This window comes from Rhincodon typus, chromosome 9, assembly GCF_021869965.1.
Source record: "Rhincodon typus isolate 14 chromosome 9, sRhiTyp1.1, whole genome shotgun sequence".
Classification (NCBI taxonomy): domain Eukaryota; kingdom Metazoa; phylum Chordata; class Chondrichthyes; order Orectolobiformes; family Rhincodontidae; genus Rhincodon; species Rhincodon typus.
In genome coordinates, this window is record NC_063340.1 from 89,872,453 (window position 1) to 89,944,541 (window position 72,089).

The 72,089-nt window shown below is 44.4% G+C and overlaps 2 protein-coding genes across 3 annotated transcripts; both read left to right on the forward strand.

The window, feature by feature from the left end:
• The first annotated feature begins 21,467 nt into the window (after nucleotides 1–21,467).
• On the forward strand, nucleotides 21,468–24,846 carry LOC109911029. 2 transcript variants are annotated; one of them, XM_048601158.1, is made up of 3 exons: nucleotides 21,468–21,566; nucleotides 22,419–22,888; nucleotides 23,854–24,846. In XM_048601158.1, the coding sequence occupies exons 2-3, from the start codon at nucleotides 22,425–22,427 to the stop codon at nucleotides 24,005–24,007; spliced, it is 618 nt and encodes a 205-aa protein (XP_048457115.1). In that variant the 5' UTR covers nucleotides 21,468–21,566; nucleotides 22,419–22,424; the 3' UTR covers nucleotides 24,008–24,846. The 2 variants fall into 2 exon arrangements, with proteins under 2 accessions (XP_048457115.1, XP_020365857.1); XM_020510268.2 differs by having other exon boundaries at nucleotides 21,469–21,734.
• Nucleotides 24,847–38,493: 13,647 nt separating this feature from the next.
• On the forward strand, nucleotides 38,494–56,738 carry LOC109911030 (neuronal acetylcholine receptor subunit alpha-2). Its single transcript, XM_020510269.2, has 6 exons — nucleotides 38,494–38,578; nucleotides 40,750–40,901; nucleotides 46,239–46,283; nucleotides 48,741–48,850; nucleotides 51,629–52,652; nucleotides 56,442–56,738. Exons 1-6 carry the CDS (start codon nucleotides 38,494–38,496, stop codon nucleotides 56,565–56,567), a joined length of 1,542 nt encoding a protein of 513 aa, XP_020365858.1. The 3' UTR covers nucleotides 56,568–56,738.
• The last annotated feature ends 15,351 nt before the right edge of the window (nucleotides 56,739–72,089 follow it).

A 72,089-nucleotide genomic window follows, 5' to 3' on the forward strand; every position in this document is an offset into this window, starting at 1 on the left:
GACAAAAAGGACCATTAGCAAAGGATTTATTTATTTATCTTCACTTTAGCAGCTTTTCGGAGAAGAAAAGGAGTCAATCCAGTCACATGGTGACATCAAAGCATCAGAAAGAGATTATTTCCCATCATTCTCCATCGTGTCTGATTCCTGCCTTCACGCTATCATCCTTTTTGTCTGAACAGAAATTCTCAGAATGACAATTAGCTTTTGGCAAAGCCAGGACTCAGTGCTGACTGATGTGAATTTGGGGTGTCCAATATGAACAGCCATTGCTGATCTGAATGGCCAGTCATTGGGTCAGGAGGCCATTCAACCCTTCAAGCCTGTTCTGTAGCAATGACTGAGACAATGCCATTCACTTATCTTTCATCTATATCCCTCAATATGCTTTGACCAACAATAATCTTGATTTAGCTGTGACCTTTACAGTCTTTCAGTGGCCAGAACTGTGAATTTCCACTCCCCTATGTGTGAAGCAGTATATCCTGATGTCAACCTTGAAAGGCCTGCCTCAATTTGAGGGCTCTAACCGCTTCACCTGGACTCTCTCTACACCCCTCACCTGAACTTCATCTACCCCTCCCCAGACCCACTGTCCCCCTCTCTCGACATGATCAACTCCTTTAACATTTAATATACTTTGACTCGTTCATTCTTTAATCTTCTAAACTCAAAGTAATGCAAGAACTGCTATCACTCCCAGTTCTCATTAATGAACCCTCTAATCTCCAGTAAGTAACACTCATTCTATGCTGAATAACATCCAGAGAGGGTGACTGAAAAGCTGACAGAAGCTGGCTCGCATTCACTGAAGAAAAGATAAAGTGACATTGAGTACAAGGAGCTGTGAATACTCAGAACAACAAACAAGGCTGTGTACACGGCTAGCTCACTCCTCTGTGTAGGGGGGTACAAAGTAACTCCAGAGAGCCACTTTTTATCTGTTACCGGACAGATAGAGAGGGACCAGGGGCGATGGGGGTATTGCTGAAATCTGATGATCCAGAAGGCAGTCTTCAGCCTGGGATGAATTTATTTCTGATTGTGGAAGAGTCTAAGAACAATGGGAGTGGGATCATACACTTACAACAGAGATGAGGAGGAATTTCTTCACTCAGAGGACTATAAATCTGTGGAATTCTTTACTGTAGAGGTTGTGTCGTTACATATTTTCAAGGCTGACATAGACAGATTTTTATTCAGTTAGGGAATCAAGGGTGGTGGGGAAAAGGCAGGAAAGTGGAGTTGAAGGGTATCAGATAAGCCATGATCTCATTGAATAGCAGATAAGACTTGATGGGCTGAATGGTCTACTTCTACTCTTATGTCTTATGACCTTACAGAAGGTTGGATGGGGAGTTTGATGTCAGAGAATGAGTAGGAGGTAGGAGGTCTTTGCTGACCCCTGCAATGTAAAGTACTGACCGCTGGTCCCTCCTTAGAGTCATACAGTCCTGTTCTCAGTTTGAGCACAGAAATCGAGGCTGACACTCCAGCGTAGTGCTGAGGGAGTGCTGCACTACCTGAGGTACCATCTTTCAGGGTATATCCATCCAGCCTCTTGGTCAATGTGCAGGATCCAATGGTGATGTTTCATAGGCAAGAGGTGGCGGGGCTAGGGACTGTATTCCCTATGTCCTAACCAATATTTAACCAACAGTTAACATCAGGCAAGTTCAGATTACCTGCTCATGATCAAGTTTGGTGGCTGCACATCTTCAGATCCAATCCAACAGTGACCAGACTCCAAAAACCCTCCAAACTCTTACACTGGCATGGTGGCTCAGTGGTTAGACACTGCTGCCTCACAGCACCAGGGATCTGTGTTCAATTCCACCCTTGGGTGACCATCTGTGTGGAGTTTGCACATTTCCCCTGTGTCTGCGTGGGTTTCCTTTGGATACTCTGGCTTCCTTCCACAGTCCAAAGATGTTCAGGTTAGGTGGATTAGCCATTCTAAATTGCCCATGCTATGGGAAATGCAGGGTTACTGGAATGGGGTGGGTCTGAGTGGGATGTTATTCAGAGGGTAGTTGCAGACTTGAAGGGTCAAGTAGTATCTTTTCACAGTGTAGGGATTCTATGATTTCTATTCAGATCTGAAGAAGGGCTACTGGACTTGAAATGTTGACTCTGTTTGTCTCTCTACGGACACTGCCAGGTTGCTGTGTTTCTCCAGCAATTTCTGCTTTTACTCCAGAAGTATTTAATTGGTTATGTGGCACGTTGGGGTATCTGGTGGATGAGGTAGGTGCTATGTAAATGCTAGTCTTCTTCCTACTTTTAAAACGGGAGTCTCCAGTGGATGAGAAATGGATGGATCAGCCTTTGATCACGAAGAGAATGGAAAACAGAGTTTAATCCCAGGGCAATGTTAAAGTGAGCGGCTTGTCACTGTGACCATTCAATATACACCAATCCAGTAACAGGCAACAGTTCAAGAAGGATCTCTCAAGCTGAACAAATTTTACTTTGAAATGACTAATCTCTGACTTGTCCAAGCCTGGAGTTTAAAACCTGGCCCACAGCCACTTTGAGAAAAAATGTTTTTTTTGTCATATTCATTACCATATTAATTGCTGGGAATTAATTAGGCAGTCTTTCCTAAAATAACCAACTAGATATGACAAATCTCTCTGATGTCGGTTTGCCAACAGTGTTTGCAACATATCACATAATCATGGAATTCTTACAGGGCGGGCGGAGGCCATTCAGCCCATTATATCTGCACCAGCTCTTCAAAGGAGCATCATTGCCCAGTGCTTCTCTTCTGCTTTCTCCCCACACCCTTGAACACTATTTCTATTGACATAGCCACCCAATGCCCCTTTTCAGTGCCCTAACTGAACCTACCTCCGCCATATTTCCAGGCAATGCATTCCAGACTCTAACTACTCGCTGGGTGAAAAAGATTTTTCTCACGTCACCCTTGCTTCAATTGAACAGCACTTTCAATCTATACCCTCTCGTTCTTTGTTCCTGTCACGAGGGGGTACAACTTCTCCCTGTCTGCTGTATCCAGTCTACTCATGATTTGAAAATCTTTATCAAATCTTCTTTCAGCCTTCTTCTGTCCAAGGAGAATAGTCCCAATTTCTCCAATTATGTGGGCAGCATGGTGGTTCGGTGGTTAGCACTGCTGCCTCATAGAGCGAGGAACCTGAGTTCAATTCCAGCCTAGGGTGTGCAGGGTTACTGAGGTGGGTCTGGGTGGGATGCTCTTCAGAGGGTTGGTATGGACTCAATGGGCCAAACGGCCTGCTTCCACACTGTAGGGGTTTTATGATTCTATCCTTGTAGTTTCATACTCAGTACCAGATGGGAGAATGTGGGATAGATTGACCTAAACAACAGTTGCTGGGAAAGCTCAGCAGGTTTGGCAGCATCTGTGAAGAGAGATCAGAGTTAATGTTTCAGATCTGGTGCCCTTCCTCAGGACATGCTTGAGGGACAGACAGAGTCTCAGAATTTGAAAAGGGTAGTGGGGATGGGTACATTACAACAACAACAACTTATGTTCAGACAGCACTGTTAACCTGAGGGGTTTCACAGGAGTGATTGTGATGCCAAATTAGACACTATGCCTCATTAGGGATCGGATGAGCAATAACTTGGTTTAAAGGAGTGTTTTAAAGGAATTGAGAGGGTGAGAAAACAGAAAGGTTCATGGAGGGGTTTCCAGAGCTCCAGGCCCAGTAACTGAAGACACAACTGCCATTGATGGAGTAATAATCATGGGGCTCCATCAGAGGCAGGGGGTGTTTAAAGCTGGGAGATAGCCAGAAGTGCAGATGCTGGAAGTCAGGGTCAAAACAGTCTGCTGCTGGAGGAACACAAAAGGTCAGGCAGCATCAGAGGAGCAGGAAAGTCGACGTTTTGGGTTTACACCTTTCTTCAGGACTTAAAGCTGTACTGCAAACTAGCTATGAGACATAACACAACAAACAGGAAGTAAAATATGCCTGGCGGGGGTGGGGGGGTGTGTTTGGTGGGGGCGGGGGGCGCGGGGGTGGTCGGGTGGGTGGTGGTGGTGGGAGGGTGAGGTTGAGGATATCCACTGTCAAGTTTCCAAAGCAGTATTTCCTGTATTATTACACTGTATGGCTCTGTTTTAACTCTTGGAGATTAATAAAATTGGCAACCCCTTTTAACAATACCCCCTATAAGGATGGCAGCCACTGTTTACAATGCTCTCTATAAAGATGGCAACTCCACTTTACAATGTCTCCAGTAAAGATCACAGCTGCTGTTTATAAGGCCCCCCAAAAAAATGGCAGCCACACATCACAATGTCTCCTATAAAGATGGTAGCCACAGTTTATATTTCCTCCTATAAAAATGGCAGCTCCTCTTCACAATGCTCCCTATAAAAATGGCAGCCACTGTTTACAATAAAGATCCAGTTAGACTGCATTTGGAATATTGTGAGCAATTTTGGATCCCATATCTAAGAAAGGATGTGTTGATGTTGGAGGGAGTCAGAAGAGGTGTCCAAGAATGATCCTGGGGATGAAGGGCTTGACATATGAGGAGCAGTTGAGGACTCTGGGTCTGTACTCAATGGAGTTTAAAAGAATGAGGGGGGATCTGATTGAAACTTACAGAATTCTGAGAAGCCTGGGTAGAGTGGACATGGAGAAGATATTTCCACTTATAGGAGAGACCATGACCCAAGAGCACAATCTTAGAGTGAAGGGATGACTCTTTGCAAATGAGATGCGGAGGAATTTCTTCAGCCAGAGGATGGTGATTCTGTGGAACTCATTACCACAAAGGGCTAGGGAGGCCAGTTCATTGAGTTTATTTAAGACAGAGATAGATAGGTTCTCTGAGGCTGCCTGGCCTGCTGTGTTCATCCAGCCCCACACCTTGTTATCTCAGACTCCAGCATCGGCAGTTCCTACTATCACTGAGATAGGTTCTTGATTGGTAAGTGGATCAATGTCTGTGGGGACAGTGGTGCTGTGAAATCTATCAACCATGATTGAATGCCTCGATGGGCTGAGTGGCCTAATTCTGCTTCTATATCTTATGGTCGTATGGCCTTAGCTCTTCCATTCTCAGTTGTAGCCTGGTGCTAAACTCCTGCTTGCTTGATTGTCTCTTGATCTGGTCAGGGAGCAGATCCCAGGAACAAAAACAAAGTTGCTGGAAAAGCTCAGCAGGTCTGACAGCAGCTGTGAAGGAGAAAACAGAGTTTTCTCAGATCCCAGGAATGCAAATCTATCCATTAATTTCAGCAACCTGTTAATGGTTGTCCATTGTAATGTAGCTAAATGTGCCACCCAATCTGTGCAGAGAAAGCTCCCAATGACAACAATGAGATGAATGAACAAATCGATTTCAATTTTCTGGTGGGAGAAGTTTATTTATTGCCGAAAGCATGCAGTGAGTTGATGGCTTGATGGCTTTGTGATGATTAGTGTCAGGTTTTGATCCAAGTTATCATTGATTGGCTAGTGGTCAGTGCTGTGGGCATAACCTGAGATTGGAGACAGCAGGGCCTAGCAGGTTTTTTCATTCATTCATTTGCAGTATATGGAAGTTGTTGGCTGGGTCAGCATTTATTGCCCATCCCTAATTGCCTAGAGGGCAATTAAGAATCAACCACATTGCTGTGGGTCTGGAGTCATGTGCAGACCAGACTAGCTAAGTACAGCATATTTTCTTCCCCAAACGACATTAGTGAATGCATTAGGATTTTACAGCAATCTTTATATGGTTAACTTTGGGCTAGATTTTGATTCCAGAATAAATTAAAATTCTACCATCTGCCTGGTGACATTTGATCCCCATACTCCAAAACAATAGCTCAGGGCTATGATCCTCCTCATCAACCACTTTGGGGCAGATTAGGAGTCACGTAAAGGCCAACCTGGGTAAGGGCAGTAGGTTTCCCTCTGAAAATGGACTTGACTGAATGGTTGGAAATTAATGACAGACCCTCATTTTTAGTCATTTTTACAAACTCCAGCTATTTAACTTCTGTTTAAATCTCATTCACATTCTTGGATTGTTCAGGGTGGTATTTGAATTCGTGTTGTCTGGATTATGAATCCTGGATTCCAGTAGCAGAAAAGCAACAAACATCCTTCTGTTCACTATTCTTCTCGTCAGTTTAATCATTCCACGTTTGCTTTTCCCATCTTCATTTATCTGCTCAGGAACGATTCACAATGCCGACTCATATCTGTCAAAATGTTATCGTTTTCCCCATGATTAGATCTGTCTCACCTCAGGCAGGGACTAAAGTCTTTCTGCTGATCGTTGTCAGATCCAGTCTGAATCAGTCTGGCAGCCCACACCCCGGATCCAGTTAGTTCAATCTTTCTAAACATTCACAGCATCTGGCAGCTGAAATTCCATGATAACGTCATTGAACCTCTGTCTGTATCTGTTTCAAACAATCCTGATTACTGTGGCAAAGTTGTTGCATAATTTATTATCCATCCCTAGTTGCCCCTTGAGAAGATGGTGGTGAGCTGTCTACTTGAGTTGTTGCAGTCCATGTGCTGTAGGCGGACCCACAATGCCATTGGGGAGGGAATTCCAGGGCGTTGACCCAACGACACTGAGGAATGCAGATATATTTCCAAGTCAGGATGGTGAGTGGCTTGGAGGGGAACTTGCAGGTGGTGGTGTTCCCATTTCTCTGTTGCCCTTGTCCCTCTAAGTGGTAGTGGCTGTGAGTTTGGAAGGTGCAGTCCTAGGATCTTTGGTGAATTTCTGCAACGCATCTTGTAGATAGTAAACATTGCTGCTACTGAGAATCGGTCGTGGAGGGAGTGGATGCTTGAGGATGTAGTGCCAATTAAGTAGCTGCTTTGTCCTGTCTGGCATCGAATATCTTCAATTTTTTTTGAGCTGCACTCATCTAGGTAAGTGTGGAGTATTTAGAAATTGTCATTACAGTGGAGTAACACAGCAGGTCAGACATCATCAGAGGAGCAGGAAAGTCAACATTTCAGGTCGGAATCCTTCATCAGGACCAGGGAGGGGGAAAGAAACTCAGAATTAAATAGAAGGTGGTGGGGCTGAGGGATGGTAGGCGGGATGGTGAAAGGTGGAAGCAGGTAGGAAGTTGTGGAGATTGGCCAAAGGGAAGGTCGAGGGGGGATAGGTGGGAAAGAAGATGGATAGGTTGTGTCAGGTTAAGGAGGCAGGGATGGGAGGGAGGGCTGGACATGGGATGAGGCTGGAGTGGGGAGATTTTGAAGCTAGTGAATTCTCTGTTGTGGCCATTGGGATGTAAGTTTCTGAGATGGAATAAAAGGTGTTGTTCCTCCAATTTTTGTTGGCCTCATTGCGATATTGGAGGAGGCCCAGAGAGTGGGAAGGGAGTTGAAATGGCTGGCAATGGAAAGGTGGGGTTAATTGGAGCGTTCAGAGTGCAGATTCTCCATGAATTGGTCACTGACTCTGAGCTTGGTCTCTTGGATATAGAGGAGACCACATCAGGAGCAACAGATGCAGTAGACCAGGTTAGATGGCATACAGGTGAATCCCTGTTGGATGCAGAAGGATTGTTTGGGGCCTTAGATGGAGGTGAGGGGGGAGGAGTAGGAGCAAGTGTGGCACTTCCTGCAGTTGCAGGGAAAGGTACCGGGTGTGGTGGGGTTGGTGGGGAGTGTGGAGCGAATGGGGGAGTTGTGGAGTGAATGGTCTCTATGGAAAGCAGATAGGGTGGGGAGAGGAATATCTCTTTGGTGATTGGGTCTGATTGCCGGTGGTGGAAGTGGCAGAGGATGATACATTGGATATGGAGGTTGGTGGGGTTGTACGTGAGGACCAGTGGGACTCTATCCTTGTTATTGTTGGGGGAAGGGGGTTTGAGGACAGAAGTGCAGGAAATGCAGGAGATGTGGTTGTGGCCATTATGAATCACAGGAGAGGGGAAATTGTGATCCTTGAAGTAGGAGGACATCTGGGAGTGGAGTGCTTCATCCCAGAAGGAATTGGGAGCATGGGATCAGAATTTTGCAAGATGGTGGGTGAGAAGACGTGTAGTCAAGGTACCTGTGGGAGTTGATGGTTTTGAAATAGATGTCAGTGTTGAGGCGGTTGCCAGAGAGAGAGTCAGAGGGGTCCAGGAAGGGGAAGAGGTATCAGAGATGATCCCGATGAATTTGAGGTTGGGGTGAAAGGTGTTAGTGAAATGGATTAAGTGTTCAAGTTTCTAATGGTGCCGATATAACTGTGGAAGAATGACTGTTCCACGTATCCTACAAAGAGGCAGGCATAGCTCGGACCCACGTGGGTGCCCATGGCCATCCCTCTGGTTTGCAGGAAGTGGGAGGAGCTAAAGGAAAAGTTGTTGAGGGTGAGGACAACTTCTGCCAAGCGAATGAGAATGTTGCTGGAAGGGGACTGGTTGGCCCTGTGGGAGAGGAAGAAACCGAGGGCTTTTAGGCCATCCTCATGGGGGATACAGGTGTAGAGAGACTGAATGTCCATGTGAAGTTGAAGTGTTGTGGGCCAGTGAATTGAAAGTCTTGGAGAATGTGCAGGGCATGGGTAGTGTCCCAGACATAGGTGGGGAGTTCCTGGACCCAGGGGGGGAGAGAACGGAGTCAACATAGGGGGAGATGAGTACAGTGGGGCAGAAGCATGCAGAGACAATGGGTCAACCAGGCAGTCAGGTTTGTGGATTTTAGTTAGGAGATAGAAATAGGTGGTGGGTTTGGGAAAGATCAGTTTGGAGGCTGTGGATGGGAGGTCTCCTGAGGTGATGAGGTTATTCATGGTCTGGGAGATGATGGTTTGTTGATTGCGGTGGGGTCATAATCAAAGGGATGGTAGAGGGACGTGTTGAAGAGTTGATGTCTGGCCTCAGTGATGTAGAGGTCAGTACGCCATACTACCACTGCACCCCCCCCTTATCAGCAGGTTTGATGGTGACTTTGGGGTTGGAGCAGAGGGAGCGAAGGGCTGCACTTTCTGATGGAGCGAGTTGGAGTGAGTGAGGGGGTGGAGAGATTAAAGCGATTGATGCCACAACAGCAGTTGGAGATGAAGAGGTTGAGGGAGGGTAGGAGGCTGTGGGGTGGTGTCCAGGAGGATGAGGTTTGTTGGTGGTGGGAGAAGGGGTTTGCAGAGGGTGCACTGGACTGCCTTCCGAAGAAATAGGCGCGGAGGCAGAGGTGGCAGAAAAAGAGTTCAACATTGAGGCGTGGATGGAATTCGTTGGCGTGTGGGAGCAAGGGGAACAAAGTCCTCTGCAAACGACTGACCATTTGTCTTCAGTGAGGGGGAGGTCTGGGAGAATGGTGAATACCCAGTAGGGCTTAGGGCTGGGCCTTAGTGTTAGGCTGGAGCTGGGAATGGAATTGGAAGCTGCCTCTGAGATGGATGTGTGTATGGGAATGATCACATGGGCGGAAATGGAAGTAGCGATGTGGCGTCGGTGGAGACGGCAGAAGTGATGTCATCGTCGGTGTCAGTGGGAATGGCTGAGGAGATTGAATGGTTAATGGTGCCAGGTGGATTCAGGAGGATGAAACTTACATTCAATAAATATAGATATAGAGGAGACCACATCGGCAGCAATAGATGCAGTGGACCAGGTTAGAAGGATTGTTTGGGACCTTTGATGGAGGTGAAGGGGGAAGAGTAGGGGCAGGTGTAGCACTTCCTGCAGTTGCAGGGATATGTGCCAGGTGTTTGGGTTGGTGCGGAGTGTGGAGCGGATGAGGAAGTTGTGGAGCTAATGGTCTCTATGGAAAGCAATTAGGGTTGGGGGAGGAATATCTCTTTGGTGGTTGGGTCTGATTGCAGGTGGTGGGAGTGGCAGAGGATGATACATTGGATACAGAGGTTGGTGGGGTTGTACGTGAGGAAGGGTCACCAGACCTGAAACGTTAACTCTGTTTTTTCCTTCACAGATGCTGCCAGACCTGCTGAGCTTTTCCAGCAACTTCTGTTTTTATCCCTGATTCAGGAGGAGGTTGGGGACGGGTTGGGATAGTTCAGGGGGTCTGTGTTTGGAGATAAGTCTGAGTGAATTTGGTGTAGTTAGAATCTTTGATGTCCGATAGGGTGGAGAAAATCCGTTAGTTGAGGGTGAGCATCCTGCGTAGAATGAAAAACAGTAGAGGTCCTTTGAAGATCTGGGAAAAGGAGGCTCTGAGCTGGGGCAGGGCTGGCTGTAGTGAGAGAAGATGTTGGTGCATGGCTGCAAGTGTGGAGCTGAGGATCTGGAGGCAGAGCAGTTTCTGGAAGCTCTTGAGGTACTGTGGATAACAGTTGTTGCGGTTTGGTCTAAATTGGGATGGTCTGAATGTTGTTTGGAGTCCATGGGGGATAAGCCAATTGTGTAGGCAGGTACCCTCACCCTGCCTTTTCTTACCACTCCAGGCTGGAATAGAGCCAAACCCTTATCTTACAAACACTGATAAAATTCCTCTCACTTGTAAATTTGTCTGAGGTGCAGTTAACTGAAAAGTAATATTATGTTACAAGAGATAGTAGGAACTGCAGATGCTGGAGAATCCGAGACAACAAGGTGCAGGGCTGGATGAACACAGCAGGCCAAGCAGCATCATAGGAGCAGAGAGGCTGACGTTTCGGGCCTAGACCCTTCATCAGAAAAGGGGGAGGGGAAGGGGGTTTTGAAATAAATAGGGAGAGAGTGGGAGGCAGATAGAAGAGGGATAGAGGAGAGGATAGGTGGAGAGGAAACAAACAGGTCGAAGAGGCGGGGATGGAGCCAGGAAAGGTGAGTGTAGGTAGGGAGTTAGGAAGGGGATAGGTCAGTCCAGGGAGGACGGACAGGTCAAGGGGGCGGGATGAGGTTGGTCGGTAGGAGATGGAGGTGCGGCTTGAGGTGGGAGGAGGGGATAGGTGGGAGGAAGAACAGGTTAGGGAGGCAGGGACGAGCTGGACTGGTTTTGGGATGCGGTGGGGGGAGGGGAGATTTTGAAACTTGTGAAATCCACATTATGTTACAAGACGCTGTCAACAAAACTATTCAATTCATAGAATGCCTTCAGTGTGGAAGTAGGCCATGAGACCCATTGAGTCCACACCACCCCTCTGAAGAGCATCCCACACAGACTCACCCCCATCCCTGTAACCCTGCTTTTGCCATGGCTAACCCACCTAGCTTGCATATCCCTGGACACTATGGGCAATTTAGCATGGCCAATCCACTTAACCTGCACATCTTTGGACTGTGGGAGGAAACTGGATCACATGGAGGGAATGAATGCAAACACAGGGAGAGCATGCAAACTCCACACAGATAGGCAGTCGCCCAAGGGACGAATCAAGCCTGTCTCCCTTGTGCTGTGAGTCAGCAGTGCTAACCAATTAACCACTGTGCTACCTTCAGATTCATTATTCCCTATCTTCATCCCCATATGTTCTTTCAACTGAAAGCACCAAACGCAGCTGAACTGATTAACCATTTATTTGTGATTCAGAGTGTGCATGCTGTGCCCATTTTGGTAACTGCTATTTCATACACAGCAGTGATGCTGGTCCACTGGGTTGCTTTTTCCTGGATGGTGTCAGTGTCTTGAGTGTTGTTGACTCGGAAGAGTGCAGCTCCAAAAACATTCAGGAAACTTTCCCATCCAGATCAAAGCAGCCCGCTTGATTGGCACCACATCCACAAACATTCATTTTCTCCACCATCACACTCAGTACCAGCAATGTCTAAAACTGGAGACATTGTGGTCTAGTGACAATGTCACTGGGCTTTTCATCAATCATTCATAGATTGAGGGCGTTGCTGGCTAGGCAGCATTTATTGCCCATCCTTAATTGTCCAGAGGGCAGTTAAGAGTCAACCACATTGTTGTGAATCACATGTAGGCCAGACTAGATGGTAGTTTCCTTCCCTAAAGGACATTTGTGAAACAGATGGGTTTTTCCAATAATCAGCGATGGTTTCATGGTCATCAGTAGGCTCTTAATTCCAGATCCTGTGGCAGAATTCGAACCCGGGCCCCCAGAACGTTCCCTGGGTCTCTGGATTAATAGACTAACAATAATACCACTAGGCCATCACCTACTGGGCCAGTAATCTAGATCCCAGTCTAATGTTCAGGCGACATGGGTTCGAATCCCACTATGGCAGATGTTGAAACTTACATTCAATAAATATCTGGAATTGAAAGCTAACCTAATGGTGAGCATGTGACCACTGTGACTTGTTATAAAAGAAATGTCCCGGAGGGAGTGAAATATGCCATCCTTACCTGGCCTGGAGTCACATGCAAACCAGCCTGGCCTATACTATATGTGACTCCAGATCCACATCAGTGTGGTTGACTCTTAACTACCCACTGAAAAAGCCCTAACAAGCCACTGAGTTAAAGTGCAGTTAGGGATGGCTGTTCACATTCCATGAATGAATTAAAACAATCTATAAAATGCACTGCAGAAATTCACCTGTAATAGGATTAGGGTTAGCCTTCTTAGACAGCACCTCCCAAACCCATCATCTTAACCATTTAGAAGGACAAAAACATCAAATACATGGGAACATCATCACTTACAAGTTCCCCTCCCAGTCACTCACCATCCTGACTTGGAAATATATCACCATTGCTTCAGTGTCGCTGGGTCAAAATCCTGGAATTCCCTCCTTGAGGTCATTGTGAGTCAAGCTACAGCACATGGAATGGAGTGTTCAAGAAGGCAGCTCACCAGCAACTTCTCAAGGGGCAACTAGGGATGGGCATTAAATGCTGGCCCAGCCAGCAACATTACTGACCCGTGACCAAATAAAAAAGAGCCTGTACTCCAAGATTGCTATTTGGATTATGATAATATGCTATGTAAGTGCAAGACTTCCTTTTATTCCATTTCGTAAGTTTCCCCAGTGGCTTGCTGTGTAATTCTGAGTTGATCCCAATCCAAATACATCACAAGATCTTTTCTTCAAGCCCCGCTCTTACAGACAGCTGCCACATACACTGTGATGGAATTATTCCAGCTGGATTGTCTCCATACGGTGCTTAGTTTCACTGGGGTTCAGCCAAGGTTCCTACCCTGACTCATATTGTTTCTTCATGTCGTGTCTGACTCGATTTTTGCACCAGGATGAGCTGTGTCTCCCTTCAGATTCCCTGTAGCCAAAAAAGCCAATGATAATTGGGATAAGATGAGGTTAGTCCAGATTCTGCAGGGACCAGTAGAGGCAGATGAGAATGGAAGGAAAGAGAAGGAGATTTGAAGATTAACAACAAAATGTTTACAAAATGACAGATTTGATTATTCTGAGCCAGTCATGACCTCACCCAGTCATCCCACAGTACTGTCTCTCTCAAACACGCCAACATTCCACAGACAAAACAAACTTGTTTACTGTAATTTTTCTGAAGAAGGGTCCCAACCTGAAACGTCAGCTTTCTTGCTCCTCTGATGCTGCCTGGCCTGCTGTGTTCCTCCAGCTCCACACTGTGTTATTTCTGACTCCAGCATTGGCAGTCCTTACTATCTCTTATTGTAATTAATCACTGGTTACTCTGGGATAGCTCTTATCCTGGAGTCATCAGAAAATAGCTTTCAGATTTATACGTTTCCAGATTTCAGCATCAGCGTAAAACACTGGCTCCTCGATTTTCCACTCATTGTCCCGATGGTTCAGTCACTGGTAAAGCCAGAATTTATTGTCCAACCTGGTTTTCCTGAGAAGCTGGTGAGCTGCAGCTAGTGTACAGATTCTGTCGCAGTTTGGTACAACTGACATGTTTGATCAGTCATGTCAGAGGTCAGTTACCAGTGACCCAAGTTGGCGTGGATCTGGAGTCATGTAAAGAGTGGGCTGGGTAAGGATGGCTGGCCTCCCTCCCTTAAGGACATTAAGTGACTGGATTTTATGATCGACTAACATTTTTACAGTCACTTTTACTGGTAGCTGCTTCCATTTCCAGGTTTTACGAAGTGGATTCAGTTTTCCAAACTGTCCCCACTAGGATTTGAGCTCCTATTTTATTGTGATTTCTCAGGCCACATTCATAACAACGGTATTAAACTCTGGAGCTCCAGAACAAAGCTGAAGGCCTCCGGGGAATGTAGCTGTTGAAATGGTCCCGTTGACCTTGGCAGTGAACATTTGTCCTGAGCTGCAGTGAAAGCTTGCCTGCTCCAATGTCTTCTGAGATTCTCATGCCGAGCCGTTCGAGTCAATTCCCTCCTTCCTCAGCCAGAAACCTCTACCCTTTCCCCAACCAACATCTCTCAGGATCCTCCGACTTTGATTTCATTCCCTCATGGGGATGTGGGCGTGGTTGGCTGGGCCATTTCAGAATGTGGATTAAGAGTTAACCATTTTGCTATGGGTCTGGAGTCACACATAGGCCAGACCAGATAAGGATGGCAGATTTCCTTCCCTAAAGGACTTTAGTGAATCAGATGAGTACGTCTACAAACAGCAACGGTTACGTAGTTGACATTAGACTTTTAATTCTAGATTATTTTATCGAGTTCAAAATCAGTGGTGGTAAGATTCAAACCTGAATCCATTGTATGTCTCTGGATTACAATTCAATTAATAACACCTCTAGGCCATTACCTACCCTTAGGATTCATGCATCAGCTGAAATGATTGGCTGAAACCAAGACTTAAAAACCATAAGATATAGAAGTAGAATTGAAACATTCAGCCCATCGCGTCTGCTTTACCATTCGATCATGGCTGATATGTTTCTCAACCTCATTCTCCTGCCTTCTCTCTGTAACCCTTGATCCTCTCACTATTCAAAAAACTATCTATCTCTGTTTTAAATAAACTGAATGACTTGGCCTCCACAGCCCTCTGCAGCAATGAACTGCATTGATTCACCACCCTCTGGCTGAAAAAAATTCCTCCTCATCTCAGCTCTAAACAGGGGAGAAGATCGCCTAGTGGTATTATCACTGGCCTGTTAATCCTGAGACCCTGATAATGTTCTGGGAACCCAGACTTGAACCCTGCCACGGCAGATGGTAAAATTTGAAATCAAAAATATATGGAATTAAGAGTCTAATGATGACCATGAATCCATTGTTGATTGTTGGAAAAATACATCTGATTCACTAATGTCCTTCAGGGAGGGAAACAGCCATCCTTACCTGGTCTTGCCTACATGTGACTCCAGACCCACAGCTATGTGGTTGACTCTTAACTGACCTCCAAGTAATTAGGGATGGGTAATAATGCCGGCCTAGCCAGTGACGCCCTCATCCCATCATCCCTTCAGCCCTAGGCTGTGCCCTTGGGTCCTGGACTCTCCTACTAGGAGAAACATCTTCTCCATGTCCACTCTATCCAGGCCTTTTAGTATTCTATAAGTTGGTGGGATATCCATTGATAGAGAAGAGCTTGTACAGGTGTTCTTCCTCCATTTTGTGAAGTTCGGGTGTGTTGCAATGGGTTGCGACTCATTTGAATAGTGCCCTTACACAGCTTTATTTGTGGACATTGGGGTGATTGCTGTAGAAATTGAGGATTTGGTCAGTGTGAGTTGCCTTCCTGTATACTGTGGTTTGGAATTCCCCCTTCATCATTCATTCTACCCTGGTGTCTAGGAACAGAACTTGATTATTGTTTTCCTCTTCTTTTGTGAACGGATCCCGGTGAATATGCTGATGATGAGGTGGTGTGGCTCTTCTAATTTAGTGAGTCTTAATGATGGCAAAAGTGTCGTCCATGTATTGTATCCAAAGTTTTGGCTGTATGTGGGGGAGGGTCGTGTGTTCCAATCTTTTCATGACTGTCTCTGCAATAAATCCTGAGATGGGTGACCCCATAGATGTGCCATTAATCTCTTTGTATACTTGACTGTTAAAGGTGAAGTGTGTGATGGGGCATAGGTCCAGTAGTCTGAGTATATTGGGCTTGCTGATGGAACAAGTCGGTCGGTCGGCGTTTCTGGTTCCTGTGGTAATGTGGCCAGTGTTTCTTTGGCTGGAGGGATTTCCATGGACTTGAATAGCACGTAATGTCAAAGGATGCCATAGTCTCATCACCATTGATTTTGATGTTCCTGAGGTTATTAAGGAATTGCTGGGTTGTGTGGATGGAGTGGGGTTATCCGTCGACCAGGTGTTTCAGTCTTAGTTGTAGCTCCTTGGCCAGTTTTTATGTAGGTGTGCCCGGTAAGGAGACAATGGGTCTAAGGGGGATGTCTGGGTTGTATATTTTGGGGAGTCCGTAAAAGTGGGAGGTGTTTGAGCCTTCTGGTTTTATTTTTATGTAGTCTGTCTTGCTTACTTGTCCTGCATTCTTTAGTCTCTTCACTAATACACTGGTCACACTACCGTATGTCAAGAACATATCGGAACCGACAACGAGACTCCTGAAACCACTAGGAATCAGGATAACACACAAACCCACAGCCACTGCAACAAATACTCACAAAGACCAAAGACCACAAACCCATGACACGCAGGGCCAATGTAGTGTACAAAAGTACTATGCAAGGACTGCCAAAAACATTACATTGGCCAGAAAAGAAGGAAACAAGCCATTAGGATACTCAAACACCAGCTATCAGCAAAACAACACGATGAACTTTCTCTGATATCAGTACACTCGGACAACGAAGGTCATCAATTTAACTGGGACGACTTGACCATCCTAGCTCAAGCCAACCATGGACATGCACAGGAATTCCTAGAGGTCTGGTTCTCCAGCCATAATGCAATCAGTAAACATATGGAATTAAACCCTATATACAATCCCTTGCAGAAAAGAACCAGAAATGACACAAAACACCTCAACAGACTGGAGCATATAAAAACTAAGAGGAGTAGAACAACATTGCTTCTTCAGAGTCTGCACTGATGATGACGAAACATCTGAACTATAACCAGCCAGGTCGGTGACCAAGTCAACAACCTGATTACTGGGATGGCAACACTGAAGTTTGAGGAGAAGGTGAAATGGTTAACTGGAAATTCACTGAAGTTCAGAAAAAGGAAGCAGGTTCTCATAGTAACCTATAAAATTCTAACAGAGCTAGACAGGGTAGATGCAGGTAGGATGTTCCCAATGGTAGCAGAGTGTGGAACCAGGGGTCACAGTTTAAGAATACAGAGTAGGCCATTTAAGACAGAGATGAGGAAAAATTTCTTCACCCAGAGATATTTGATTTTTAATTGTCACATGCATCTAGGTACAGTGAAAAGTTTTGTTTTGTGTGCAGTACAGGCAGATCATATCATACAAGTGCATTAGGGTAATAGAGCTGAGCAAAGAATACAATGTTACAGCTTCAGAGAAGGTACACAGAGGGCGAGGTCAATGTTAAATTTGTAATTTGAGAGGCCCATTCAGAAGTTTATTAACAGCAGGGAAAAATATGTTCCTGTACCTGTTGGTACTTTTCTGCCCGATGGAAGAGGTTGGAAGGCAGTATAACCAGGGTGGGAGGGGTCTTTGATTATGTTGGCTGCCTTCCCGAGGCAGCAGGAAATATAGATGGAGTCAATGGATGGAAGGTTGGTGTGCGTGATGGCCTGGGCTGTGTTCACAACTCTCTGTAATTACCTATGGTCCTGGGCTGAGCAGTTGCCATACCAAGGCGTGATGCATCCAGATAGAATGCTTTCTCTGGTGAGCGTGGAATTCTCTGCCATAGGACATGGTTGAGGCTAAAACATTGAATGCTTTCAGAAAGATGTTGGATACAGCACTTGGGATGACAGGGATCAAAAGATATGGGGGAAAAGGAGGAACAAACTATTGAGTTGGATGATCAGCCATGATCATATTGACTGGGGGAGCAGGCTCAAAGGGCTGAATGGTCGACTATTATTCAATATTTGGCAACAGTGGGTGATTATGTCGCTGGATGAGTAATTCAGAGGCTGGGGTTAATGTTCTGGGGAAATCAGTTCAATTCCCATGACAATAGTTGGTGGAATTTAAATTCCATGAGTAATTCTGGAACTGAAAGCTCATCCCAGTAGCAATAACCATGAAACCATCATTGATTATTTGTAAGCACTCATCTGATTCACTCATGGCCTTCAGGGAGGAAAATCTGCTGCCCTTACCCAGTTATGCTTATATATGACTCCAGACCAGAGCAATGTGATTGACTCTGAAATATTCCCTGATGTTCAGCAAGTCACTGAGTTCAATGGCCACAAATGTTGGCCTTTTCTAGGATGTAAGTGTCACTGAAAAGATTAACTTATATCCTATGCCCAACATTAATTATCCTTAACTGATATCGACAGTCAAACAGTAGGGACAAAGCTCACATAGTGTTGAACTATCAATATGTCCTGGCCTGGGATCTCTCTAAATCCCAAATTCCGTCTTCCCCAGCCTGAGTTCTCACCCCTTAACCAAACCACCAGCACCTTCCCATTCAGGCCATGATTACAATTGTCATTCAGAATATAAAGAATGCTCCCACTGGATTTGTGCAGGTCTATCCACCTGTTTAGGAGAACAGCTTAAAACTCCAGGTAGCATTAGGTAAGTTGGGGCATTTAATGGCTCCCCAGCTCCGATCCTACCTGTCTTAAAACTACCTCCAGATAAAACTGCTCAGCAGCTTTTGTGACAACAAGGTGCAGGGCTGGATGAACACAGCAGGCCGAGCAGCAGAGAGGCTGATTTTGTTCTGAGTATGAACTTTGCTCTTTATCTGGTAAACTGTCGAAGCCAAGGAGTCTGACTCACCCTGGAGTCTAGCCCAGTCTGTCTGATTAACAATGCAATGTTTCCAGAACATTGTGAATTTAGTGAGGAATGTTGTGGTCTGCCTTAGAGCTAAGTACTAATGTCAATGGAATCCAAGTGGGGAGGATACACACTGTTCCCCATCAGCTTGAAGCTCACTGGTTTTCCATTAACCATCTCCATCTGGAAAGAACACAGGCTACTGTCTGTCAGAGCTGAGGGTTGGTGACAATAGTATATGAGCACTCCCATCATCACAACCGTTAACATCACTGACTGATACCTCAGTATTAACAGTTGTCTCAAGCGGGGGTAATGATTGGTCAAGAGGGCAAATGGAAGTCTAAAGACTCATTCTCGACAACCTGAGGCTGACATGTGGTGGATTGAATGGTTCTCCAGGAGATAACACCAATATCGGAGTTGAAGGAGCAAAGGCTCAGGGTGTGATGGACAGTGACAAAAATGGAACACCATGATTGACTTCTTGAGAACAAAGGTTTCAAAAGTTAACAGCCAAGAGAAAAAGGATGTCATGGCAGATGTTTGTTCAGAGAGATGTGAGACAGCCATTTTTCCTAACTGCTCTCTGTTCGGAACTAGAGGCTTTACTCCAACTTAAGGCATCTCCTCAAGGGGAATGGCCTTTCCAATTGGTCTGTGAAGCCATTCTTTGCCATCATTGGCTGGTTCCCATCATTGGGAACTTTGTGATTCTGGTGGGCCAGGGGAGAATAATTGGAGAGCGATTAGTAAAACAGTTAATGAGTTAGCAAGGGGGATATTTTTCCAGAAGTGACTAGTGCATGGAAGGAAGGATTGGAGGGGTCAGGTGCCTCTGGAGAGGGTTACTGATTTGGAGGGAATGTGTGTTTGAGGTGGGGAAGATTGAAGTGGGTTGGGATGTGTTTGGAGTGAGGGGTACAAGTTAGTCAGGGAAAGAGGGGGTAGAGTGAGGGGTAAGGGATTGGACAGGGACCTGTTAAAATCAGAGAGGTGGGGAGTAAATGGGATCAGAGTAGAAGGTGCAAGACAAGGACAGAGAAATCAGGGGAGCGGAGAAGGGTTTAGGTTGAGGTTTAGGGCACACAAGGTGATGGGCTGCTTGAAGTGACGAGGGAGAAAGATTGCCATGAGAAAATCATTGTGGTGGAGGTGAGGTTTTAGTGGGCATGGGACAAGTGTTAGGGAGAATTGGTGAGAGAGATGGAATGGAAGTGAATGTCTTGACTGGGGTTAGGGGTGAGGAGGAGATTGAAGTATAGCCGTGAGGGCAGACAAGCAAGAGGCTTATTGGTTGCAGTGAGGCATCACCACTGAGACTCAGGTGTTAGTCAGGGGAAGGGCCAGAGGTTAGTTTCAGCTAGTTCACTTTTAACAGCAACAACTTGCATTGACATAGTTCCTTAAGCATGGGAAAATGTGACCAGTTGCTACACAGTGGCATTGCCAGGAGAAATCTGACATTAAGCTCCTCGTCTGTTTTCTTCTATCTTCAACCAATGATCAACACAGTCCATTTCAGCTGCTGCCTCATGACATAAATCACCATCGCTGGTGAATAAGGTGCCAATCCCTGAGGGTTTTTTATCACAAGTGTCACACATGAAACAATCGCGTGACACTGGTGCTTGCAGTTCCGGTGTTGGCATTTATTGCCAAGCCACAGTTGGCACTGATCATCCTGGTGACCAATGCTAGACCACAGGAGGTGTTGCCATTCACCAGGGCAGTGTCAAAGAGTCACGGAGCTGTACAGCACAGAAGGAGACCCTTAGGTCCAACTCTTCCATCCCGACCAGATATCCTAAATTAATTTAGTCCCGTTTGCCAGCATTTGGCCCATATCTCTCTAAACTCTTCCTATTCATATACCCATCCATCTGCCTTTTAAATGTTGTAATTGTACCAGTCTCCACTACTTCCTATACATGCACCACCCTCTGCATGAAAAAGTTGCCCTTTAGGTCTCTTTTAAAACTTTCCCCTCTCACCTTAAACCTACGCCTTCTAATTTTGGACTCCCTTATGCTGGGAAAAAGTCTTTGGCTATTTGCCATATCTATGTCCCTCATGATTTTATAAACCTCTATAAGTTTACCTCTCAGTGTATGACACTCCAGGGAAAACAGTCAGGCCTATTCATCGTTCCCCTATAGCTCAAACTCTCTAACCCTGGAAAAATCCTTGTAAATCTTTTCTGAACCCTTTCAAGTTTAACAACAGGGAGACCAGAACTGAATGCAATATTCCAAAAGTGGCCTAAGCAATGTTCTGTAGAGCTTCAACATGACCTCCCAACTCCTATACTCAATGCACTGACAATGAAGGCAAGTGCCTCCCAGGTATGGTGATCAGTGGTTTTATGTCACACTTGGAGATATGAATTCTGGTGATTTAAAACCTGGTCAAAACTATAAGCCTAAAGGAATACCAAAAAGGAGGAAGGAGAGAGTTAGGGAAAGTTAGAGATGGAATGCCAGAACTTGGGGCCCAGACAGATGAAGACACAGGCATCACGGGGATCGATTAACATCAGGAAAGAGCTGAAGACCGATAGCTTCTCTGACAGCTGGAGAATAGTACAGGGAGGGAGAGATGAAGTAATGGAGAGATTTGAACATGGGGATGAGAATTTTAACATTGAGGGACTGTGGGACTGGGAAACAATATATATCTGCAAAGAGTCACCTTACTCTAAAGTGAACACACAGTAGTATCACAATCCCAGCTACCCCCCAACCCCTCACATACTGTTTCTGGTGTCACTGTCACTTTAAGAATCATCACTGAAGCCAGTATTTAGTCCCACGCCCTGTCTGCAGCAAGGTTTCATTAACATCTTACAGATGTGGAGATTGAACTATGCAACTGCCAGTGAATAATAATTAGCAGAAGAGGAACCCAGGAGAACTCAGCATCAAAGAAAGGGCGTTGGAAAGTCAGTATTTCAAACTCTCACTGCCTCTCCATCTCCATTAGACAGTATAAAGGGAAACTGTAAACAGCTAATACTTCACTCACCCAGGAAAACAGTGAGAGTTTCTGACAGAGAAACTGCAACCATCTGAGAAGGCAGTTTCTCTATTAACAACGGCATTTCTTCCAGGTAACATTCCTGCTCATTAAATGAGCTGTGCCCGAGTGTGGGGTCTACATTCTATCTGTGTATCTGATGATGTTTGCATTTGTGTATGTGTGAATCTGACTGTGTGTATTTCTGACTGTATGTGCGTTATGTGTGTATATATCTGACTGAGTGAGTGTTATGTGTGTGTATCTGTGTGAGTATTATGTGTGTGTATTTCTGACTGTGTTACATGTGTATGTTTGTCTGTGTGAGTGTTATGTGTGTGTATATCTGTTGGGTGTGTGTGTCAGTGGTTTGTTGCTCGAGGTAAATTCAGAAAATTAAAAGTTCTTTTCAAACTGCAATCTTGAGTCAGCGATTGCCACAGCTTCTTGTCAATGGCCTGTGTGTCTCAGTGCCCTGTTATACACAGCCATTGAAAAGAATTGATTCACTGCCTGGTGAATGTGTGTGTGTGTGTCAGTTTCAGGTCCTGTACCTGTACACAGCAGTAAAGGGGAACATTGAAACTCACAGGGACTGTGAGCTCCAGCGGGAGTCTATGAGCTCCAGTTGCAAGGCTGTGAGCTCCAGTGGGAGGTCAGCCAGGAACCGTAGAAGAGTGTTTCGTCCTGGAGGGAACAAAGGCATGGAATTTGGATTGGCTGAGATGTTGGTGATTAAAAGCAAGGTTATGGAAATTCTAACCGATCTTGTCCTTAGGTTACCATGAGGTTCCTGTGGATCTTACACTGTGTCTTGGGAGTCTACACGATGGAGGCTGGAGAAGATTATACCTCAGAGACTGATGTTCTGGATTCCCTCTTACCCCTGCTTTTGAACAACACATTCATGGCTGAGAGTGCAGCTGGATTGGGAGTGATGGAGCTCTCGAGCGTGTGTGAGATCACAGTGCTGACTAGTTCCTTAACCAGCCCCGGAGAGCAGGAAGCAGTGAGCCCTGTAACTCAGGAAGACCTCAACCTTGTCAAGAATCTCTTGAATGGCAGCAGTTCTGTACTGGAGAGCTTGGCATCTGCAGTTAACAAAGAGATTGGGAAAGTAAGCTACCAATCACTGATCACAACCACAGTCCAGGACATTAAACAACAGAATGAGCTATCCAATAACATCATGACAGAGATCTTCCAAGCCCTTGACTCAGAACCAACAGCAGATAACCATGTGAAACAGTAAGTATTGAGCTATGTATGTAGAGATTTGGAAAAATTTGGCCTTTGCCACTGAAATGTTATATGTACAAACATTACGAGTTGGGAATGGGCTGGAACAGATTGCCTCGGATCTGCTCCAATATGTAATAAGATCACAGCTGATCTGACTGTGGGCTTAACTCCAACAAATACAAAGGGGAAGGGCACCAGAAATGTGTAATAGAAACCTTCAAATTGAAGCAGACTAATGCAGATGCTGGATATAAGCACATTATAAGCTGTAACACTGAAAAATAAGTCATATCCGACTTGAAACATTACCAGTTTCTCTCTCCATAGATGCTGCCAGACCCACTAAGTTTCTCCAGCCATTTCTGTGTTTGTTTAGAATCAGAAGCATTTCTTTCCATGGCACGTAGTAACTCATTAAATACCCACTGACAAGGGACAGCACAAGGTAGAGCTGCCTCGATACTGTCCCCATACAGCACAGGGTTAGATACAGAATAAAACTCCTTTTACAGTCTTCCCATCAAACATTCCCAGGAGGGAGACAGCACTGGATTAGATGCAGAGTGAAGGTCTCTCTACACTGTCCCTCATCAAACACTCCCAGGATAGGGACAGCACAGGATTAGACACAGGGTAAAGCTCCTTCTACACTGTCCCCATCAAACACTCCCAGGACAGGAACAGCACGGGTTGAGATACATTTTGAAGCTGTCTCTACACTGTTCCCTATCAAACATTTCCAGGACAGGGACAGCAATTGTTAGATACAAGCTCTCTCTACAATGCCCCCATCAAACATTCCCAGGACAGGGAGAGCACGGGGTTAGGTACAGAGTAAATTTCCTTCTGCTCATTACTATGCATGATGTATATACTTCCTTGAGCTGGCTTTTTACAGTAGCAGTGTTGGTGGCTGTTGACAGGTTGTTTTCAGGTTGATCCTCTATCAGTATTGTCCTCTCCTTTGTTAGGTTCAAGGAGAATGTTTGGAAGATGGAAACGATGCTGCAGACTATCGATCTCCTTGCCAGCCAGGTTGAGGACCTGTCAGACACTCTCTCCACAAAACTAAACCACCACGTGGGCAAGTCTCATACCGTGGAGTCTATCCAATACAAGAACTGAGAGGAGGCTGGTTACCCTGTGTATTAAACACCATGTCCCACCATCAATTAGCTCACATTTCAGATTTTAACATCTTTTCTTGACAAGATTCCAGCATTTGCAGAAAGGGTCAAACAATGAGCTAAAGACACCAGTCCCTGTTTCCTGCGTGGCAATGCTCTATAGTCTGACAAATCATTTTTACTCACTCGCTTCTGATCTAAGTTCTGTTCTTTGTTCTGTTCAAATCTATTTACTGTCTACCTTGCATTGTGGTTCAATGCATTGCCAGCGCATCAACAGCTGTGTGCACCCATTTTATGTTTCCCAGTGTTGCCATATGTAGGGTCATGTTTCCAAACAGGCCGCTAATGATATTAAAAATTGCTTACTATTCACTTCTGTAAATGGCTGCCTTGCTGCATATGTTCAAACTCACGAAGTTGTAACATTTTAATAAATGTTAAGAAATGATGTGTTCTGTGAAGGGCTCACCTGGTAATAACCCCCTCACTGGGATTCTCCAGTGTTTCAAAAGTCGAGTGATCCCTCAGTTCTCATAGTGCTGCTCTGGGCAGGTTCCAAAGGAAGGACTTTGGACAAGGAAGTCTTTGATCTTTATTCAATACCACACCATTGAGGCCTCATAAAGATCAAGACCCCCATATTCCAAGTGCAGTTGATCCAGAATTTCTCCAAATGTTGAAACTTGTATTAAAAGAAAACACATCCCAAATGATACAGTCATCACAGGAACACATAAATGTTTCAGAGCAGAGGCTGAGTGAATGAAGTACATTTAAACTTTTACAAAGATCTGATAAACATACGTCAGAAAAATAAAGAACTTTTTAAATGCATTTTGGATAGTTTTTTTTAACAATGTGTCTCAGAACCAACGTATTAAATTTAATGATGAGATGAAGTTAGTTAAGAGTCTAAAAATGCATGAATGATTATTAACAATGATCATAATGAAGTCAAGTTCAATATAATGTTTGAAATGGAGAGAACCATGAAAGGGCTGCTAAGATTCTAGCTCACTTCTGTAGCCACTGTAATGAGGTCAGCCAGCTGGACCTCATAGAATATGGGTTCCCTGATTGGGGCTGTTACTCTGGTCCAATCACAGAGCTCTGGCTGACAGATAAGAACAGGAGTGTTAGACACCCTGTTCACTCTGAAAGCTGGCTCTGAGTGAGCTGGATCAGTGTCAAGAACTCTACATGTAAATAAAAGGTGACTTGGTGATGGGATACTGGCCTTTGGGGGGTTATTTCAACCATAACGTAATTTTTTTCTTTATTCGTTCACAGGATGAGGGGGTCTCTGGCTAGGCCAGTATTTATTGCCCATCCCTAATTGCCCAGAGGGCAGTTAAGAATCAACCACATAGCTGTGGGTCTGGAGTCACATGTAGGCCTGACCAGATAAGGATGGCAGTTTCCTTCCCTAAAGGACATTAGTGAACCAGATGGGCTTTTCTTGACAATCGACAATGGACTCATCACTAGATTCTTAATTCCAGATATTTATTGAATTCAAATTCCACCATCTGCCATGGCGGGATTTGAACCCAGGTCCCCAGAACATTACTCGAGTCTCTGGATTAACAGTTCAGCAAATTGCCTAGCAAATCAGTCAATGGAGAATGGACAGCAGGAGGTGTTGAAAAAGAACTTTATGGATGGAGAAGAAATTTATACCTCATAGGACAAGAGTTGTAAAGAAACAGTTATGATTAACGAATGTATTACGAGGCAACAGAAGAATAAAGGAAGCATTCAAATTTGTAACCGATGTAAATCCTGATGTAATGTAAATCCTGATGATTCAGAGGTTAACCAAAATCCTGAAGGCTGAAGAAGAATGTAAAAGTTACATTAGTAGTTGCCAAGAATTGTTCCATGAATACATGATTAATCCCTAGTAGTTCCCTCTCATTGGCATTGTACTAACCTCAGGCATATTGTGTTACAACCTTCAGCAAAAATTGGCAAAACAAATGGTACCATCCACAAAACATGGGAATTTTTAAAGACAATTGCAAAGGATATTAAAATCAACGCAAAAATTTTTAATGATTATGTTAGAGTAGAAGAGATTGGAGCCTTGGCTTGAAACTGATTACAAATAGAAATGTGTAATTGGCAATCAGGCTGAATAAGCGTTTTGTGCCAGAGTTTGCAGGAGATTAGCAGGGCAGATATCCCCACTACTGAATCAAGGATAGAGACTAATGAAAATGAACAAAAGCAAAAATATAGGTATGAAGAAAATAATGGTCCTAAAATGAGAACAAATCCCCAGAACAAGATGATTTCTATCCAGAGTTTAAAGGATGCGAACATTGCAGGAACCCTAACAATAGTCTTCCAAAGAATACCTCATATCTGCCATTTAGACTTTGCTGGATCTGTAACGATTACGGGCTAACTGAACAGATTGTAAAGGTTCAGCTGATCAGACGGACATGATATGGATATGTAAAAGGTAGGCTGTGTGTGACAAATCTGTCTGAATTGTTTTGAAGAGGTGGAAGTAGTAACCAGAGTGTTGTCCATGGAGCTAATTTATACAAAAGGCCAGATGGAACTTAATAAGATTCTTAATCAGACACTATTAGCTAAAATTGAAGCTCAAGGAATTGAAATTATATTGGGGGAGGTGATGGCCTAGTAGTATTATCGCTGGACTGTTAATCCAGAGACCCAGTCAACGTTCTGGGGATCCGGGTTCGAATCCCACCACAGCAGATTGTGGAATTTGAATTCAATAAATATCTGGAATTAAGAATCTAGTGATGAATCCATTGTCGATTGTCAGGAAAAAACAACCCATGTGGCTCACGAATGTCCTTTAGGGAAGGAAACTGCCATCCTTACCTGGTCTGGCCTACATGTGACTCCAGACCCACAGCTATGTGGTTGACTCTTAACTGCCCTCTGGGCAATTAGGGATGGGCAATAAATGCTGGCCTAGCACACCCTCATCCTGTGAACGATAAAGAAAAAAAATCGCAGTATGGTTGAAATAACGCCCCCCCCCACCCCACCCCTCAAAGGCCAGTATCCCATCAATTAGGAAGGGCAATAAATGCTGCCTAGTCAGCAATGCCCTCATCCTGTTAATGAATAAAGAAACAAAAAAGACCTCATTTGGAAATTGGCAAGGCCTAAGGTTATGGGAATGGGGTGAGTAAAAGGTATTGAATCATATTGAATTGGAGGGGAGGCTTGATGGGCTGAATGGCCTCTGGACAGGCTTAACAGGGCAGGTGTAATGGGCAAGTGTTCTAATTGTCAGCAGGTAGCTGGTGTTCATGCAAGGATCTGAGTTCAGGTCATGCCCACTCACTGTTTCTTTTCATTATACCTTCATTGATGCCATGGACAAGGACAGAGTTTGTTGAACATCCTCAATTGCCCTTGAGCCATGTGGCTTGTTTATCTATTTCTGAAGGAAGTTAAAATTCAACACATTGCTGTGACTCTGGTGTCAATGTCAGCCAGATCACGTAAAGATGGCAGATTTCCTTCCCTAAATGGCGTTAGTGAACCAGATGGTAGTTTACAACAACTGATGATATGCTTCATGGTCACAACTATCACCTGAGTATAGCTTTGACCCTGTTGCGTATGGTGAACAGAGAGTGACTTTGTCAAGGAGTCTGTCAAACATTTGAATAGCACCAATGTGTGCCATCTGCCTGCAGTCAACTGTTTGTGTCATACAATCATGGGCAGGCAACTGTCGTCCATCTGGGCAAGGTAACCTACCCAGTGCAGCTGGCTTTACAGGAGGATGGCTTTGATGCCAGTGACAGTGTCAGTTTCTAGGATGTCAATGTTTGTGACTGGGTCCTTCTGGTGAATCTGAAGGATGATGTTGAGTCAATGCTGATAGAAAACCTCTCGTAGGTGAACAGAATCCAGAACTCAGCACCTTGCGGATTTGATTTTGACTTATTTGATTTGATTTATTATTATCACATGTACCAAGATACATTGAAGAATATTGTTTTGCGAGCTAACCAGACAAATCATACCTTATATAAGTACATCAGAGTAATTGAACAGAATGCAGAATACAGTGTTACAGTTATGGAGAAGATGCAGAGAAAGATCAACTCTAATATAAAATTGGTCCATTCATAAGTCTGATATTGGTGGAGAAGAAGCTGTTCTTAAATCTGTTAGTGCATAGTTTTCAAACTTTTGTGTCTTCTGCTCAACGGAAGAGGGTGGAAGAGAGTATAACTGGGGTGGGAGGGGCCTTTGATTATGTTGGCTGCTTTCCTGAGGCAGTGGGAGTGTACACAGAATCAATGGAAGGAAGGCTGGTTTTCCTGATGGATTTGGTGTGTTCACAACTCTCTAATTTCTTGTGACCATGGTTTAGCATTGTTTCTTAAACAGTTTGGATGGAAGTATAAAATTATAGAAGACTATTGATAGGTCAGGTGACTGTGGAAATGGATTTCAGTGGAGGTAAAGCTCATCCATTTTGAGCCGTTAGAGTATAGAGTGGAGCACTATCTAACTGGTGAAAAGCTAGAAATAGTGCTGAGGCAAAGACACTTGAGCATTCAGGTACCCAGATCTTTGCAGCTGATGGTGTCCCCATGTATCTTCTGCCCTTGTCCTTCTGGATGGAAGTGATCATGGGTTTGGAAGATGTTGTCCAAACAGCCTTAGTGAATTCCTGAAATGCATCTTGTAAATGGTACACACTGCTGCAATTGAGCATTGGTGGTGCACAGAGTGGATGTTTGTGGATACATCCAAACTTGGATATTGTCTAAGTCTTTGTTGCATATGGACTCGGAGCACTGATTTCTTCAGTATCTGAGGACTTGTGAATGGTGCTGAACATTATGTAATCATCAGCAAACATCCCCATTTCTGATCTTATGATGGAGAGAAAGTCATTGATGAAGCAGCTGAAGATGGTTGGACCTAGGATACTACCATGAGCAACTTATGCAGAGATGTCCTGGAGCTGAGATGACTGATCTCCAATGACAATAACCATCTTCCCACATGGCAGGTATGACTCCAACAAGTAGTGAGTTTGGCCCTTGATACCCATTGATTCCAGTTTTACTTGGGTTACTTGATGAGACTTGGTTAAATGTTGCCTTGAGCACAATGACAGTCACTTTCATCTCACCTCTAGATTTCAGCTCTTTTGTCCATGATTGAACTAAGGCTGCCATGCGGTCAGGAGCAGCAGTGTAGCACTGGTGGTTTTTGATTGGAACACTATAGGCTGCTGTCAAAGTGGACATCATAGATGTCCAATGTGGCCAATGACCTTCATCTGGTCCAGCATCACATGATACATCTGTGCAGAAAATCAAAACACCAATGGGTAACCAGACCCTGCCACACCGCAGTGTTTGATAAGCTCTTTTCCAGGTAAAAAAATCTAGGTATTGTTTGACAAGCCTCACTGTTGCTCAGGCCAAGTACCTTTTTGGGCAGGAGGACAAGGGGGAGGCACATGGATAGCTCAAGAGAACAGGAGAGCAGTGGGGAACCAGTGGGAGGAGAAGGGACTGCATCAGGGTCTGGGCAGTACAGCTGCTGGAAGTCCAGATCACTGTGCTCCCTAACTGTAGCATCATTGGATACTTTCAGACTGCATAAAGTGGCATTAGTGATGTATTACAGTCTGTGTGAGAATTCGTTGTGATATCACTGAAGTTTTCATTAGCCAGTGTTCCGATGTCCAAAATAAGATGCAGCATGAGGTGTGTGCAATCCTTCAATAAATAGAACTAAAACCTCAGCAAAGAATGCAATCCTCTTCCATATCAATGCAGCACCTATTCTTACATTCTTAACAACAAATAGTATTTATATTGAGCTTTTACCATGGGGAAAGAGATCCTTTGGCCCATTGTGTCTGCATCAGTCATCAACAATCCATCTATTCTCATCCCATTTTCCAGCACGTCGCGTGTAGCCTTGCATGCTATGACATTTCAAATGCTCATCTAAATGATTCTCAAATGCTGTGAGGTCTCCTGACTTGAGTACCCTTTCAGGCAGTGAGTTCCAGATACCCTAGTTCTCTAGATGAAAGACTCTTTTCTCAAATTCCCTCTGAACTGTCTGGTCCTCACCTTAATACTCTGTTACCTGAATATTGACCCTTCTACTATAAGGGAAAATTTCTCCCAAGCTACTCTAACCATGTGAGCACTGCAGGTTTTATTACTTGAGCAATAAATGCATGCGTCCTGATTAGCAGTGCTACAGTTAAATCATTTTTTCCAATGACCAACACTCCCACAGCCTTTGTCACCACCCTCAACACTACCATTTGCTTTCCTTCCTTCAGTGTAGTCTTATCCTTATGTCCCAATGAATATTGACACAATCTTCAAATTCTGAAGGAAAGGTAAATGGAAAGAACTCAGTTCTTCTGTATTCCATTTAAGAAATGCCATTGTAGAGCCCATAAGAAACACAAGAATGAGGAGAAGGACTGGCCCATTCAGCCCCCTTAAGCCTGCTCTGCCATTTGGCATGATCATGACTAATCTGATTGTGACATTGATTGCACTTTCCTATCTGCCTTCCATATCCCTTCCCTCCCTTTTCCCTCAAAGATCTGTCTAATTGCCTCAAGTTAATTCAATAACCCAGGCTGCACTGCTCACATGGCTGAAGAATACCATAGGCTAATGAACCTCTGTAATTATAACATTTCTCCTCATCTCCATCTCATCATCATAAAAAAAGTTTCCTCCTGTTCTAGATTCCCTCACATTGTGAGATATTCTCTTTGCACCTCCCCTGTCCAGTGTCCTTATGGCCTACTTTGTCTATCCCTTTCCCAGTGCTGTGAGTGTTTGCCCTGTGTGTGTGTACATACACGGAGCAGCTTTTGCAGTGATGGCAGACAGAATGTGACTGGTGAAAGCAACTGCAGTTTGTCATGCAGAGACTGTGGGCTGAGAGAGAGAGAGAGAGAGAGAGGTCAAGAGGGACAAAGCAAATGAGATCTGAAGGAACCCTCCAGCGGTGCGTGTCTCAGAGCCATCAGTTTCCATGGTTTTGATTCTTCTCCTGCCGTTGTGCACGCTTTCAGCAATGGACAAGTGGATACAGCCTTGTCAGAGAGCAGTCTTTTGTCATAGGTTGTATATGGTCTTGACACGCAACAGGATGTGCCAATGAGAGAGTAGTTTTTAAAGAACGTGACTATCACGGTAGAATAGCTGGTGTACAGTATGCAAGATGTAAAGTGGGTAATAATGGTTGTACCAGTGGTGGGTGTGAGGAGGTGGATGTTTAGTGTTGTGCAGTAATTACAGGTGAATGAACTGTTGAGTAACGAGGCTACAGTCATAGAATCATCGAGTCATACTGGCACACAGCACAGAAACTGACCCTTCGGTCCAACTAGTCTATGCTGAATGTGATCCCAAACTAAACAAGTCCCACCTGCCTGTGCTTGGCCCGTATCCCTTCAAAATTTTCCTATTCACATACTTATCCAAGTGTCTTTTAAACATTGTAACTGTGCCCACACCCATCACTTCCTCAGGAAATTCATTCCACACACAAACCCACCCTCCGTGTAAAGCATTTGCCCCTCTGAACAGTCCTGTGAGGTCACTGAACCCTTTCCAGAATTGCAGCTCTATTCTGAGGGTCAGTCCAAAGCAATGACTTCTTCAGTGGCCTTTTCCCACGGGCAATGCGGGTGGTCCCAAGAAGGTTTGCTGAATCTAGTGCTTGCTGTTCACTGCTTGGAGCAGGATCTTCTGAGCAGCTTTGCGGATCCTGGGCCTTCTTTCTGGAACTTTTGCAGCCCCTTGTCCAAGTTTCTTTCTAGTTTGTTGAGTCCATTAGAGCTGCCAGGTAATTTTAATGACGTCCCAGCACAGATTTAATGTGAATCTAGAAACTACATCAACTAAAGTTGGAACCTATCCTTTGAGAGCTCTGGTGCAGTATAGTCAAATTTCTAGAGCCAGGATTTCTATTTAGGTGTTTAGAATAGAGGTCGATGCATTTGGAATTCGTGAGTCACAATGTATTTCATCTTGAAGTGGCAGTGGGATCAAAGAAATGATTCCCTCCAATCCTTTCAGCAAACACTTTATCATGGGCAGCGTGGTGGCTCAGTGGTTAGCACTGCTGTCTAACAGCGCCAAGGACCCAGATTTGATTCCAGCCTCGGGTGGCTGTCCGTGTGGACTTTGCACATTCTCTCTTTTTCTGCATGGGTTTCCTCTGGATGCGCTGGTTTCCTTCCACAGTCCAAAGATGTGCAGGTTAGGGTGGATTGGCCATGATAAATTGCCCATAGTTTTCAGGGAAGTGCAGGCTAGGTGGATTAGCCATAGGAAATGTGGGATTACGGGATAGGGTAGGGGGATAGGCCTGGGTGGGATGCTCCTCAGAGAGTCAGTGTTGGCTCAATGGGCTGAATGGCCTGTTTCAACATTATAGGGATTCTATGATTTGCCATCACTTACTCTGCTGTTGGTCTTCCTAACATGCATAGAATAACTCCTAAAGGGAGCAACATCACTGTGACAGCAGGTTCTTATGTAACAAACCTAGACACACACACGCAGGAATAAATCTGCACCAATCACATGCAGGAAACTGCTGTCCCAGAATGAAGTTTCTCATCAGCATTGCCACAAATTGGTGAGACAAGCTTCAGTCCAGTGCATGAATGCGGAGAGTTACTGCGGTGGAAACCTGGGACTACTCCTGTATCCTTCCTAGCTTCAAATTTTGGGATGGAGGGAAGGGGACACCACAGAATAGAAAGAACAAAAAGGGGAATATTTTCTTCACTTTTAATGATAGTATTAAACCATCATTTTTCAGCCCACTTTTGTTCTGCAGAAGTTATACTGGGCCGAAAATATTAACTTTTTCTCTCTCCGCAGATACTGCCAGACCTGCTAACTTTCTCCAGCTTTCTCTGTTGTTTGAAATAATTACCATTGGCATGTCAATATTAGTAGTAAATATAGAATTGTTATAATTAATGGAATTTATATATGGGCAAGAATCTGAATGACTAGCTTCTGCTTTTATTTCTGATACAGCCAGCCACAAAATCCATCCTGACTCCTCAATCAATCAATTGTGCAGTCGTCATCTGACACTGCACTATCACTGAAGTTAATAAAACCAAGCAACTCAGAACTATTTCTTCAATTAATGCTTTTCAGGTAGTAATGCTCGCAGCACTGAGCTATCACAAGCAATCACTATTAACAATATCATAATTTACAATCTACAATTGTCAACAATCCATTTCGTTACATCCTCCCATCAAACACTCCCAGGACAGGGACAGTACAGGATTAGGTACAAAGTAAAGCTCCTTCCACACTGTCCCCATGAAACACTTCCAGGACAGGTAGAGTATAAAATTTCTTCTTTGCACAGACTCTGGGAATACAGTACCCAGTCAGACGGACGCACATGTGGGATTCAGGTGTAATCTGAGGACTCTGCCTCCTGGCCGCGTTACTTGCAGATTGTTTCAGGCTGAGATATCTACTGACAGTGAACCGCTGCCACTCACACACACACACACTTCTCACTGAGTCTGTCACACTGGCTTCTCTCCTGAGGACCGCAGCTGGTGTTTTGAACGAATGTGTGTCTGGATAGTTCTACTTTGGATGTGAGGCGGTTGTGATTGTGGGGCAGCTGCAGTACCCCCCCCAGACCCAACCCCACCCCAGCCCGGATTGGCTGTGTGAACCGGAGCAGGGGGAAGTCGGAGTTGCTGTGTGCTGAGACAGTGAGCTCTCTGCTCAGCTCCGAATGTGGGACAGCCAGGAGCCCAGCACCTCTCCACGCTCCGGGAAGCAACCGGGACCCCACCCCGACTGGCAATTCCACCCTACCCCATCTCACAGTTCACCGCAACCGGGGCGAGGCAGCGGCTCCAAAATGAGACCGTGCGGAATTGGACTGCTGTCATTCTAGATCAGGAGCACGTAAACCTGCAAACCCGCCTCTGGACCAGGAGCACTCTCCCCTAGACCAGGAGCACGTAAACCTGCAACCCCGCCTCTGGACCAGGAGCACTCTCCCCTAAACCAGGACCACCTGAACCTAGAGAGCCAGGGTCAGTAAGTGTGGTCAGTGTCTCACAGTGTGTTAGTGTTAGTGTGTGTGACTGTCTCAGTGTGTTAGTATCTCACTACTTTTTGCGTTAGTGTCTCATTGTGTATCTCAGTGCGTGTGCATCGCTCTCATCTTGGGAATATGAAACTATCTCATCATGTTCTATCTCTTTCTCCTTCAATTTCCACTACCAGTTTCTCTCTCGAGTTGTTAGTCTCATCGCACTCATTGATTTTCCCTCACACTTTCAGTTTCCATCCTTTGCATTTCCTCACTTGGTCTCCTTCAGTTTATCCTTTTTTTTCTACTTCTTTCTCTCTTTTTCTCTCTCGCTTTCTATCCAGGCTATTTCATTCTATAATAGCCACATCAGAATGCTTCATACTATAATCCTTGCCTCAATCTATTTATTGCAGTCTTTCACATTCTTGCATCCAATATTGTTCACCCAGTGTTGCTCTTTCCGTTTGTCATTGTGTTTCTCCATCTTTCTGATCACTTTTATTTCAGTCTCAGCCTTTAAAAAAAATTCTCCCTCCTTCGATTTTCACTATGCCTCTGACTATTCAACCTTATAATTATTTCTCCCTTACCCCATCCCTCTGTCTTTTTCTCCATTTCATGATCTCCTCTCTTTCTGGTTTCATAATCTCAGCCCTACTCTATCTCCGTGGTCTATTTCTCCTATCACTTCTCAATGGTTTTATATCCAGAATTTAATTCTCTGATTTCCGTCTATTCCATTTTCTGGATTTCCCCATTTATTTTCCATTTCTATGCACTTATCTATAGACATCTCTCTCCTTCTTTCTCTTATTCCCACAACTCACATGCTTTTTGCTCTCAGTTTCTATCCCTCTCTCTCTGGTTGGTATAACTTCCTCCTGTGTCAGACCAAAACTGCGCTGATTTAAAGACCAAAAGAACTGTGGATACTGTAAATCAGAAACAAAAACAAAAATTGCTGGGGAAGCTTAGTAGGTCTAGTAGCATCTGCGCAGAGAAAACAGAGTTAATCTTTTGGGTCGAGTGACCCTTCCTTAGAAATGGAGTTCTGAAGAAGGGTCACTGGAGCCAAAATGTTAACTTTGCTTTCTCTTCACAGATACTCCCAGTTCTCTTAAGCTTTTCCAGCAATTTCTGTTTTTGTATAGGAATGCACTTGTGGGGGTGCAGAGAAGGTTCACCAGGATACTGCCTGGGATGGAGCGTTTCAGTGATGAAGAGAGGCTGGATAAGGTCAGGTAGTTTTCTTTGGAGCAGAGAAGATTGGGGGAGGACCTGATAGAGATGTATAAAGTTCTAAGGGGTGGATAGAGGGCAACTGTTCTCCTTAGTTAAGGGTCAATAACAAGAGACACAATTTTGAGGTGAAAGGCGAAAGGTAGAGAAGGAACTGGGGGAAAAGAATTTTAATCCAGATAGTAACAAGAATCAGGATTACACTGTCTGGGAGGGTAGTTGGTTTGGGAAACATTACAATATTTAGAAAGTACTTGGATGAGCTGTTGAAATGCCATAACATTCAAGGCGATGGACCAAATGCTGGAAAGTGAGATTAGTGTAGGATTAGTGAAGATTTTGTTGATGCAGACTTGAAGGGCTGAAAGGCTTCTTCTGTACTCTATAGTTCTATGATTCTACGACCTCAGTGGAGTCAATCAGCAGTGATTTGGATGGGAGGGTTCACTGTTACCCTTGATGTACAGCTTGTGGTGTGATTTTAGATTTATACCTGATATGAGGTGACTCAGTGATTGGGCTGATGCAGGGGATGGGCTTGGTGCTGTTTCAGTGTTGGAATAATTCAGTGGGTAAGGGGAGACCAGTGAGTTCCTTATTGAAAGGGCCTGGTTGTAGCAATTACATCTGTGACTCTAAAACCCTGCAAGACAGAATGGCATCATCCAATTATTCCAGGTGATTTACATGTCGATTTGCAAAGCTTTGTACTGTCACCTCAATTATACATTGTCCCCTTTGAACTGCCGAATTCCACTTGGAGTCAGTTTAAATAGTTACATTATTTATGGCCTGTTCTGACTATTCCTTACATGCACAATTCTGAGTCAGCGCTAGGCTCTTACTCCCTGTCCTGAAAGTACTGATTATAAGAGAAGCCAGCAGGGAACTTGGTCTCTGACTGTCACTCTGTTTACTTGAGGGGATGGGATGGGGGGGGGGGCACTGTCTTCCATTTTCATTACACCCTATTCACCTTGTTTACATGGTTGCTCTCAGCAGAGATGACCTATTTCCTATTATTCACACCTATAATTAACCTCTATCCCTCCTTTACCCCCATTAGCACTCCCTTTGTCTTTTGCTCTGGACACCCTCACTATCTGTTCCACTTGTTTCATCTTTCTCTTTCACAATAGCATTAAAAAAGCATCATATTCCAGACCTCTTCAGTTCCAAAGAAGAATCACACTGGACACAAAACATTAACTCTTTCTTTCTCCACAGATGGCACCAGACTAGCTGAGCTTCTCCTGCACTGCCTGTTTTAATCTTTGTTCATTGATCTGTGTTTGTGGAGATCCCTTCCATTCACCAAACAATCTTTGTGAAGATTCGCTGTTGAACAGTCTGATAGTGTTTTAGTTTGCCTCTTTGTTTGTAACATTAATGTCTCTGATTTTCCAATGGTGAGATAATTGGTTCTGCAATGTAGAAGGGAGTTGTGCACAGGGATCCAGTGGAATCGGCGCAGTAACAGACTCTGAGAGAAGAGTATGGGAAGTTGAAGATTCCATTGGGCAATTACTCTATATTTGGAATCTTTCCAAAGTACCGATTTAAACTGGAGAATTCTGAAGGTTCCACTGTAGGGAAGTAAATAGTTACTCAGGAAAAGTTAGACTACTGAAAACCTAACCTAATTGCCAAATAACTATAAAACTGAATCCAAAATTACCACACACACCCAGATCTATACACCTACCCAGATCCCTTACACACCTTAGCCCCTAACCCTAACCCTAACCCTATCGCAGCCTCTCTGCTCCTGTGATGCTGCTTGGCCTGCTGTGTTCATCCAGCCCTGCACCTTGTTGTCTCGGATTCTCCAGCATCTGCAGTTCCTACTATCTCTTGTCCAAGGATATGATGCTTTCAGTCACCAAACCCAATACCTCCTTCTACCCCTGAGACTTAACACCCCCTGAGAATGGGAAACATCCCCACATGCCACGCGACCTGATCTGAACCTCCTCTCCCCAGCCTCTCACCACATTTCCTGTACTGTGGGAAAATCCATCAGATTTACAGCAAGGCTCTGCACTTCTGAAGGAGCCCTGATCAGAATCTTCACTCAGGGCAACACGGTGGTTCAGTGGTTAACACTGTTGCTTTATGGTGCCAGGGACTCAGGTTTGATTCCAGCCTCAGGTGACTGTCTGTGTGGAGTTTGCACATTCTCCCCATGTCTGTGTGGGTTTCCTCTGGGTTCTGTGATCTCCTCCCACAGTCCAAAGATGTGCAGGTTAGGGTGGATGGCTGTACTAAATATGAGGACAGGGTTGGCATCTGGGTCTATGAGGAGGGTTTTTTGGAAGGTCATACAGACTTAATGGGCTGAATGGCCTATTTTCATATCATATGAAATATGGAGCTCTTTCTTAATGTAAAACAGTAGGAGTGGTGCTGTAATCTGAGTATAACCTTGGAAAGTCAAAGATGTTTGACACATTCCAACAAAAGAACTTTCCAGGGAGCAAGGTCTGCCCTGTTAAACAGTGCCCAGCAACGGAATAGTGAATGTCACACAGGCTTTGAGAAAGAATGAGTGTTTTTTTTAATCTCCTGTTAAACTGGTGGAGAATTAACAAAGACCTTTAAATCATGGAAAACACAGCCAGAGCTGTCTCCATGTTATTGTGCTTGTATTTTGCATTTTTTGTAGGAAGAGTTAGGTTTTAATTCAAGAGTAATGACTGTGAATCAAAAGCTGTGTTTGAGTGATGGTCATTGTATTTACATCTTAAAGACACATTTGAGTGGAACCTTGGATCGAGTTTGACCTAGACTGTAGGGTCACAGAATTTGGCCTCATCTCTATTTCTATCACTTTACTTGATTGAAGAAGATTTAGATGATGAGCACTCTGTTTTATTACGGTAAAGTGCACTCCTCCAAGTTGAAATATTAATGTGGATGTTTCTCTGTTTTTCTCTCTGACAGGACTCATCCATTAACTCCTGGCACGCTGAAACTTCCTCAGTGGATGCGCAGAGTTGGTTTCAGCACCGCGGACAGCGCTATGAGGAAGTCCCAGAGACGCTCCATTCCCTGAGCCAAACTGTTGCAATTTCATTTCTAATGAATTTGGGACAACGATAATCTGTTGCCTCTTGTTTAAAGTTGGGGTGTCAGGAACGCGGGATGTTTACTCTTTTACACTCGGCAGGAAGTGTCCCAGGAGGCTGCAGTCTGCTCCTAATCTGTTCCCTCTTCCTGTGCAGATGCAGTAAGTTAATATTTTGCAACAAAAACAAAGTTGCTGGAAAAGCTCAGCAGGTCTGGCAGCATCTGTGAAGGAAAAAAACAGGGTTAACGTTTTGGGTCTGGTGATCCCTGGATGAGTTGTACTTGCGTGGTGAGCCTTTCATTCCCCACAGGATTTCAGTTCCATTCATAGAATTAATCAGGCAGTACCGCACCAAAGAAAGGCCATTGGGCCCATCGTGTCCAGCTAATCCAACAGGAACATACTCCCACTCCAGCTTTAAGCTAAAGGGTCTGGATTCTTCAAACAGTCATCCAAGTACTTTCTATATGTGCTATGTCTCCTGCTTCTCCCCTGATTGGGAGATTGGGAATTCCTTATCTGCTCAATCCCTGTCCTCACCCCACTCTACTATTGTTCAGTCTCAACCTCTCACTCTGCCCCAGCCTCGGCCCCTCTGGTGACCTGGATCAAATGAAGCTCCAGTTTGAGAGAGTCCACGTCCAACAGTAGTGGTACCCCAGGCAGGTTCAGAGGGTGGAGGCTCAACATGAGAGTGGGAGAAGGGGCTTTCATAGGAACTTGAAAGCATTTAGGACTCAGTATCGAGTTCAACAACTTACAATCTGGGCAGCTCCTTCCGTGTCCTTTATCATGTCATCAGATAGGCTATGGGCACCCATCACAGCTAACCCAGTTTCACCCACTGCTTTTGATTCTCCCAGACTCACCATTGTCTAGTTGTTTGTCTGCCCACCTGCTGTTCTATCTCTCTGGTCTCCATCTCCTCTCATCATTTACTTTTCGCTCCCCCACCTCCCACCCCACACCTTCAGCATACATACCAAATTCTTATCTACAATCAGTTCATTAACTCTGCTTTCTTCCCACAGATGCTGCCAGACCGGCTGAGTTTCTCCAGCAGTTTCTGTTTCTGTTCCTAATGGTTTCCCTTTCTGGTTTTGCTTGATTGCCATTAGATGCTCAGCAAGTATCACTGGAATGCCCCACCTTCACATTCCAGCTGCTGGCACCCTCCCCCCTACAGCCTCGGCAAACAGGACTTTGTTGAAATGGCATTTGGTGTTCTTACATTTAAGATTTGGTTTCAATTCATAGATGACACATCAGCATTGGTGTTAACACAGGTCATCGCTGGGGCTCCTATATCATGTACCACACAAGAGGGCATGCATGTGGCCCCTAATGGCCCCTGGTGTATCAGACAGAAGGTATTAGCAAAATATAAATGACCTCAATGAATGGGAAGCATTTCTTTTTCTGATTAATTGCTTGATTTTACGGCAAGCTGACCATTGCAAGGGCCACTTATTGAAGTGAATCAAATGGGTATATTCCATCACCTTAGCCACTGATACTGCATTGATATTCATTATCCATGCTTCCATTTGTTCATAAGATGTAAACATCACATAGAAGGCCAGCATTTATTGCTCATCACTAGTTGCCCCTTGAGAAGGTGTTTGTGAGCTGCTTTCTTGAACCACTGCAGTCCATTTGCTGTAGGTAGACCCACAATGACCTTAGGGAGGGAATTCCAGGATTTTCACCCAACGACAGTGAAGGAATGGTGATATATTTCAAGTCAGAATGGTGAGTCATTTGGAGAGGAACTTCTAATGGGTGGGGTTCCCACGTAACTGCTGTTCTTGTCCTTCTAGATGGGAGTGATTGTGGGTTAGGAGAGAATTAATGTCAAAGCTGTTGGGTGGGTGCTGATCAAATGGATTAACAATATGTTTAATCAATAACAGTGGGTTTCATCAAGATTCTGATTCTCCTTCTCTCCCACTCCCTCTCCTTCTCCTGCTCTCCTCCCTCCCCTCCTCCTTTTCCCTCTCCTGCTCCTTTTCTCTCTCCCACTCCCTCTCCATCACTGTCTCCCTTTCCTGCTTGATTTCCTTCTCTCGTTCTCTTTCCCTATCCCTCCCCATCTCTCTCTCCCTCTCTCTCTCCCTCTACCTCTTCCACTTCATTTCCCTCTCCCTTTTCTGCTCCATTTCCGTCTCCCTCTTTCTCTCCCTCTCTCCCTCTCCCACTCCATGTCCCTCTCTCTCTCTCTCTCCCACTCCTGCTCCATCTTCATCTTCCTTTCCTGCTCCCTCTGCATCTCCTGTTCTCTCTCCTTTGTCCTCTCTCTCCCCCTTCCTCTCCTTCTTTCTTACCTCTAGTCTATTGTCAGGAGAAGACTCATTCTCAGGCTGAGGAGAGGCTCTTCAAACATCTCTTCACTGGCTACAATCGGTGGTCCAGACCTGTCCCCAATGCTTCAGATGCTGTTATCGTCAACTTTGGTCTTTCCATCGCACAGCTCATTGATGTGGTGAGATATCGTAGTGATCAGCTCACAATGACTGTTGTATGCAATCATTCCAGTTTACAATCGCCATTGTTGACAATTGCTGCTGTTCACAATCATTGCTGTTCATAATCACTGCTGTTATGTGAAAATGTGAGGTTATACACTTTAGCAGGAAGAACAGAGGAGTTGAATGTTATTTAAATTGAGGAAGACTGCAGAAAGCTACAGTACAGAGGGATTTGGGGGTCCTTGTGTCTGAATCACAAAAACCTAGCATCCAAGTTCAAAAGGCAAACGACATAGTAGCCCATATTCCAAAGGGAATGAAGAATAAAAGTAGGAAGGTTTTGCTAAAACTATATAAGGCATTAGTTAGGCTTACTCAAAGTGCTATGTACAGTTTTGATCCCCTTATCTAAGGAAAGATATACTGGTGTTGATGCAGTCTAGAGACGGTTCATTAGGTTGATTCTGGGTATGTAGAGATTTTCTTATGAGGAGAGGTTGAGTGGGTTGGTCCTGAACTAATTGGATTTTGGAGAAATAAGAGGTGACTTACTATAACATAAGGAGTCCTTAGGGAGTTTGATAGTAAAATGCTTTGAGGTTGTTTTTCCTCATGGGAAAGTCTAAGAACAGAATGCATCATCTCAGGATAAAGAGTCATCCATTTAAGATAGATAAGAAGAACCTTTCTCTCAGAAGCACAGAGGATGTCAAGGCTGGGCCGTTAAGTATATTCAAGGCTGAGATAGATTTTTAATCAGGAAGGGAATCAAGGATTCTGGGGATAAAGCAGGAAAGTGGAGTTGAAGATGATCAGATTAGTCACAATCTCATTGAATGACAAAGCAGACTTAATGGGCTGAATGGCCAACTCCTGCTCCTTCTTCTTATAATCACAATCACCAATGTTCGCAATCACTGTAGTTCACAATCAGTGATAGAAAGAACTGTAGATGCTGGAGTCAGAGATAACACAGTGTGGAATTGGAGGAACACAGCAGGCCAGGCAACATCAGGGGAGCAGGAAAGTTAACATTTTGAATCAGGACCACTATTCAGAAAAATTTTCACAATCAGTGGTGTTCACAATCATTGCTATGAGTTTGCACTGCAATGTTACAGTCTTTACGCTCACCAAGTTTAGCAAAGAAGGAACTTGCATTTAGATAGAACCTTTCACACCCTTAGGACACCTCAACGCTCTTCACAGTGAAATACCAATCATTGTTGTCATGCATACTCACACAGGCAATGCTTTCTGTGCAGGGTTGAAGGAGTTCCTTTGCCCCCTTCTCTTCCCCACTGTGTATAGCAGGAAAAGGACTGAGGGAAGGGACAAAACCAGGACTGTTTTCAGTGACCCATGTGCGATTGTTGGTTGCTCCCAGGAAATGTTGCTTCGGGTTGGAGCAGGAGCTGAGCTGGACCCTGAATGAGGGTCTGCTGTTGGCTTAAGATATGAGGAGACTTGCGGGAAACAGCCATCAAATCTAGATCAGGTTTGGGTGTTTTTACTCTTTGAGAGTGAAGATGGATGAGCTACATAACAAACAAACAGATTAAAGATTTAAGATGTTGGATATTAAAGTTTAAGCGGTTGTCTATTGAATAATTTATCATCACTTTGTGTCTTGTTATCTGTGTTGTAGGGACTGAGAGCTTTTGATTCAGTCTGGTGTTCTCATAATCCCTAGGATTACATTAAACACACTTCATTGACTAGTTCTGTGTACTAACAGCACAACATTGGGAAATACCGAGGTGGGTGTAGAGATTCTTTCATGGAATTCTACCTGGTTACATCACAGTGGGAAGGCCATCACCACCAAGACACAGTAGCAGGAGTGTGTACTGTCTACAAGATGCACTGCAGAAATTCACCAAAGATCCTTAGACAGCACTTCCCAAACCCATGACCACTTCCATCTAGAAGGACGAGAGCAGTAGATATATGGGAACACCACTCTCTGCAAGTTCCTCTCCAAGCCACTCGCCATCCGGACTTGGAAATATATTTCTGTTCCTTCAGTGTTTCTGGGTTAAAATCCTGGAATTCACTCCCTATGGACATTGAGGACTTACCTGCAACACATGGACTGCAGCGGTTCAAGAAGGTGCTCACCAACACCTACTTAAGGGGCAACTAGGGATGGGCAATACATGCTGACCCAGCCAGTGACACCCACATCCCAAGAATGAATAAACTAAACATTTTTGTGAATTCTTGCTGCAGCCTTCACATACTTCCTAAAGTGTACTGCCCAGAAGAGAGCACTGTATTGCAGCTCAGAATCAATGTTTTATACGCAAGTTTATCATAGCTTCTTTGCTCTTTTACTGCGTATGAATAAATCACAAGTTTTGTGTGCTTTATTAATCATTTTTGCAACCTGCCCTGTCACTTTCAATGATCTGTATAGATACACACCCAAATCTCTCCGCTCTGGCACCATGTTTGGAATTGTTCCCTTTCATTGATACGACCATCCATTTGTCCTTGTCTCAGAATTAAGCTCCCTATGAAATCTGCTTCCAAGGGAAGTGAGATCTCTTCACGTTGTGCCCAGTGTGTTAGAAGTTCCTGTTGGAGCTGGCTTTCAGAACAATTCTTCTGGTAGTGCAGTGACCAGGGCTTTGTCCTCAGTGTCCCGAAGGAAAGGGGAGAGAACATAACTGGGTCCTGACTCCACACAAACCTCCCCCTTCCACTCTTGTCAGTCTGGACTCCACTGTGAGGCCTCCATAGTCAAATTGCCTGCCATTTCTGACTGTCTGAACTTGAACAAGAAGTCAGATCTTACGAGGCAATATCTTCATCTTAAATTTTCACTCCTATTTCCAAAACCTCTCCCTATTGCTTTAATCTCCTCCAGCCCCACCACCGTCCAAGATCTCCGTGACCCTTCGGTTCTAGCCTCTTATGGATCCCTGATCTGAAATCTCTACCCTTAGCTGCCTGGACCCTGAATTCTGGAATATGATTTCATCTGTCTATCTCACCTCCCTCCTTTAACCCTCTCCTTAAAAGCTAACCACTTAACCAACCTTCTGGTGTTCTGTCCTAATGTTTCCTTTGTGGCTCAGTGAAGCACTTTATTTTATAAACCTCTTGAGAACAATTTTGGGACGTTTCATTATGATCATGTCACTATATAAATGTAAGTTGTTGTAGGTTCCAAACTGGCCATTATGGTGTCTGTTATCTGAATGGGAATTACTTGGAGGAGTGAGGGAGCAGGGAAACAGATGTAGACACTTCAGTCTGTACAGTCTAGAGAAGGCTGCTCTGTTGTGTTCTGTCAGTACACTGAAATCCATTAGGTTTCTCCTTATGCTTCAGTTATCTGCCAGAGGCTAATACAGACCATATACGCCACAGACATTCCAGCTGCAGAACATCACAACGAGAATTGGAATGATTGCATTGGTTGACTGCCCATTATACCAAGATGCAGATTAAAGAAATATGTCCCTTAGACACAAATTATTAGAGCAGAAAATGTTCACTTTCATCTAACAGTGATGTGCGGCACCGAGTCTCCTTCACGTATCTTCATTCCGCCGCGCACATTTTCAGCCTTACACACTGCTGCCCCCTCACTTTGGCGCAGATGATCCCCATGGCACTGTTTCTGAGATAAGCAGGGGCATTCCCCCTGAGGCGCTGCTCCATTTTTATCCCTCAATCAGTATCACTGAAGACAGGTCGTTATTATTTTGCGTTTGTGGGAACTTCCTGTCTGCAAATTGGCTCCCATGTTTCCTATACAGTGATTGCTTTTCAAAAGCACTTATTGGCTCTGAAGTACTTTTGCGACATCATGACATGGCAAAAGATGCTACAGAAATGCATTTTCTGAAGAAGGGTCTAAGCCCGAAATGTCAGCTTTCCTGCTCCTCTGATGCTGCTTGGCCTGCTGTGTTCATCCAGCTCTACACCTTGTTATCACAGAAATTCACATTTGTTGTCCTATCTCTGATTAGTTGTAGAAAGGCAGCTGTTTCAAAATGGCTTCATATCTCCTGAAATAAAAGTAAACAGGGGAAACAATGGCCTAGTAGTATTATTGCTGGACTGTTAATCCGGAGACCTAAGTAATGTTCTGGGGACCCAGGTTCAAATCCTGCCACAGTAACTGGTGGAATTTGAATTCAATAAAGATCTAGAATTTAGAGTCTAATGATGACCATGAACCCATTGTCGATTGTCAGAAAACCCATCTGGGACACTAATGTCCTTTAGGAAAGGAAACTGCCACCCTTATCTGATCTGGCTTACACGTGATGCCAAATTTACAGCAATGTGGTTGACCCTTAACCCAGAGGGCAGTTAGGGATGGGCAATAAATGCTGGCCTAGCCAGTGACACGTACACCCTGTGAATAAATAAGAAAGAATAAAGAACAATACAGCACAGGAACAGGCCCTTCGGCCCTCCAAGCTTGCGCCACCACATTTTGCCCTTCCACACTAAAACTGTGTTCACTTACAGGAGCTGTTTCCCTCTATTCCCCTCCTATTCATGTATTCGTCCGGGTGCTTCTTGAACGCTGCTATTATAGCTGCTTCCACCACCACCTCTGGCAACATGTTTAGGCACTCACCACCCTTTGTGTGAAAAACTTGCCTCGCACATCTCTTATAAACTCCCCCTTCACTCCTTGAAACTGTGTCCCCTAGAAATTAATCCCTCACCCCTGGGAAAAAGCCTCATAATTTCCACTCTATCCATGCCATTCACAATCTTATAAACTTCTATTAGGTTGCCCCTCAACCCCTGCATTCCAGTGAAAACAACCCCAGCCTTTCTTCCAACCTTTCTTCATTGCTAAAATCCCCCATACCAGGCAACATTCTGGTAAACTTTTTCTGCAGCCTCTCCAAAGCATCCACATCCTTCTGGTATTGTGGGGACCAGAACTATATGCAATATTCCAAGTGTGGCCTAACAACTTCTATAAATCTGCAGCATAACTTGTCTATCCTTATATTCAATGCTTCTTCCAATGAAGGCAAGCATGCCAGAGGCCTTTCTTTTAATTACCTTATTTAACCGCACTGTCACCTTCAGCGATCTGTGGGCCTGCACACACAGATCCCTCTTCATATCAATACCCCTAAGGGTTCCGCCATTCACTGTATAATTTCCACCTGTACTTGACCTTCCAAAATAAATAAACAATTAGGGCATTATCCTAATGAACTGACTTGAATTTACTTACCAACACAATTTGAGAGGTTTCTTTGCAATATTCTTGACTCACTCCACTGGCTTATTGTTATATTGGTTATGAAGTAGTGATGAATTATTCACAACAATTATTATCTTTTCCCTTCCTTTTCTTGGAACAGGATGAGAAAAACCAGATGATGACAACGAACGTTTGGCTCAAGCAGGTAGGTGTGTTTTCAAAAGGGAAGATTTATTTCTCCTGTGATCCCTGTGTTGTTGTGATCTCCTCATTGGGGGTTCACCCAACATTCTTCATGAGCTCCTAAGTGAGTTACAGGCTCTGCTCATGTTTAACCAATGGACACCGAGCTTCCAACTGCTCCCTTCCTATTTGGACACTAGTCTTCAGGGGTTTCAGGATCCAAATATTGACTGATCACTCAGCAGTGCCCTTAAACCAGAGAGCTGATATACCTGTTTGACTGGATTGGAGATCTGGTGGATCTGTTTGAATGGATTAGAGATCCAGTGGACCTGTTTGAGTGAATTGGAGATCTGGTGGACCCGTTTGGGTTGATTGAAGATCTGGTGGACCTGTTTGAATGGATTAGAGATCTGGTGGACCTGTTTGAGTGAATTGGAGATCTGATGGACCTGTTTGAGTGAATTGGAGATCTGGCGGACCTGTCTGAGTGAATTTGTTTTTCTTTATTCATTCATGGGATGTGGGCGTCACTGGCCAGGCAGCATTTATTGCCCATCCCTAATTGCCCAAAGGGCAGTTAAGAGCCAACCACATTGCTGTGGGTCTGGAGTCACATGTAGGCCACACCAGGTAAGGATGGCAGTTTCCTTCCTTAAAGGGCAGTAGTGAACCAGATTGATTTTTCCAACAATTGGCAATGGATTCACAGTCATCATTAGACTCTTAATTACAGATATTTATTAAATTCAAATTCTACCATCTGCCATGGTCGGATTTGAACCCAGATCTCCAAACATCACCTGGGTCTCTGGATTAACAGCCCAGCGATGATACTACTAGGCCATTGCCTCCCTCAACTGGGGGTCTGTTGGACCTGTTTGGGTTGATTGGAGATTTGGTGGACCTGTATGGGTGGATTAGTATGCTGATGGACCTACGGGGACATGGCTTGGGGAACTCATGGATCCGTGGTGTAAACATTATTGAACTGCCAGTCGGGATTGATGATTGATGAGTGTGTAGGTGTTGAGGTTTGAGTTCTGATAAATTTGTTGGCATGGACCTTGCAGAGTGATGAATCACAGCCTTACACAGAGTGCCACTCAGCAGGAACTGAATCTGTGACTTTGGGGAGGTGATGGCCTGGTGGTATTATTGCTAAAGTATTAAACCAGAAACTCAGCTAATGTTCTAGGGACCCGGGTTTATATCCTGCTACGGCCAATGGTGAAATTTAAATTCAATTTTTAAAAATCTGGAACAAGAGATCTTCTGATGAGTGTGAAACTATTGCTGATTTTTGGAAAAACCCATTTGGCTCAGGCATGTCCCTTAGGGAAGGAAATTTCCATCTTCACCTGATCTGGATTACATGTGACTCCAGACCCACAGCAATGTGGTTGACTGTCAACTGCTGTCTGAAATGGCCTGGCAAGCCATTCAGTTCAAGGGCAGCTAGGAGTGGGCAATAGATGCTGGCCATCCAGTGATGCCCAGTCCCATGAGTGAATTAAAAAAATTGATGTGAAGACTCCTCTAAACTTAATTCTATTTTAGTCCTTTGTCAGAGCTATTGACATGTCATTTTGTTTCCCCATCAACGTCCTTGAGATTACCACTGATCTGAAATTCAACTGGGCTTGCACATAAACACAGTGGCTACAAGGGCAGGTCAGAGGCTGGGAATGCTGCAGCAAGTAGCTCACTTCTTGCCTCTCCAAATCCAGTCCACTATCTGCATGGCACAAGTCAGGAGTTTGATGTAATACCCCCCAGTTGCCTACTAGGGGCAACTCCAATAACACCGTACGAGCTCAACATCATCTAGGACAAAACAACCTGCTTGATTGGCACCACATCCACAAATACCCACTCCCTTCACCACTGACACTCAGTAGCTGCAGTGTGTAGTATCTACAAGATGCACTGGAGAAATTCTCCAAGGCTCTTTAGACAGCCCCTTCCAAACTCAGAACTCCTTCCATCTAGAAGGACAAGGACAGCAGATACATGGGAACACCACCACCTGCAACTTCTCCTCCAAGGCACTCACCATCCTGACTTGGAAATATATCACTGTCCCTTCAGTGTCACTGGGTCAAAATCCCGGTATTCCCTTCCCAAGGAAATTGTTGGTCTACCTACAGCACATGGACAGCAGCAATTCAAGAAGAAAGCTCTCTACTGCCTTCTCAAGAGCAACTAGGGATGGGCAATTAATGCTGGCCTGACCAGCAGTACTCATATCCCCTGAATGAGTAATAATATAAAAATATATGCTGAATGGTTGATCTCACTGGGCTAGGGGTTCACTGTGGCTGACTGTATCATTTATAACAAGCTCCAGGAACTTTGGCCCCTTGTGTGTAGCTTCCCATCTGCTTTCTCAGTTCTTGTCCCTTCAGGTTTTGTCAGACACTGTGACAGCTCTTCATTACCACTGTACCCCTCCTGATTACCTGTGTTTCTTTTCTAGGAATGGTATGATTATAAACTTACATGGGATCCTGCAGAGTTTGACAATGTAACTTCAATCCGTGTCCCTTCTGAAATGATCTGGATTCCTGACATTGTTCTTTACAACAAGTGAGTTTTACAATTTCCTTGGGTGAAATTCCTCTGGGATGTAATTCAGAGAAGTATGAACTGATACAGTTTGACAGAAGGAAAAGGGACTTAAATGATTGAGTGCTAAAGGTTGTGCAGGAGCGGGGGTCCTGGGGTTGTGTGCGCGCCAGTCTTTGTAGGTAGTTGTACATGTTGACAGAGTGGTTAGCAAGGGATAAGGGATATTGGGGTTTATAAATAAAAGCAACAAATATAAAAGCAGGGGAGTGATGTTGAACCTTTACAAAGCTTTCGTGAGGCAGCAGTGTATTCAGTTCTGGACATTTTAGCAAGGATGAGATCGAGGGTGTTGTGAAGATTTAGTGGAGTTATTCCAGTTATAGTAGTTTTAAGAAGCTGGGATTGTTTTCCTCAGAGCAAAGGAGATTGAGAAGAGATTAGATCAAGTTGGATTAGACTAGGACATGTTTGGATCTGACAGATGAGTGAAACTTTTCCCTTGACGAATGTGACAAGGATGGGGAAGGGGTGCAACTTTAAAGTCTGGGGCAAGAGCTGCAGGGGTGGAGGGGGTGAATATGAAGAAGACACTTACATGTGGTGTAGTTAGTGGGAATGAGGTGGACACTTGCTGCCCATCAACGAGGTAGAATCAGAAGTGAACAATGACACTAAAAAGAATTTGAATGGGCACTTGGAAGAAATTTAGAGGGAGATAAGGATTTAATGAGTTTGACGGGGGGGGGGGGTGGGGGGGGGGGGGTGATGGGGGCGTGGGGATGGCGGTGGGAGGGTGGAATAAGACTGATGATATGGCCCTGTGGAGGCTGGCATGAGCTTAATAGCCTGAAGGTACCTCTTCTGTGCTACCGTCTCAGATTATTTATATCAAATAAATCAAGCCTTTCCAGTTTTGGAGTGACTAGCAGTAAGGAGATTTCCTCCTTGCCTTTGTGTTGAAGAGCATGAAATAGAAACAGGACGAGACCATTCGACCTGTTGACCATCCTCTGCTTAAGAGAGAGAGAGAGAGGCTGGTGAATGCCTGTGGCCATGTAGTTGCAGTATTGTCACTTCACTGTATGCTAGCCAGCTGGTCAAATCTGTACCAGATTAAGAATGTACCAGAAACAAAAACAAAGTTGCTGGAAAAGCTCAGCAGGTCTGGCAGCATCTGTGAAGGTAAAAACAGAGTTAATGTTTCAGGTCCGGTGACCGTTCCTCAGAACTGAATGTACCAGGTTGACCGAGTTGTTTGTTCAACTTTCAGTTTTTGTTGGAGAGTGCAGTTACCTGGAGGTAACTGCTATTGTTTGTGCATGGAGCCAGCAGACTGTTAGGGAGTTAGCTAAATTCTGACATGGTGATTGGTGGCCTTGGCGTCCAGCTTCATAATCCTAAATCAGAGTGTTCACATCCCACCATGTTTGAAAATTCTGGATGTGAATAGCTGGTCTCAGTAAAAGTGACCAGAAAGCTGTCAGACTATCGTAAATCCCCAATGAGTTCAGATATGCTCTTCCTGGAAGGAGCCCTGTCATCCTCAGTGACTCTACTTGGCAGACAGCCCTCGGAAATGGTAAACCTATTGTGGTTCACTGCGTCCAGGTGATAAATGCCTGCAGAGCCTACAACCTGTGAGTGCATTAACAAGAACTGACATTTGTGGAAAAAATGTCTGAGGAGATTTCATGCTTGTTTGACAGATTTTAATCAACATACTTAGCTAGTGAGTGTATGTTTGCTAGAATGTCAAGATTGGTTCTGCTGGGGCGGGGAGTTCCGAAAACCTGGCAGCTGCAGGCCTGTTTCAGAATATCAAATATACTGAACCAGCACTTATCTCAGACAGAAAGGACCTTCCAGATTGTTGGCATGTTAATCAATGCAAAGTTAGCTGCTCATTAAATTCAAATTGATTACATAAACTGCAAGGATTGCACTTTCAAGAGAGATAGCTAGATTAAATTGAGCAAGGATTAAACGGAGAGAAACTGCAGAAAACTGTAACACAAAGGGACTTGGGGGGACTGGTGTATGAAACACGGAAAGCTAGCACACAGGTGCAGCAGGTAATCAGGAAGGCTGATGGAATGTTGGCCCTTATTTCAAGGGGTTTGGAGTGTAAGAGTAGGGAAGTCTTATTGCAACTGTATAAGGTGCTGGTGAGACTACATCTGGTGTACTGTCAGCAGTTTTGGTCTTATTTAAGGTAAGATGTCATTTCATTGGAGGTAGTTCAGTGAAGGCTCACTAGGATGATCTGTGGTATGGAGGTGTTGTTATATGGACAAAGGCTAAACAGGTTGGGACTCTATTCACTGGAGTTTAGAAGAATCAGAGATGATCTCATTGAAACATACGGGATTCTTAAGGAGCTTGATGGGATAAATGCTGAGAGGATGTTTTTCCTCATGGGAGAGTCTAGGACTAGAGGGCATTGTCTCAGAATAAAGGGGTGCCAATTTAAGCCTGAGATGAGGAGGAATTTCTTCTCTTAGAAGGTTGATAGTCATTGGAACTCCTTACCGCAGAAAGCTATAAGGCAGAGTCCTTGTGTATATTTAAGGCTGAGATTGATTCTTGATCAGTCGGGGAATTGAGGGTTACAGGGAAATGGACAGGAAAGTGGACATGAGGGATGTTGCATCAGGTCAAAGGGGCTAAATGGCCTACTCCTGTTTCTATGGTCTGCTGATTGATTTCTTTTCAAAAGTTATGGATGAGCTTTGCTTTGATGATGATTTAGCCCTGGGCCTAATGGCACTGTAAACTTGGCCTCTTTGCTTGTTGCAGTGCAGATGGAGAGTTTGCAGTGACACACATGACGAAGGCTCACCTCTTCTCAACGGGCCAGGTACAGTGGGTGCCCCCAGCTATCTACAAGAGCTCCTGCAGCATTGACGTCACCTTCTTTCCTTTCGACCAGCAGAATTGCAAAATGAAGTTTGGCTCCTGGACGCATGACAAGTCCAAGATTGATCTGAGGAGCATGGGCAGGAATGTCGACCTTAAGGATTACTGGGAAAGTGGCGAGTGGGCAATAGTCAATACAGTGGGGATTTATAACAGCAAAAAATATGACTGTTGCTTCGAGGTGTACGTTGATATCACATACTCCTTCATTATCAGGAGGCTCCCTCTCTTCTACACCATTAACCTCATCATTCCTTGTTTACTCATCTCTTGTTTAACTGTTTTGGTCTTCCATTTACCATCAGCCTGTGGAGAGAAGATTACTCTTTGTATCTCGGTATTGCTGTCCCTGACTGTTTTCTTGCTGCTTATTACTGAAATCATCCCCTCGACTTCGCTGGTCATCCCTTTAATTGGAGAATACCTACTCTTCACCATGATCTTCGTCACGCTCTCCATTGTTATCACAGTCTTTGTCCTCAACATCCACCACCGCTCGCCCAACACCCACAAGATGCCCAGGTGGGTGAGGAAGGTCTTCCTTGATTTCATCCCTTGCTGGCTCTTCATGAAGAGACCGAGATCCAAAACCGAAATGTTCACCGACCACTTCAGTCCATTAGAGTTGAAACTTGGCCTGTCCAAATGCTGCCCTCCCTTAAGGGGTCAGGAGCCATGGTTTGACCTGGCCCCCTGCCAGCCCAGTCTGGCGGGACCTTGTGCCCTCGGTCACCCTGAGTCAAGCAGGTCCACAGTGGAGATGGACGATGGAAACCGCCGAGCCTGGCCAAGTAACACCACTCAGACAGGAGCCAATCTGTCGCTGTCTCCCAGCATTATGAGAGCACTGGAGGGAGTGCATTATATTGCCAACCATCTCCGAGCTGAGGATGCCGATGTTTCAGTAAGTGTTGCTGGTGGTGTTGGGGGCGTTGGGGGCGTTGGGGGAGTGGGGTGGGGGAGGTGGGGGTGTCCCATCCAGTTGGTGGACAGACTGCTTGGGAGGTTTGGTGCGTTCTTTGGCAGATTCTTATACCCAACTCCAAGAGCAGGCTGGTGGGAGTGAGATGGCAGACTGGGATGGTGGGGGTTTAGAGTTGTGTGACTGGGACTTTCTCACCTCTGCTGCCATTTTACCAGAGCTGGTGGTGCCGCTGAGACAGAACAGCAGCTAGTTCTTGGATTTGCTGACAAGCCTTTCCAACCTCAGAGGAGCCAAAACTCACAATTCTGGAAATTCCAAATGATGGGCATGTCAGTTATGGTTCCCAGGGTCAGTCAGAGGTCATAGAATAGAATCCCTACACATGGAAGCAGGCCACATAGACCCTCCAAAGAACATCCCACCCAGACCCACCCTCCTACCCCATTCCTGTAATCCTGCATTTCCCGTAGCTAATACACAAAACCTACACATCCCTGAACACTGTAGGCAATTTAGCCTGGCCAGTCCACCCAACCTGCACATCTTTGGACTCTGGGAGGAAACTCGAGCACCCAGCAGAAACCACGCAGACACAGGGAGAGGGGGCAAACTCCACACAGACAGTTGCCTGAGGTTGGAATTGAATCTGAGCCCCTAGTGCTGTAATGTGGCAGTTCTAACCACTGAGTCACCATGCCACCCACCTCTGCTTCCTCTTTGTGTTAGGTATTAGGGAGACATTGATGGAGAATGGGCCTCATAAATGAGGGAGGGGGAAGTGAAGATGTGGAAGGAGGTGAGTGGAGTATGGGAGAGTGGATACCTCACTTGTGCCATTGGATAGATTCCAGATTAATTCTGTACTCAGAAATCAAACAGAATCATTTCACAGAGAAACAGGAGAGCTGTAGAGATGTCAAACAAACATAGAAGCATAGAAGGTAGGAGGAGGAATACGTCATTCGATGCCTCGAGCCTGCTCCACCACTCAATATGATCATGCTAACCATTAAGCTCAGTAAGTTAATCCCCTCAGCTGTGTGGCTTACTTGATGATTTTAGAAGGCAGTCACGAAGTAACCACATTGCTGTCAGCCTGGAGTCACATGTAGGTCAGACTGGGTAAGGATGGCAGATTTCCTTCCCTAAAGGACTATAAGACATCAAAGAATAGGAACAATAGTAGGCTATTAACTCCTCGAGGCTGCTCTGCCAGTCAATAGGATCATGGTTGATCTGACATTCCTCACATCCATTTTGTTCCCTTTTTCCTCTCACCCTTGATTCCCCAACTGATCACAAATCTATCTAACTCAGCCTTAAATATATACTGTGTGCAGATTCCCCCACAGGTCTCTGTGGCAAAGAGTTCCAAAGGCTTATAACCCTCTGAGAAAAGAAATTCTTCCTCACCTCAGTCTTAAATTGGTGTCCCTTTATTCTGAGACAATGATCTCTGGTCCTAGACTCTCCCATGAGTGGAAACATCCTCTCAGCACTTACCCTGTCGAGCCCAGTAAGAATCCTGTATGTTTCAATGAAATCACCTCCCATTCTTCTAAACTCCAGTGAGGAGATTCCCAACCTGTTTAACATTTGCTCATAAGATAATCTGTCCATGCCAAGGATCATCCGAGTGAACCTTCTCTGAACTGCCTCCAAGGAAACAATATTGTTGCAATGAAAACGGAGTGGTTTCATGATCATCATCACTGAGCCTAGCTGTCAATAGCAGGATTTTATTAATTGAATTAAAATTCTGCAAACTGCTACTTGAAGCAATGTTTTATTTTCTGGAAGATGAGTGTGTGGAATGTTTCTGTGACAGTTTCACAAAACCATGTTTTGTCGAACCAACCAGACACAAAGCTATTTTAGACCCAGTGTTGTGTAATGAGTCAAGATTAATTAGCAATGTCATCATAAATGATCTGGTGAGATTTTGAAAATATTTTTTCATGGCATCTGGGTTTCACTGGCTAGACCTAGTTGACCTTTGAGAAGGTGGTGGTGAAATGCCTTCTTGAACTGTTGCAGTTTATGTGCTGTAGGTTGACCCACAATGCAGTTAGGGAGGGAATTCTAGGATTTTGACTCAGCAACACTGCAGGAATGGTGATATATTTCCAAGTGAGGGTGGTGAGTGGCTTGGCGGGGAATCTACAGGGGGCGGTGTTCCCATATATCTGCTGCTCTTGTCTGTCTAGATGGAAGTGGCCTTGGGCTTGGAAGGTGCTGTCTAAGGAGACATAATAAATTTCTCCAGTGCATCATGTAGATAGTACACACTGCTGCTACTGAGAAGTAAGTGAATCTTGAAGGTGATGGATGGGGAAACACAAGGCACTTTGAAGGACAAGGCTACAAGAGTTGTCTATTTACTCCTTCAATACTGCTCCACCAATTAGTTAGATCATGGCTAATCCAGTTGTGACCTGACCTCCACCTTCCTATTTATTCTCCAAATCCTTGACTCCCTCCATTTTCTTAAAACTATCTCACTCTTTTTAGGCTAACTTCAATGCAAAGATTAAATCAGGAAGAGTTAATGGAGAAACTGTAAAATAATGATAAAATTAAATTATACGTGAAACTGCAGACTTGACAGAAAATCACAAACTGAGACAGGAAAGTACCTGCACAGACCACAGTCTATAGTGGGAAATTGTTAGCCAAAAAGCAGGAAACTGACAAAGCAAAACACAAAGAAATTATTAATAGTGGAGGAAATGGTTAACCAAAGGTGAGAAACTAGTTTTACAGACTGAAGCTGAAGTGGGCAATGGTTAACCAAGTACCTTCCTGTACAAGAGCTGCTCTCTGCAGGATGAAAGTGAGCGGATCTCGGTTAATGATTACCTGTTCCATGTTCTATGTTGGCGTTGCTGGGGGCAGGCAGCTCCTGTTCTGAGGTTTTATCCTGCACAAGAAGCTCATTGCTATTTGGTTTCACAACAACGACAGTGGAGAGAGGGAGAAACTGTGAGTCTTGTACAAATCCCGGCGTACTGGGGCCACTCTTCTCACCTCATCAGTTGTTCAGAGTATGGAACTGAGCAGTGAAAGGGTTTGCTGTGTTAGGGAGGGGATTGTCACCTATGTGGCTGCACCTTTGCTGAGTAAAGTGAGAGAAGCTCTCTGCCACTTTCCCTTCAGGTGCAATTGCAGTACCATCTAGGAATTAATCTTTGTGGACAATGCAAGGCAATCCTGGTGGATTGGACATTCTACATGGAATTCTCTGTGGTTTTCCAAACTGTAAATTATCTGATCACCCTGACCTGAACTCCTCTTCACTGAACAGGGGAGTGCTGAGTGGTTAGTCTCGTGAGCAATGGCCCAGGTTAAGGCCAGGTTATCCTCTGAGATCTTTCTGAGTCAGGCTGCAGGGAGATGGAGCTACAGCTTTCACCCAGGTGGAAAGTTCACTAGAATGTGCTGCTTCCACAGCAGGTCTGAAGGGTAGATTTATCACCAGGGAAATTCTACTCACCACAAAGTCTCAAATTGCTCAGATTTAACTGTATCTTGCTTCTCCTTCCTATTCCTCCAAATCTATTCCTTCTTTCCCCTCATCTATTCCTCTCTTCTCTTCCCTACCCTCTCCCCTCCCTACCCACTCCTCCCCTCCCTATTCTCTACCCTCCCCACCCTTCTCCTTCTCCTCTATCCTTCTCCTCCCCTCCATTACCCTGTTCCATTCCTATCCCTCTCCTTCCCTCCTATACCCTTTCCCCTCCTTACCCCGCTCCTCCTCTTCTCTTTCAGGTGAAGGAAGATTGGAAATATGTTGCCATGGTGATTGACCAGATTTTTCTCTGGATATTTATCATCGCCTGTTTGTTGGGAACGTTCGGACTTTTCCTCCCACCCTGCCTGGCTGGAATGATTTGATATTCCACTTGTAAAGTAGGGAGAATAAGCTGGGAGTGTTTGAGCCGTAAGTGAGGGTATGGGGTTAGGGAAATGTTCAAAGGAACTCTCCCTTTCACCTACCCCTTTGTGGACCTCCACCTCCCTACTCCATTCCCTCACTCCCCTAGCCCCATTTATCCCAAACTCCCCCACTCCCATTTACCCCAAACTCCCCCACCCCCATTTACCCCAAACTCCCCCACTCTGCCATCCCCACTTGCCCCACTCCCCCACTGTGATCTCCACTCCCAGCTGTGGCCCTCACACCCCCACCCCTCCCGCCCGCCAACTCCCCCACCCATCCCCACTCACACAATACCCTTCCACCCTCAACACACCCCACTACACATTCCCCATCCTCCTAACGGGCCATTTACTCACCCTACTCCTCTCTACCCCACGCCCAACTGCCCCACTCGCTCACCATCTTTCTCCCAATTCCTGACCCACCTTCATTAACCCCCTCCTCCCTACCGGTGACCCATTTACACCCCAGCCTCCCCAGTCACCTCCACCAAGCCTGACCAGGAATGCAGTAAAATTCCTGACGGGGTGAATTGTTTTTGGTCACAAGGAATTAACATTGCCCTCACGTACTGACCCCACCTCTCTTCCTTGCTGATTATCTGAGTCCAATCCATATTTTCATGAAGAAGCATGTTAAATATTGTGAATAACTAATTAAAATGTGGATATATGACCATAAAGATGCCGGATGGCGTATTTTGTTCATTTAGCATTGATTTGCAGATACACAGTTTGGTGTCATTTTTGATTTATCGACTTCGAATATTCTAAAAAGCATTTCCATCTCTTTTGACTGCCCCAGTATTTATGTGGAGAGCTCAGTGATTAAGGGACTGCAGTTTCCATATTCGCTCAAGCTCAGAATTTGTTGTCAGATCCCTGGTGGATAGCTCGTGTCCCTGTTAACTACCACTCTGCATCCCCAACACACAGACACACACACACAGACACACACAGACACACACACACACACACATGCGCGCGCGAGCATACACACTTGTGCTGCTTCACCCTTGCTCTCTCTTACTCAGTGGGTTTCTGTTGAGCAATGTTTTCTGCAGTCAACCTTTCCAGATTAGGAGCTGGCACGTTAACATATTTTTGAAGTGAAACCTTGATTAAATATGAGAGAGGGTTCACAGGCAGACCTGATTGTCTGGGTCTATGCTCAGTTGGTCAAACTCTTGCTTCACAGTCACAGAATACAACTTTCAAGACCTCATCTAGCAACCTGATTGCTCAATGCAGGCTCCCTTCGAGGTCTGTCCATTCTTATACAGTCCTGACTGCCTTCTTATCTTTACCTTTCATAAACATAAACACATCCGAGACCAATATTTCATTTGAGTTCTGAGGAAGGGTCACTAGACACAAAACATTAACTCTGATTTCTCTCCACAGATGCTGCCAGACCTGCTGAGTTTATCCAGCAATTCCCGTTTTTGATTCCATTTGCCTTCTCTATTACCTGCTGGATTGGATTCCAGGTTTTTGTGATTTATGGATGCGGAATCCCAAATCCCTCCATGTGTAGCTTTCTGCAGCCTTTCCCTATTCAAGTAATATTCAGCTCCTCTATTCTTCCTGCCAAAGTGCATAACATCATAGTTTCCAACCTTATATTCCATTTACCAAGGTTTTCACCCATCAGATAACTAGAAGCAGGAGTACACCATTCAGCCCCTTGAGCCAGCTCTGTCATTTGATACAATCATGGCTGATCTCATTTCAGCCTCAACTCCATTCTCCTGCCTGCTCTCCATAACTGTTCAACCCAATTCACGCTGCTCACTCTACCTGTGTATATCTCTTTTTGAGTCAGACAGTCATAGAGTCATTGAGATGAAAAGTACGGAAACAGACCCTTTGATCCATCTTAAATAAAAACTGAAAGAACTGTGAAACCTGTAAATCAGAAATAAAAACAGAAGTTGCTGGAAAAGCTCAGCAGGTCCGGTGACATCTGAAGAAAAAATCAAGAGTTAATGTTTCGGATCCGGTGACCCTTCCTCAGAATGGTCCATCATGTCCATGCCGACCTGATGTCCTAAATTAATCTAGTCCCATTTGCCAGCATTTGACCCATATCCTTCTAAACCCTTCCTATTCATATACCCATCCAGATAGCTTTCCGAAGATGTGCCGGCTGGGTGAATTGGCCATGCTAAAGTGCCCATAGTGTTCAGGGATGTGTAGATTAAGTGGGTTTATAGGGGGATGAGATGCTCTGTGGTTGGTGTGGACTTGTTGGGCCGAAGGGCTTGTTTCCACACTGTAGGGATTCTATGATTCTATGATGAAATGTTGTAATTGTACCAGCCTATATCACTTCCTCTGGCAGCTCATTCCATACAGCTCATTCTGCATGCAAAAGTTGCCCATTAGGTCTCTTTTAAATCTTTCCCCTCTCACCTTAAACCTATGTCCTCCAGTTTTGGTCTTCCCCAACCCAGGGAAAAGGCATTGCCTATTTACCCTATTCATGACCCTCATGATTTTATAAACCTCTATGAGGTCACCCCTCAGCTTCCGACTCTCCAGGGAAAATAGCCCCAGCCTAATCAGCCTCTCCATATAGCTCAAACCCTCCAACCCTGGCAACATCCTTGTAAATCTTTTCTGAACGCTTTTAAGTTTCACAACATCCTTCCAGTAGTAGGGAGCCCAGAACTGCATGCAGTATTCCAATAGTAGCCTAACCAATGTCTTGTACAGCCACAACATGACGTCCCAACTCCTATACTCAATGCAATGACCAATAAAGGCAAGCGTACCAAACGCCTTCTTCACTGCCTTGCCTACATAACACTCCATTTTCAAGAAACTAGGGACCTGCACTCCAAGGTCTCTTTGTTCAGCAACACTCCCCAGGACCTTACCATTAATTGTATACGTCCTGGCCTAATTTGTCTTTCCAACATGCAGTACCTCACATTTGTCTAAATTAAACTCCATCTGCCACTCCTCGGCCCATTAGCCCATCTGATCAAGATCCCATTGAACTCTGAGGTAACCTTATTTGCTGTCCACTACGGCTCCGATTTTGGTGTCATCTGCAAACTTACTAACCATACCTCCTATGTTCACATCCAAATCATTTATATAAATGATGAAAAGCAGTGAACCCAACACCGATCCTTGTGGCACAGAACTGGTCACAGCCCTCCACCCCCATCCTCTGTCTTCTACCTTCGAGTCAATTCTGCATCCGTATGGCTAATTTTCCCTGTACCTCAGCCTCATCACTTGCTTTCCCAACTGTTTTTGTGCCATCTGCAAAATTGGAAATAGTGTATTCTCTTTCCTGATCCAACTGATTAACTTATATTGTAAATAATTATGGTCCCAGCACTGAGCCCTGTGACATAACTGTTGTTAATTACATCAGTATCTGTCTTATACCCAACAAGCTGCATTTAAGAATAGAAGGAAGAAAACACTGGAGACCTAAGCATAAACATTTATTTTAGTGAGTAGAAATAGTCACCAGGCCTACTCCCAATCAGCTGTAATCGCATCACGCTGTGGTTTGTAACATCTCTCTACCATTGGACACACTGCAGGTCACAATCCGACTCACCTGCCCATGCTCCAGAGAGTCTATTGCCTGCAGTAAACTTTACTTAAAAGTGCTCTTTTCCCGTTGGGTCAAATTCCGAGGTGGACTCACTCAGCCTTTGTTTCTGCCTCAGTCGGGTGAAGTCTCCGCTCACACTAACTTTACGTTCTTACTGATGAACCAATATCTTCATTTAAAATTTTCATTGTTGTTTTTGACTCCCTCCAATGATCTTATCTTTCCCTGTCTCTGTTACCTCCTCAAGATCTACAATCCTCCAGTGGCAGAAAGTGGGACTAGTGTAGATTTAATGTAGCTTTGGCAGAACAGACTCAATGGGCTGAAGGGCCTCTTCTGTACTGTGTGATTCTATGAAAGATTTCCTCTAATTCTGACCTCTCAAACATTTTCCATTGAATCAATCGTCTCTCAGTTTAATAACCTAGGCCAAAAGCTCAGGAAAGTAATTCCCTCCCTAAATCTCTTTGTTTATCCTTCAAGGCAATTTGTAAAATTTACGATATCGGCCAAATGTTGGGCATCTGAAAGAACTCCTCTTGAGACTTAGTTTCTCGTTTAGTTTGATTATGTTCCTTTGAGGCACCTTGGGAAGATTGAAGATGTATAAGGTACTATATGAATACACATTGTTGTTGTTAGTGCATTGCAGTGTGAGTACAAAACTGTTGGAGGTGATGTCTGTGAAAAGAGATTTTAACCGAGTCTCTGCTAGTGGATGTCAGAGATTGGCTGTGAATATTTTGAAAAAGAACACTCTGGCTAATATTCACTGAAAAACTAACACAGCTGAAGCAGAATATCTGATCATTGTCACATTGCTGTCTATGGGATCTTGCTGTTTCAGAATTGGTTGCTGTGTTTCCAGTGATTATAGATCACTTTTATCTCATTAGATGCATACCATTGTAGGACATTCTCAGATTATGAAGGGATTGATATAAATGCAAGAATTTCTTTTGATGTATGTACGTTGTAAAGGTCATTTTCACGATTATTTTGGAAGTCACACAATACCAGGTTATAGTCCAAAAGTTTTCTTTGAAATCACAGGCTTTCAGAGTGCCGCTGTTTCGTCACCAGGTGAAGGAGCAGTACTCCGAAAGCTTGTGATTTCAAATAAACCTGTTGGACTATAACCTGGTGTCATGTGACTTCTGATTTTATCTACCCTGGTCCAATGCCGGCACCTCCACATCAGTATTATTTTGGACTGTGGACTAAAAATGAGAAAAGATACTGATTTAAACCAAGGAGACTCTGCAAGAGCAGTCAGTAATTTATAGTGAAGACATGTTTATGGGAGCACATTGTAAGTTGTGTGTAGAAAATTTCCTTTTCCAGGAACAGAAAGGGCAATGCCAAATAGAACAGTAACAGTGTGTTTCTAGACTATGGAACAACTGCCTGGCAACAGCATTTTGATTGGTTCTTGAGCAGCTGATCATACCCTGCGTGTGGAAAAGATAACAGAAGCTTCCTATGTGTGGCCATCAACGCCTCTCTCACTCCCGTGTGGGAAAGTCACAGGATATCCTCTGGTAGCTGTTGCTACTCACCATGATCTTGCAAACTGTTCTCTCTGTAAGTGGACTGTTGAAAGGGAAAAGGGCAGTGGAGGTTGGGGGATGGGTAAAAACGACTTTCAGAGTCTCTGGAAAGTGTGAATCCTCAACCAGTGAATGCAAACAGTCTCGTTTCATGAACAAAGAACTGGAAGGAAGTGGGAGGAACTGAAAGGACAGAGCTCATCAAGTCTTATGGTCCAGGCTGGTGCCAGTGAACTGTTTTAGTCCCTTGTTTCATCCTGAAAATCCACGTCTATTTGTGTTTATCTGTTTGTATGAGGAAGGGGAATTTGAAAGGGGGTAGAGTTTAAGTAAAAAAGTTATAAGCTGGCAACTCGTGGTTGTTTTTGTTATTGTTTGAGGAAATTTGATTGCAAAATAAATAGTTATTTATTTGTTAATCGAGAATAACTGAGTGTGATTATTCTTTTAACTGGAATTAGGACCTTAGGAACAACTGGGCAATTTGGTGATTTCATCAATTTTTCACAAATGTGACAATTTGGAGATCGGCGGGGCTTGATTTATAGCACACTATCCCAACTGATTCATGACTATAAACGTATGCTGAGTCGATGATCCATGTCGACTTCCTCCAGTGGTCACCAGCATCACAGATACCAGTTTTCAGCCAATTTGATTCACTCCGTGTGATATCTAGAAACAATTAGAGACACTGGATACTGAAAAAGCTATAGTACCTGACAACATTCCGGCAATACTACTGAAAACTTGTGCTCCAGAAATTGCCTGTCCCCTAGCCAGACACTTCCAGTCCAGTTACAACAATGGTAACTATCCAGCAAATTGATATACCCTCTACACAAAAAGTAGGACAAATCCAACCCAGCCAATTACCACTCCATTAGTCTACTCTCAGTCATCAGCAAAGTGATGGAAGGTGTCAGTAACAGTGCTATCGAGCAGCACCTGCTCAGCAATAACCTGCTCAGTGACGCCCAGTTTGAGTTCTGCCAGGGCCACTCAATTCCTCACCTTATTACAGACTTAGTTCAAATAAGGACAAAAGAGCTGAATTCCAGAGGTGACTTGAGATTGACAGCCCTTGACATCAAGGCTGACTTTGACCAAGTGTGGTATCAAGGAGCCCTAGCAAAACTGAAATCAATGGGTATCAAGGGGCAAATGCCCCGGTGGTTGGAGTCATACCTGGCACTTAGGAAGATGCTTGTAGTTGTTGGAGGTCATTCATCTCAGCTCTAGGACATCTCTGCAGGAGTTCCTTAGGGTAGAGTCCTAGGCCCAACCATCTTCAGCTGCTTCATCAATGACTTTCTCTCCATCATAAGGTCAGACATGGGGATGTTCGCCGATGATTGCACAACGTTCAGCACCATTCATAGCTCCTCAGATACTGAAGAGGTCCATTTTCAATAAGATTTGGTCAATATGGGCTGACAAGTGGCAAATATTGTAGGAAGAAGTCAGTATGTAAAAGAGATAACTGACATCATGGGATAAGGTCCATCCATAGATTTTAAAGAACTGTTCCTGGGATGAGGTTACCAAATGTTCAAGTGATTTAGTTACATCCATGTTGTGTCTTAGAATATTTCAGTCGCAGTACTATGTACCTACAGTTAAGTTAAGGCTGAGGTCTTAGTAAGGACTCTCATGAATGTCAGATGCATTATAATTAGCAATTAAATACTATGTATTAAACCTGTTTATCAAGACTTATCCTACCTTCTGCTGAAGACTGTATGTAAGCATCTTCTCCCATTTGCTAGCTGAGATTCATATCAACAAGAAGGACTGATGGTAATGAACATAAGAAAGCTTTTCAGATGGTACCAGTGGGCATAACTATGGCATATCCTGCGTCAGCAGTGTTGGTAATATTGCAACATTTGTGCCACACAAATGCCAATCAATAAACAGCTTCAACAACAGAGAATCTAACCACCTCCCCTTGACATTCAATATTGTTACTGAATCCTCCACTATCAACATCCTGGAGGTTACCAATGACTGGGAACTCAACTGGATGAACCATAAACATATAATGGCTTCAGGAGAATTTTAGAGGCTAGGAATCCTGCAGCAAATAACTTATCTCCTGAGTCCCCAAAGCGTGTCCACTATCTACAAGGTACAAGTCAGGAGTCTGATGGAATATTCCCGATTTGCCTGGATGACTGCAGCTCCAACAACACGCAGCATAACATTTAAGCAATGGGTAATTTTCATTACATACAAGTACAGGTGCTGACTGAAACATTAACTACCACAATCCAGCAGATGGCAGTCTGTCAGTTCTATTGCAGTACTCCACGATTCTGCTTTCCTCAGCACCCGACTGCATTTCTAGCCATTAATGTGTGTGTTAAACCGAGAGCTCTCCATGTGGAAGATAAACAAACAGCTCTAGCTACCTGCTGACAGCTACCCTGCTACCAGCTCCGGCCCCTGCTCCATTCCATTCCTCCACGTTCTCTCTTTCACTCCTACTCAAGTGTAAAGCAGGTTGAATTCTTCCCATTCCAAATGCAGTCACAAAGTTTTGTTTTAGCAAGCCCTGTGTTTGTTGCCCAATCCTAGTTGCCCTTGGACTGAGTGCCTTGTTTAAGAACTTCAGAGAGTGGTCAAGTGTCAAGCATATTACTGTGGGTCTGTAATCACAAGTAGGTCAGACCAGGTAAGGATGGCAGGTTTCCTTCCTTAAAGAACATTAATAAATCAGACGATAATCGACAATAGTTTCATCATGGGGATGAGTTTTATATTCTAAATTTCATTTTAATCACTTATATTTTTGAGTATGTGTATATGTGCATGAGCATGTTTGTGTGTGTGTGTGTGAGACTGTTTTTAGTGTGTGTTGGTGTATGGATGTGATTATGTGTGTCTGTGTGTATGTGTTTGTGTGTCTGTGTGTGAATCAGTGTGAGAGTTCACATGTTTGTGTGTATGCTTGTGTGTGTGTGTGTTTATATGTATGTGTTTGAGCGTGTGTGTGTGTCTGTTTGTATGTGTATTTGTGAGCATTGTGTTTGCCTCTGTATGTGTGTCTGTGTGTGTATGACTGTGTGTGTGTCTATGTATATGTGTTTGTATGTATCTATGTGTTTGTATGTATTTGTGTATGTGTGTGTGCGTTAGAGAGTGGCAGAGTGGGAATGAGAGTGGGGGTGGGGTTGGTGGCCATGTCCACTATGTGAAGGCCCAATGGTGCACTGTGACTTGCTGATGGCCCAGGAGCTAGAGAGGTAAAAGTAACTCAGACAGGAGGACAATGATAATATACAAGAAAATACTCTGAATATATCCTCCTTTATTGAACTTCAAGATGGACCTGATGAAAGGTGTAAACCTGAAATGTTGACTTTCCTGCTCCTCTGATGTGGCATGACCTATTGTGTTCCTCCAGCTCCACACTGTATTGCTTTATTGAACTTCAAGTTTGTTAATAGTTATTCATGGGATGTGGGCATTGCTGGCTGGCCAGCATTTATTGCCCATCCCTAGCTGCCCTTGAGAAATTGGTGGTGAGATGCCTTCTTGAAACATTGCAGTCCACATGCTATGGGTTGACCCAAAGTGCCCTTAGAGAGGGAATTCTAGGATTTTGAGCTAGTGACACTGAGGGAAAGTGACAAACCTGAGTTTGTTATCTAGACTAACACACTGCCACTGTCTCAGATGTGCAGGTTAAGGTGTTTGAACCAAGGAGCATCTTCCATCTCGGGTGTGTGTCAAATCTCATCCAGCATTATTTGGAGGAGGACGGAAGTTGTTCCCACCACCCTGACCGAACTTTATCCCTCAATGAACATCATAAAAACAGATTTACTGGTCAATAGGCAGCTTGGGGAGTTTGTTCTGCACAAATTCTTTGCAGAGTTTGTTTGGGTAATTGTAGGAAAATGGCAGGATACTAGGCAGCTAAAGGAAGAGATGGATCTTGGGAGCTGGTTCACAGATCCCTGAAGGTGGCAGGACTGTTTAATATGTCATTAAGTAGACATATGGGACTCTTGCCTCTTTTGCTCATGGCATAGACTATAGGAGCAGGGAGGTATGTTGGAGCTATACAGGACTTTGGTCAGGCCACAGCTGGTGAATTGTGTGCAGTTCTGGTCACCACACTATAGAAAGGATGTGATTGTACTGGAAGGGAGTGCAGCGAAGATTCACCAGGATGTTCCCTGGGAATTAAGCATTTAGCAGTGAAGAGAGGCTGGATAAGCTCAGGTTGTTTTTATTGGAACAGAGAACGTTTGGGTATCTGAGTGCGGTGTATAATATTAAGGGGCATTGACAGGGAGGATAGAAAGCAGCTGTTCCTCCCAGTCAAAGGCTCAATAATGATTTTAATTTTAAGTGAAAGGCATGATGTTTTGAGGGGATTTAACAAAAAATGTTTTAACCCAGAGGGAGGTGGGAATCTTGAATGAACTGCCTGGGCAGAAAACCTCAACATTTAAAAAGTATTTGGATGAGCACTTGAAATGTCAGAACAAACAAGGCTATTGGACCAGTTTGGGCAAGTGGCACTAGTGTAGATTGAGAGTAGTGCAGACTCAACAGGCTGAAGTACTTCTTCTGTACTGTATCGTTCTATAGTTGGCATTTGGTGATTTCAGACTGGCTGCTCTCCTTTTCCACTGACTTCAATATGAAAGGGGCTGTGGATCTGTGATCCGTCCATTTAAAACACTGTCTGAGGACCATTTGTGCTGATTGGTTTGATGAGCCAATTGGCTTGTTCTGATCTTACTTGCCCACAATCTCTGTTTTCACACTGTTCATTTGCTCATCAGTCCAGAGTTGAGATACTGAACGAATTGGGTTGCTCTTTCAGTTTAGAATCGTGGGTGGGAGATGACTTAGAAATCTGGGTGCTCATGGTGGTTCGAAGTTCATCCCCTGGTACCTGAATAAAACACAAGGCTGAAACGCCAGGAACCAATGCTCCCGAACTCTCAGCTGCTCCATCTTGTTGCACCATAGGTTCGAAAGCTTCAGGGTTGTCAGATTCCATCACTACAGAACGTACAATCAACAACCTCTGATTAACACATCACCAATTGCATTCGATACATTCCCTGGAAGCTGCAACCCATTGCTTTCTCATTCATATATGTCTGATAAATTACAACAGACTGGCCCCATCTACACTCATTTCAAATGCATAGAATAAATCCTCAAATCTGTCCGTTATTTTTCTCTTGTCTCCTGACACTCCTTCAAGGTAAAAATATGTCACCACTTTTTGCAATATGAATTAAAATTGGATCGCCATTTCCAAGGTTTCACTGTCAATAGTGCACACTGATTTCTGACACACTCCCACTGCTTCCAACAGTGATAAAGCAGTGTGTTGGCCTGGATCCCACATTAAAACAGTGTGACAGTGAGGATCCCATGTTAAAACCAAGTGGCAGTGCGGGTCCTGACTTGCAGCAGTGTGACAGGGTGGATCTCATGCTAACAGACTGTGATGCTATGGTAACTGATTGTGGAAGTTAACACTCATTGGGCAGTGAAACATAAATATGCAGTAGCAGAGCATTGTTGGCATTCTCCAATTCCCCACACCACATTCACACACGCCCCACACCCTCCCCCAACTGCATTTTTGTTAATTCAGTCTTGGGGCATGGGCATCACTGGCTCGCTGACACTTTTTGCCCATTCCTAGCTGCCTTTGAGAAGGTCATGGCGAGCTGCCTTCTTGAACCACTGCAGTTCATGTGTTGTAGGTTGACCTACAATGCCATAAGGGAGGGAATTCCAGCATTTTGACCCAGCAACTCTGAAGGAACACCTTGAGTGTGACAGAAATGACTTCCAGCACAATTATCTTTGATTTTTAAGAAAATCCCTTTAATGCCTGCTCAGTCAGCAGGTCAGGGAAGAGGGGCCTTGAAAAGTGAAAGTTTCAGAATGATACAGAACTGGAAGAAGTTGCAGAGATTGATAAAATGAGGAATGGAGAACTGACAAGGGCCAACTTCCATTTATTGGTATGGTCCGATGAGTTGGCTGTTACATATTCACTGGTTTCCTTAACACTTTACATATTCTGGAACACCGCAGCAACAACTCTAGTTTGTACGTGTGCAATAGCTTTATTTAACCTTTTAAACTTAATCGAAGGGGAATGGAGAAAGCGAGTCCTGTCACAGCGAAGCTGGTGTGGACGGGAGCCTAGGTTCTGGCATGGACTGGGGTGAAAGGACTGTAAATCGAGTACTTTTTGCTTTCTTATTCTTATGCTGGATTTTTATTTATTATTTTTTCAATTTTGTACCAAATACTTAAGTATCTGTACCTATTGTTGTGGAAGGGGAATAGCCAAACCCCTCTGATAGTTAAACCAAAACACAAGCCTCAATCTGTTGTGATGAGAATAGGGGCTTCCCTCTAATAATTACCCCCGAAACATCCAAAGAAGCTCACCTTTTTCCTCATAAGCTGTTAAAGGAGTGGTTAAAAGAAAAAAAACTCCCTGATGTCCACTTTAAAATAACAGGAAACAATTTATTTGTTTAACCCAAACAATGAACAAATTAACAGTATTACTAACAAACCACAAAGTTGCAGGTCTGGCAGCATCTGTGAAGGAAAAACCAGAGTTTATGTTTTGGGTCCGGTGACCCTTCCTCAGTTCTGATGAACTCTGAGTTTTTCTTCACAGATGCTGCCAGATCTGCTGAGCTTTTCCACCAACTTTGTTTTTGTTCCTGATTTGCAGCATCTACAGTTCTTTCTGTTTTTACTAACAAACAAATTGATTTCCCCCCCTAGACTACTAACTATTTCCTAACTGGTCTAAATTCTACTTGAATGTTGTTGAAATGAACACAAGTCCCTCTTATATAAGCCCAATTAATAAAACAACAATAAATTAAAACTTAATCTCTCAAAGTTTGCACAGTCTATGTCTACTCTGCTTTATCTCCAATCTTCCTCCTGTTGCTCACATCACAAACGCCTTTCTTCTGATGATTCTGCTGTCTTGGATGTTTTTCTCTTTAATTTCTTCGGTGAGGACTTAGCTAAAATGCCGTGGTACCTTTGATGTGTCTTTTCAGAGAGCTCAATAATTTTATGTGAAAGCCAGGTTTGTATCTTAGATAAGACAGGGTGGAGCTGGAGGAACACAGCAGGTCAGGCAGCATCAGAGGAGCAGGAAAGTTGATGTTTCGGGTCGGGACCCTTCTTCAAAAATGAGGGAGGGAGAAGGGAGCTCGGAAATAAACAGAGAGAGGAGGGGTGGGACTGGGGAAGATAGGTGGGATGGTGATAGTGAGTGCAGGTAGACAGTGGTGGGGATTGGTCAGTGAGGTGGGAGGAGCGGATAGATGGGAGAGAAGACGGACAGGTCAGGGAGACGGGGATGAGAGGTAGGTGGGATGGTGATAGGTGAGTACAGGTAGGCAGTGGTGGGGATTGGTCAATGAGGTGGGAGGAGCGAATAGGTGGGAGCGAAGATGGGCAGGTTGTGTCAGGTCAAGAAGGCAGGGATGAGAGGGAGGGTTGGTCATGGGGTGAGGCTGGGGTTGGGGAGATTTTGAAACTAGTAAAGTCCATATTGATACCATTGGACTGCAGGGTTCCCAAGCGAAATATGAGGTGCTGTTCTTGCAACCTTTGGGCGGCATCATTGTGACACTGGAGGACGCCCAGGATGGACATGTCGCCCAGGGAGTGGGAGGGGGATTTGAAGTGGTTCGCGACTGGGAGGTGCAGTCGTTTGTCATGAACAGAGTGCAGGTGTTCTACAAAGCGGTCTCCGAGCCTCCGTTTGGACTCACTGATGTAGAGGAGGCCACATCGGGAGCAGCGGATGCAGTAAACCACATTAGTGGATGGTGCAGGTGAACATCTGTCTGATGTGGAAGGTTTTTTTGGTTCCTTGGATGGAGGTGAGGGGGTAGGTGTAGTAGGAGATGTAGGGGCAGGTGTAGCACTTCCTGCAGTTGCAGGGGAAGGTGCCGGGAGTGGTGGGGCTCGTGGGGAATGTGGAGCAGACGAGGGAGTCGCGGAGAAAGCGGTCCCTATGGAAGGCAGATAAGGGTGGGGAGGGAAATATGTGCTTGGTTGTGGGGTCAGATTGCAGGTGGCAGAAGTGACGGAGAATGATGCATTGAATCTGGAGGTTAATGGGGTGATACATGAGGACAAGGGGGATTCTTTCTTTGTTTTTGTTGTGGGGAGGGGATGTGAGGGCAGAGGTGTGGGAAACTCAGGAGATGCGGTCGAGAGCATTTTTGACCACCAAAGGGGGGAGGTTGTGGTCCTGGAAATACGAGGACATCTGGGATGTTCAGGAATGGAACACCCCACCTTGGGAGCACATGCAGCGGAGGTGGAGGAATTGGGAGTAAGGGATTGCATTCTTGCAGGAAGGTGGGTGAGAGGAGGTGTAGTCTAGGTAGCTGTGGGAATCGGTGGGCTTGAAATAGATGTCAGTTTCGAGGCGGTCACCAGAGATGGAGATAGAGAGGACCAGGAAGGAGAGAGAGGTATCAGAGATGGTCCAGGTGAACTTGAGTTTGGGATGGAAGGTGTTAGTGAAGTTGATGAACTGTTCAAACTCCTCATGGGAGCATGAGGCAGCGCCGATACTGTCATCGATGTAACGGAGGAAATGGTGGGGAATATTACTATCTTATCTCTGGCTCCAGTATCAGCAGTTCTTACTATCTGTTTGTATCTCAAATGGCAGATTTGCTTTTGCTGCACCTGACATTTGGCTCTCCCCTCAGGTGGCAATTGGCTCTCTCCTGATTTTCCGAATGCCCTCATCTTTATACCCATAATGCCATTATAGTATTTCTTACATAGGATTGGTTTGATGTTGTTAACACCACCAGACTTACATTTGATAGGTTTTTACTATCTAAGGCCTTGGTTTAAATTGATCAGCCAAATTTGAAAAGATTTGTTATCTTGGTAAAAAAAAAGACATGCTGCTTGGCCTTTCAGTATAAATGATTCAATTTTGAGCACTTTCTGTACTGGCACTGTCCAGCTGCTGCTCACAGACATACATTTTAAAAATCTCTAAGCACAGAAAAATACATAATCTTTTAAAGGGACAACCTACTGCTTTTCCCCACTATCATTTTTACCAATAAATTCCAACTTCCAGCCTTCCAATTCATGAATACTCTACACAACTTCGTAACACTAGATGGCACTGTAAATGGCAACTTTGCAAACTTTTCACTGTACTTGCTCAAGTGCATGTGACAATAAACCTAATTCAGTTCAATTCAATTTAGAAGAGTTTTAAAATGTCTTTGCAGTTGCAAAATATTTGCTCTCATGCTTAAAGCTTAGCCCCTAGTAACTTCAGTGATGATAAAAGTAAAATACTGCAGATGCTGGAAATCTGAAGCAAACACAGAGAATGCTGGAGAAATTCAGCAGGTTTGGCAATAGTTGTGCAGAGAGAAGCAGAGTTAATGTCTAGTGTTCATTTTCATCCTTCTGCAGAACAGTTTTGAAGAAGAGTCACATCAGATTCAAAACATTAACTCTGTTTCTCTCTCCAGAGATGATATCAGACGTGCTGAGTTTCTTTTGTTTGTTTACTTTGCTCTGAGTCCACACCCAGGCTTCATCAATAGAACACATTTTGAATATAGGTGTAACCAGGTTCATGTAATCAAACTCAGAAAAATTGAACACTACATGCAGCCTTACAGGCCTGAGACATGAACACAAATAACCTTTACACTAATATGCCCTGATTAATTGAAAGGTAATGAACATTAACTCATGCCATTGTGGAGGAATAAGCATTTAAAATGAGACGTCAGATTGTAACTTTCACAGAAGAACGCACAGACTGCAAAGCAAATTCTGCATTCTCATGATTTTGTGACTCACTGGTGTTAAAGTATTGTAAAATCAGGTTCCACAGTTCCCCGAGTTGTCACAATCATAAAAGTGTGATTAAAACACTGAATTTCTCAATTCTAGCCCATCGTCTAACTCAGGTTAAAACATCAGGCTTGTGTACTCAGGACGAAAATAGGCACTTGTTGCGAATCTTTAACAAAGGCAAAAAGGAAATATGACTTTTTTTTATTCTTTCACGGGATGAAGGTGTCACTGGCTGGGCAGCAATTAGCCATCCCTAATTGCCTAGAGGGCAGTTCAGAGTCAACCACATTGCTGTGGGTCTGGAGTCACATGTAGGCCAGACTAGGTAAGGATGGCAGTTTCCTTCCGTAAAGGACATTAGTGAACCACATGGGTTTTTCTGACAATCAACAATGGGTTCATCATTAGACCCTTAATTCCAGATACTTATTGAATTCAAATTCCACCAACTGCCATGGCGGGATT

Coding starts and splice junctions, on each gene's coding strand:
- LOC109911030 (XM_020510269.2), top strand. CDS start 38,494: ATGTTTACTCTTTTACACTCGGCAGGAAGTGTCCCAGGAGGCTGCAGT. Junction 38,579..40,749: donor CCTCTTCCTGTGCAGATGCA/GTAAGTTAATAT, acceptor TCTTACCTCTAG/TCTATTGTCAGGAGAAGACT. Junction 46,284..48,740: donor CGAACGTTTGGCTCAAGCAG/GTAGGTGTGTTT, acceptor TTTCTTTTCTAG/GAATGGTATGATTATAAACT.
- LOC109911029 (XM_048601158.1), top strand. CDS start 22,425: ATGAGGTTCCTGTGGATCTTACACTGTGTCTTGGGAGTCTACACGATG. Junction 22,889..23,853: donor GCAGATAACCATGTGAAACA/GTAAGTATTGAG, acceptor CTCCTTTGTTAG/GTTCAAGGAGAATGTTTGGA.